The following is a 72,089-nucleotide window of genomic DNA, read 5'->3' as shown; positions in this document are numbered from 1 at the left end:
TGGTGGCCAGGGACACTGCAAAACCTCCAAGTCTCCAAAACATGAAAGCAGCGAGGCAAACCGCAGAGCAAGATGGAGGGTTTCCCCACCCCTCCTCAGACCAATCGTGTGCCCACTGGGTGGAGGGAAGTCAGGTGCACAGTGAAGTGGGGGCCACGTGAGGACCGCGGTGTCCTGGGTGGGAGCAGGGGCTCAAGGCCAGGACTTGGAGCCTAGGGTCCTACTGTGCCCACCCCACCCGGACTGTTTCTAGACGTCGGTGCCTCCTGCCCCGTGGAGGATTCATACATAACACCAGCCTTACAGGACCTTTATGAGTCTTTCAAGGTAGACATTGTTATCCTTGTTTTAATATAAGGAAAGTGAGGTCCCTGGATGCTAAATGCACATCCTGAGGACGCACAGCTGGGATGGACACCTGTGTTCCCTGAAGTCCTCTCCTCTGTGCTTCATGGGAGTTGGCTACCCTGGTGGCTCCTGTGGGGCAGGTGCAGGGCACAGAGACTGGGCACACAGGGCACAGAGACAAGGGCACCTCCCTCTCGGCTGGCCCCAAGGCTCCTCTGTGCTGCCACACCCTGACATCTCAGGACCAAGAGGAGAGGGCTCTCGTTGCTGACACTGTGATGTGCTTGTTGTGAGCAATATTTGTTATGGAAAATCCAGAGATAAGGGGAGGAGAGAATCTTGAATGTGGTAAACACTCTTATTATTAAAATCTGAATTTGTTGTCCTGAGCAACAGCAAGAATGCCCTTCTCTGACAGTGGATCCAAAGATACCTGGGAATTCATCAGCCAGTGGTAAACATCCAGTGAGCTGAATGGAAAATGCACTGTGTTCTTCCATGGTGCCATCATCCTCAAAACTGCTTGGTCACAGGGCATCACTTCTTCCTTACACAATGAGCTCAGAAGTCTTTTTAGCAGCAGAATCCTGTAAGGATGTAAATATGCCACATGCAGTTCCAATCATAACATAAGGAATCTGAAAATGTTCATGATGAGAACTCTGTAAATGGATGCAAGTTTGCTTCTTCTTGTGCTTTTTGAATAACAAGCATGAACTTTTCAGAAAAACAAATTATAAGGCATTTTTAAAAATGAGGAACTTTAAATGAAGGTGTTTAGTGACAGCTCAAAAGTGGACCAGTTTCTTACGGCACAGGCTTGTTACATCTCCCAGTGAACAGCAATGTGTTATTCACAGCTACATGTAAGTCAGGGGCTGATGAGTCATTTGGATGCTGAGAAATTATAATAATTTGCAGATTGTTGCTCTGTAGTTTCCTTAGGTCTTGCATTTTAATGGTTTGAATTAACGGGTCCAGAGGTCCTTGTCTAAGTCCCGCTTTGTCCACCCCCAGACCTGAAGTGGTGACTTTCTTCCTACAAAGGACTGTAGAAAGGACCCAAAATTGCTACCTTCATGAATCAGATTGCTGGGTTCAGTCCTGTTCGCATTCTTGCTAAAGGATTCTTCATTTTCCTCTGATCATATGATTCTCAGATGAAAACTAGTGCAGGAATGGTATTTAAGTGACTTAGCTGTTTTAACTGACTTTACCCTAGATAAAAATGTGGACTTTGTTTGGAATCTGAATGCCTCTCCAGGCAGCCTTGCTGATTTATCCTTATTAAAAGGGAAGGTATTATTAAACTGGTTCTCAATTACATATGCTACTTTTAAAGAAGCATTTTTTTCAAGACGGTTTCTTTACTTCTGTTTCCATGAATAATAGCCTACTGGTTAATACTGATTATTAGATGCATGCTAAGTTGCTTCAGTCATGTCCAACTCTTTTGCAAACCTATGAACTGTAGCCCACCAGGATCCTCTGTCCATAGGATTCTCCAGGCAAGAATACTGAAGTTGGGTGCTGTTTCTTCCTCCAGGGGATCTTCCTGACCCAGGGGATCTTCCTGAACCTGCATCTCTTAGGTCTCCTGCATTGGCAGGTATGTTCTTTACCACTAGGGCCACCTGAGAGACCCAGTACTGATTATTGGTGACTTTCAAATTTGAATTTAATTACAAATATAACAACAACAACAACAACAAATCCTGGGGAAAATGTTCCTATTCTAAATGCATAAATACATTGCAATTAAGACTGCAAACTAGTACAGCTATTATGGAGAACAGTGTGGGGATTCCTTAAAAAAATGGAAATAGAACTGCCTTATGACCCAGCAATCCCACTTCTGGGCATACACACTGAGGAAACCAGAATTGAAACAGACACGTGTACCCCAATTTTCATTGCAGCACTGTTTGTAATAGCCAGGACATGGAAGCAACCTAGATGTCCATCAGCAGACGAATGGATAAGAAACCTGTGGTACATATACACAAGGGAGTATTACTCAACCATTAAAAAGAATACATTTGAATCAGTTCTAATGAGGTGAATGAAACTGGAGCCGATTATACAGAGTGAAGTAAGCCAGAAAGAAAAACACCAATACAGTATACTAACACATATATATGGAATTTAGAATGACGGTAATGATAACCCTGTATGAGAGACAGCAAAAGAGACACAGATGTGTAGAGCAGACTTTTGGACTCTGAGGGAGAGGGACAGGGTGGGATGATTTGGGAGAATGGCATTGAAACACATACACTATCATATAAGAAATGAATCACCAGTCTAGGTTCGATATAGGATACAGGATGCTTGGGGCTGGTGCACTGGGATGACCCAGAGAGATGATATGGGGAGGGAAGTGGGAGGGGGGTTCAGGATTGGGAACTCATGTACACCCATGGCAGATTCATGTCAATGTATGGCAAAACCAATACATTATTGTAAAGTAAAATTAAGAAAAAAATAAATTAAAAGAAAAAAAAAGATAATCGAGTGAAAAAAGAAAGCTGTGGTACATATACACAATGGAGTATTACGCAGCCATTAAAAAGAGTACATTTGAATCAGTTCTAATGAGGTGGATGAAACTAGAGCCGATTATACAGAGTGAAGTAAGCCAGAAAGAAAAACACCAATACAGTATACTAACACATATATATGGAATTTAGAAAGATGGTAACAATAACCCTGTATGTGAGACAACAAAAGAGACACAGATGTATAGAACAGTCTTTTGGACTCTGTGGGAGAGGGAGAGGGTAGGATGATTTGGGAGAATGGCATTGAAACATGTATAATATCATATGAGAAATAATTCGCCAGTCTAGGTTCAATGCAGGATACAGGATGCTTGGGACTGGTGCACTGGGATGACCCAGAGGGATGGTATGGGGAGGGAGGGGGGCGTTCAGGATTGGGAACACATGTACACCCATGGCAGATTCATGTTGATGTATGGCAAAATCAATACAATATTGTAAAGTAAAAAAAAAAAAAAAAACCCTAATGTATCCAAGCAGTAGAAAATAATAATGCAGTAGGGTTTGGGTAACTAGACTTTATTATTCTCTAGGTAAAAAGCATAAGACAAAGGATGGACATGGAATCATAAATATGTCACTCAGAGAGCTACAAGGGGGGTTTGTGTGGGTGGCGGGGCTGGAGGACCCTAGGGTGTTAAGGAATTGGACTTTGTTTAATTTATTACATGCCAGGAAGACTTTCTTTCTACCTTTTTAAATCTGTAAATCTGAAATTTCTTTTCAATGACACTGCAGACAATTCTAAAAAAGCAAGCTGATTTTTCTTCTTTTACTGTTATGCCATTCATTTGCTTCTTGTCTGGTATATATTTCTCTATGTCATCCCATTTATATATTTATATATATGTAAATTATATATATATATATATATATATATATATATATATATATATATATAGTTTGGTGTTTAATGGGTATATTGAATATACCAAAATTTATGTGACCATACTTTGTATATCAATCCTTATCTTTCCATTGGCTGGATTATTCTAAAATTCTAAAAGTAAAGTGGATTCAAGAATATAAGTTTATAGTTTCTTTTTTTTTCACTTTTTTAAAAAAATTTTAACCCTCTCCCACCTCCCTCCCCATTCCATCCCTCAAGTTCATCCCAGTGAATCAGCCCTGAGCACGCTGTCTCATGCATAGAATCTGGACTGGTGATCTATCTCACATATGATAGTATACACGTTTCAATGCTATTCTCTCAAATCATCCCACCCTTGCCTTCTCCCACAGAGTCCAAAAGACTTATTTACATCTGTGTCTCTTTTGCTGTCTCGTATATAGGGTCATCATTACCATCTTTCTAAATTCCATATATATGCATTAATATAATATTTTATACATCAGTTCAGTTCAGTCGCTCATTCGTGTCCGACTCTTTGCAACTCCATGAATCGCAGCACGCCAGGCCACCCTGTCCATCACCAACTCCCGGAGTTCACTCAGACTCACGTCCATTGAGTCCATGATGCCATCCAGCCATGGCATCCTCTGTCGCCCCCTTCCCCTCCTGCCCCCAATCCCTCCCAGCATCAGAGTCTTTTCCAATGAGTCAACTCTTCACATGAGGTGGCCAAAGTACTGGAGTTTCAGCTTTAGCATCACTCCTTCCAAAGAACACCCAGGGCTGATCTCCTTCAGAATGGACTGGTTGGATCTCTTTGCAGTCCAAGGAACTCTCAAGAGTCTTCTCCAACACCACAGTTCAAACACATCAATTCTTCAGCACTCAGCCTTCTTCACAGTCCAACTTTCACATCCATACATGACCACAGGAAAAACCATAGCCTTGACTAGACGGACATTAGTCGGCATAGTAATATATTTTTGCATATACTATCTATGTTGTTCATAACTTTTCTTCCAAGGAGTAAGCATCTTTTAATTTCATGGCTGCAATCATTGCCTTTAGTTTGCAGCAATTTGCCTGGCTGCTTGCTTTAGGGATGCCCCTCTGGGCCTGGGCTCTTGTGTTCAGTCTGTATGAGCCAGGCCAGGTCTGCGTTCCGACAGAGCAGGGAGTGATTTGCCTGGGCTTGTTACTGGATGGAAATGATTTTATCATTTTACCTCATAGTTACATGCTTGTCTTTATTGTACCTATATTTGTTTGTATTTCTCTAGGTTTCTCCTGTTGCTCTACTTCTCTTTCACGGGTACAGCTGCTGCATTTTGACCATGAGATCCTTTCTCCTTTTACATGGCCGGGTTCTCAGGTCCTAAGGTGAGAGAGGATTTTATTAGTATGAAAATGTCTTCCCTTACTTTCTTCATTTACTGTTATTTAGCGCTTTCCTCAGAGGTTGACCTTATTTCTTAATCTAATTATATACACATATGTTATGTACCTTGACACAGTAATGATAAATGTACACATCTATACTGTGGCAAATGGAAGATACATATGGTTACTTCTTTCTTTTTTCGGTTACACCACATGGCATGTGGGTTTTTATCTCCCCAGACAGGGATGGAACCCTCGCCCACCCTATTGGATGTGCACAGTCTTAACCACTGTACCACCAAGCCTTAACATTTACTTCTTCTCAGTTTTCTTTTTCTTTGGCCTTTTCTTGAAGTGGTCTTTTCTTTTTTATTATTTAGTGCTTTTTTTGTTTTTTTATTTAGTGCTTTTTTAAAAAATCAAGTAATGGTCTTTTTTACTTCGGATACTTGTGTGAAATGTTTTGAGTTTTGTTTTATCCTAAAATATATTTTTCTTTCTGAAAAGCAAAGGCTGTCTTACTTTGTATAGGATTCCTGATTGTGGTCTTTCTTTTTTCATTGATTTTTACCTTCTTATAGTTCAGTTGAAAGTTTAGAAACCAGTTTTTCCTGCTTATATAGGTTTTTCAAATTCTTAATGGCAATTATTCTCCCAGGCTCAGGCAGGAAGGCAGCTCATCTACCCAGGTTCTTCACCTTCTGAGAAGCAGACATCTGACCTTGGATCCTGGAAGAGCTGAGCTGCCCAGAGCCCTTGGCCAGGCTGGGAGGGTGCTCTGAGGTTCTGTCCCCAGGGTCCAGCACAGCCCATTCCATCTACATGGGCACATCTGGCCTCCAGATCCTTTGGGGCTGGGAGCTGGGGCCAGACCCTCCTCCAGGAACCTCGAGGTCATGTCCACTCCTGCAGTTCCAGGGGTCCTGTAATGAGCCATCCGTTTGTCAGCCAAGGACCTTCCTTCTTGCCTTTGGATGAGCTGTGTCCTGAAGAAGGTCCTTGGGGAAAACATGAGGACTGGAGCTGTCCTGCGTGACAGCCTGAAGCAGCAGGTTGGCTGTTGAAGGTCACAGAGGTTCTTGTTTAATCATTTCCTGCACACTGGGGTCTTGGCTAAAAATATGCTGAAGCAAGTGATGAGAAAGCCAGTTTTGCTCTGAAGAGAAGGTAAGACCTAGAATTGAGTTGTAAAACACATCATTTTTTAAGTTTTAAGATTAAAGTTGCTCTTATACAGAACCTCAGGAATTACCCCCAGGAAAAAGCAAGCACACTGACCCTGGGCTGACCCATCCTCCCTTCTGTCTGGTGTCTGTGAAGATGCTAATCCATGGGCTCAGAGCCTGCTTTTCCTCAGAGCCTATTTCCTTTAAAAACAGGTAATTTGGATTTATTTTTAATATTGCACTGAGGCCACAGTTACCATGATGGGCTTCTATTTGATTCTGTTGCTTCCCTATGGAGAAACACGGCATGTGACCCCGTTCTCTGGAGATGGCTGTCTTCTCCCCAATAAGTCTCCATTTTCACTAAATAGACATTCATTTTTTGTGTCCCCAGTTCGGACTTGCTTCACAGTTCTGATTCTGTGCATTGGTTAGTCTCTCAACACATTGTAATTTATCCAGATCTTTATTGAAGTGTGCCATCCAGAAGTGAGCTCAGTTAGCAAGGCATGTTGTGGACAGTGGGCTGATTGTCCGAGCGGCTGGATTCCCTTCCTAACCAAAGGTAGGTCCCCAGGCCCTCAGTTTTAAAAGCAAAAGTCACTCTGTCAACTTCCCCAGATTCAGGGAACCCATCTTTCTTAGGCATCTTGTATGTTCTATTCTGGCATTGCCGCCTTCTTGCTTTTGCCTTGTGGGTTTACCTCTCTACTGGGCTTCTGTATTTTGACACATCACTTTACAGCTGTCCACTGTCCCCTCTCTGCACAAGCTGCGCCCAAGTGGGTGTCCATGCCTGTGTGCTCAGCTGTGTCTGATTATTTTATAATTCCATGGACTGCAGCCCACCAGGCTCCTCTGTTCCTGGGATTTCCCAGACAAGAACACTGGAGTGGATTGCCATTTCCTCCTTCAGGGGATCTTCCTGACCCAGGGATTGAACCTGCATCTCCTGAATTGGCAGGCGGATTCTTTACCACTGAGCCACCTGGGAAGCCCCCAAGTGTGTGTGACCTAATGTAATTATATATATCTAAAGATAAGCTGGGTGTATCTACTAGGATGACTCCTTCAAGGACCAGCTCTAGATGTTTCCTGTTCAGTTTCTTTGTTGTGCACCCAGCTGTTCAATCGACACGAGTCTATGTTATATCGAAACAACCAACCAAGTGACTCAAGCCTATTTAAACATTAAACTAGCTTGCAGGGATAATTATAGATGAATTTATTGCTTGACTTGGAGTTACTCTTACTTTGGCTAGCAGAGAAGTAGTAATTCTAGTAGTAATAATGCCATAGTAAATTGTACACCATTCATGTGGTAGTATTGCCATACATATGTGTTGGGAATCAGTGGGTTCTCACTGAAAACATGGAACAAAGCATGAGGAAGAAAGAGGTGTCTAGGGCAGAGCCTGGGCTGTTGAAGGTATAAGTTACAAGCATTCAAAGTAATGACTGATTCGATTGACTTTTAAAGTAAAGGAAACATGAGATCCTCACAAGGAATATGTAAACCTAATTATCAAAAGGTTATAGCAATCAAGATTAGCAAATGACAGAATCAAAGAAAATAATAAGAAAGCTACAAATCTTATTTTACTGGCATAAAAGATAATACCAAGTCTCTCTACTGTTCACTGTAATTTAATATCTTGCATCACTTCGTTGATAAGCTGTAAAGCACTTCCCATTATGTTTCTAGGTTCTTTTCCTCCCTTAGTTCTCTTGCTTACAGGTTTTCAGAGCTAGAGATGACCTGAGAGATCATTTGACTAAAAAATGAAACAAAACACTCATTTTAAGAGGAAGAAGCCGAAGTTGGAAAGATCTCAGTGACTTGCCCTCAGCTGACTCAGGAGAACCAGGGAAGGAACTCAGATCTCCCAAGTCCAAGTCCAGTTTTTGGTTTTGTTTCTGCTTATCGGGCTCTGAATCTCAGAGCTTAGCTTCTCTCTGCTTTCTGCGGTTTATTGCGTGTCTCTCTTACTGTGGTAACTATGGGAACTCTTCCTCAGCTGCCTGACCTTCCTACTTGGAGTCCTGTGCCAACAGACTGTAAATGCAACACTTGACATTTTATCAACAATTTAAAGTAATTTTCAGTATCATCTAATCAATAGCGAAGGGTCTTTACATAATATAGCAAGATTACAGATGCAATTAAATAGTGTTTGAAAGTCCTTCTTACCTGCCTGTTAATTTCAGCAAACTCTGTAATTGGCACATTTGTTTGTGCCATACATCAAATAAATCAAACTCTACTGATAAAATTGATTTTAGATAGAACATGAAACAGTTCCTTGAGTGTCAAACAGAGCATAATTTTCTCTCCACTCATTCTAGAAACAAACAATAGCACCTAACAAGTGGTACATTTCTAAGAGAAGACCAGTGATGTATTGAAACAGTATGCTATTTGATGAAATAAAACCTCCTTCAAACGAAACAGATTCACAAAGACCCAGCAGATGTATATTTTCTGCTGGGGTTTATAGAACCATCTGGTCTTAGAATTTTGAGCCCTGTACTTTGCATTCAGTTCTGTCTTTAAAACATCCAGTAATTTTAAATACAGTCTATTTTATGCACAAATGTAAATATATTTATGTTTACTCATGACTTTGGTTCAAATAAATTGTGCTTATGTTTGGAAACTACTGAAAGTTTAATTTTTTCCATAAGAGGCTAATCTTATTAGCATAATATTTCATGATGTTATGGCTGTTTTATGTTCAACTTATAAAAAGCCTTCAAAGTTAAGAAGTAAGATTTCAGCAATTCTTGTAAAGCTTTTAATGAACCAATTTAATTACAAGAGTGTTCCCAGGTTTGTCTTTGAAAGCTGTTGCTATTTTTAATAGAACACTGTAAGGACATCTCCCGCTCTCCTTGGATCTGCCGGTACAAATATCTTCCATGAACGAGTCGTTGATATCAAGGTGAGAACAGACGTCACAGCAGGACAGAGGGCATGAGGCAGCCTTGAAAGATGCAAAACACGATGTGTTCAAAAGGTGATACAGTTAACGGATCAGCCTCTGCTGATAACATCCACTTTTAAAATAGCATACAAGATTTGCTTGAAAATAGCCTCTCCTAAGTTCTGAGGTTATTAAGCTCTCTTCCAAATGTAGAGTTTATTATAACCCATGACATATCAGGGGAAAACATCCTATATCAAACCTAGGTTATTAATAAGCAGTGTTTCATTAAACTGTTTAAATTAGAAATTGTCTCTTAATCCCCCATATTTGTTTTGTTCCTGTTAGTATTATTTAGAATTATTAAGTATTGATGTTGAAACTTAGTGAGATTTTGCTTCGAATATTCTACCATTAAATATGAAAGTACTTACCTGTAAAACCAGGATGTGTGGCATGCCGATCCCAAGGAGAATGACTGACACGAAAGAAAACTAAAGATTTTTGGTTCATCAATGAACCAAAAATTAAGTTACAGAAAGCTAATAAGACACAGGTAGAGCTGAAGTTTCACTGTGTTAAGGGAATTGTTAAAAACAGAAAACTCCTGGTTTTGTCTATAAGCAAATTTCAGCTGTACACCATTGCAGGAGATATACAGAAGCTAAATACTGAGAATGTTCAAACATAAACATGTAAGCAAAAGTAAGGCCGATTTCCAAAGAGATAGAAACATGAGCGGCTGTAACAACATGAAAGAAAGCCAAATTTAAGGAAGAAAATCATTAACTGAGATGAGAGAGCCTAGTTTCATTTAATAATCTACACATGATATGATTAGAAACTCTGACCTTTGAAACAGCTTAACATCCACTCAGCTCGCTTTAACGGAAGTGTATTTGAGCATTATTAATGAGATCAGTTTCTGAGAGGTGTATCCAATTGTGCACCCTATAAACTAAATTCACTTCACCTACAAATATTCATGGAGGATTTTCAGAAGTTAATTATATGCTATATCACAAGAAACACTAAAATTGTTTAGAACAAACTTCACATGGCTAATACTCTTCAATTCAACTAATCCAAAATTAAATGATTACATTTAAACTAAAATTGTTATTTAGAAATTATGAAATCACTTGAGCAAATATTTTGTCAAGCAGATAATGAAAGTTAAGAATACAGTGTTTAAGAAATAGTAATGACAACATTATGTATCAAAGTGGGTATATCAGAATTTAAAATTTATGAATTGAAGACATTCATAGCAATTCTCTTCCTTGGGGCTATGAGGATTGTGAACACTTTGTAGTGTTTTCTTCTTGGTACCTTATTTTCTAGTTTTAATATAAAGAGCTTTTATTAGTTTTTTAAACTTCCTCCAAAATTAGTACTGCTGATTTTACTTTTCAAGAGCTATACTTATAGAAAAAGGGTAGAATTTGTGATGTGTTATATATTGACAATTCCATCCATGAGAATGCATTTGTGTTCTTTTAAGCTATGTTGTTTGCAGTAACTTGTTGCACTGCAGTAGATAACTAATACAATTATAAAGAAAAGAAAATGAATGTCATTAACAATATGAAAAAAAATCAGTGGTTTCCTGCTGTGAACCCTTCACTTCAAAATAATTTGGGGGAAGCTCAGTATTTCTCACTAATTCAAATGAAACATCATCTAAAGATATGAAATGCTTATATACTTAATCTCATAAGACCTTCATATGTTTTATTTTTATGTCATATATAAACAATATAAATCCACAGCATAAGATAAACTTGTAATCTGCTGCTGCTGCTGCTAAGTTGCTTCAGTCGTGTCCGACTCTGTGTGACCCCATAGACGGGGTAGCCCACCAGACTCCCCCATCCCTGGGATTCTCCAGGCAAGAACACTGGAGTGGGTTGCCATTTCCTTCTCCAATGCATGAAAGTGAAAAGTGAAAGTCGCTAAGTCGTGTCCGACTCTTAGCGACCCCATGGACTGCAGCCTACCAGTCCATGGGATTTCCAGGCAAGAGTACTGGAGTGGGGTGCCATTGCCTTCTCTGAAATTTGTTATCAATTCCCCCCAAATTGTCATTTTTATTTTTTCTTTAAATTATTATTTGTACTTTTCTCTGTATAAGCAAATGAAAGGTGCTAAAATGTAAGAAACAAATGTGAAAAATAAAAGTAGACATTGTTATACGTTTTTGTCCATTTTTAAGGCCTGTCATTATTGGTATATTTTTAATACGTGGAATACAGCAATGTATTTTCAATACATTGGGACACTGATGTTCCGCAGTTGCAGAGTTTTGATCAATTCATGGAAAAATGCAGGAGGTACAGTAGTCCAGCCTCCCCACTAGGAACTTGTGTTCCCACCAAGGAATGTTAATTCTCTCCAACAACTGAAGCATCCAGGGATGTTGCTAAAGCAGTCAGCTGTCTTCAGAATCTCCTGATTTTGTTAAATGAATCATTAAAGTCCGTACCTATGTCCTGAAGTATTTACTGACTTACACATATCTGTATCTGGGCCAGACTGGATGTGATCTGAGTTTGGGGGTGACTCTTTGGGACAGTTGAAACCTACACACTCATTAAACTAGTTGCCTTTTTTCAACTCTCACCACCAAGACTGATTTAATTTAGTTTCTACTGGTTTAATTTTAAACAGAAAATCGCTGCACTTTAAAAAGCTTTGCAAAGTTTTCTGTGCTATTTTTCACTATAAAGAATTGTGAGTTAAAAAAGATGCATACATCCAATTTTGGAGAAAATTTTTTTTAAACTGATTTGGAATTACATTGCAAAACAGTCTGCAAACACATTCTCTTAAGTTCTAATTCATTCAACAACCTTGTTTGAATGGCAGTTGTGGTTTATGAACAAGAACATATTTATAACTGTGGCATTATGCAAAAGTTATTTACAAACTGAAGAAGTCAGTTATCTTTTTCTCTAAAGTTTATTCCCAAAATAAGAGCCACATTTGAATTTATTCTGTATAAGGCATTCTTGCTAAGTGCTTAACTTGCGTTATCTCCTTTGATGTGCTCAACAACTTCATGAAATAGATTATAATATGCTCCTTACTTACAGAAGAGAGCAAAGTCCTAAAAGTTTAAATAGCTTCTCCAGTGTAATATGTTTTTAATGTGAAGGATAGGATACAAATCCAGATAGGCTGATTCCTGAAATCATACTCTCAAACTCAGAAAATTAAAAAAAAACTGGTTATTAAAAAATAATGAGTTGGCTTTTAAAATTTCATTTCATTGAAATATTTGTTTAGTGTATAGGAGCCACTAACCAAGAAGACAGAGTAGAAAGACATGTGCTCATCTTCTTCTGAGAGGACTCCAAAATTGCAACTCACTTCTGAACAACCATCAGTAGGAGAATGTTGGATCCCACCAAAAAAAGATAGCCCACATCCAAGGGCAAAGGAGAAGCCCCAGCAAGATGCTAGGAGTGGTGAAATCTCCTTTAGAATCAAACCCCATACCTACCAGAGACGCTCAGAGGGCTCAAACAAAACCTTGTGCATACCAGCAGACCCTGCAGAGATGAGGCCAGACCTGCCTTTGAGTGTTTGAATGTCTCCTGCAGAGGTACCTGCAGTAGCAGTCAGCAGTGGCCTGCTGGAGGGGCAGGGGCTCTGGGTGCAGCAGACCTGGGTATGGCATAAGCCCTTTTGGAGGAGGTCACCATTAACCCCACCATAGAGCCGCCTGAACTTACACAGGACTGGGGAAACAGACACTTGGAGGGCATAAACAAAACCTTGCGTGCACCAGGACCTAGGAGAAAGGAACAGTGACCCCACAAGTGACTGACTCATACTTGTCTGTGAGTGTCCAGGAGTCTCCAGCAGAGGCATGGGTCAGTGGTGGCCTGCTGCAGGGTCGGGGGCAGAGAGTGAAGCAGTGAGTGCCCGGGACCTTTTGAAGAAGGTTGCCATTATCTTCATTACTTCCACCATAGTTTGTTCTCAAGGAGATCAAACCAGTCAATCCTAAAATAAATCAGTTCTGAATATTCATTGGAAGGACCGATGCTGAAGCTGAAACTCCAATACTTTGGCAACTTGATGGGAAGAACTGACTCATTAGAAAAGACCCTGATGCTGGGAAAGGCTGAAAGCAGGAGAAGAAGGGGACGACAGAGGATGAGATGGTTGGATGGCATCACCGACATGATAGACATGAGTTTGAGCAAGCTCTGAGAGTTGGTGATGGATAGGGAAATTTTGCATGCTGCAGTCCATGGGGTCACAAAGAGTTGGGCACAACTGAGCAACTGAACTGAACTGATACTTTTGTCTCAGGTTAAACAACAGGGAGGGAACACAGCACGACCCATTAACAGAAAATTGGATTAAAAATTTACTGAGCATGGCACTGACCACCAGAACAAGACCCAGTTTCCCCCACAGTTAGCTTTCTTTCTCCCATCGGGAAGCTTCCATAAGCCTCTTATCCTTATCCTGCAAAGGGAAGAGAGAACGAAAACCACAATCACAGAAAACTAATCAAACTGATCACATGGGCCACCGCCTTGTCTAACTCAATGAAACTATGAGCCATGCTGTGTAGGGCCACCCAAGGCAGACTGGTCATGGTGGGGAGTTCTGACAAAATGTGGTCCACTGGAGAAGGGAATAGCAAACCACTTCAGCATTCTTGCCTTGAGAACCCCATGAACAGCATGAAAAGGCAAAAAGATAGGACACTGAAAGATGAACTCCCCAGGTCAGTAGGTGCCCAATATGCTACTGGAGATGAGTAGAGGATTAACTCCAGAAATCATGAAGAGACACAGCCAAAGTAAAAGTGACACCCAGTTGTGGATGTGACTGGTGTTGGAAGTAAAGTCCGATGCTGTAAAGAGCAACATTGCATAGAAACCTGGATGTTAGGTCCATGAATCAGGGTAAATTGGAAGTGGCCAAACAGGAGATGGCAAGAGTGAACATCAACATTTTAGGAATCAGTGAATGTAAATGGACTGGAATGGGTGAATTTAACTCAGATGACCATTATATCTACTACTGTAGGGAAGAATTCCTTAGAAGACATGGAGTAGCCATCATAGTCAACAAAAGAGTCCAAAATGCAGTACTTGGGTGCAATCTCAAAACTGACAGAATGATCTCTGTTCATTTCCAAGGCAAACAATTCAGTATCACAGTGATCCAAGTCTATGCTCCAAGTCTATGCCCCAAGTCTATGTCCCAACCAGTAATGCTGAAGAAGCTGAAGTTGAACAGTTCTATGAAGACCTATAAGACCTTCTATAACAAATACCCCAAAAAGATGTTCTTTTCATTAGAGAGGACTGGGATGAAAAAGTAAGAAGTCAAACCTGGAATAATAGGCAAATTTGGCCTTGGAGTACAAAATGAATTGGGGCAAAGGCTAACAGAGTTTTGCTGAGAGAAATGCACTGGTCATAGCAAACACCCTCTCCCAACAACTCAAGAGAAGATTCTACACATGGACATCACCAGATAGTCAATACCAAAATCAGATTGATTGTATTCTTTGCAGCCAAAGATGGAGAAGCTCTATACAGTCAGGAAAAACAAGACCAGGAGCTCACTGTGACTCAGATCACAAACTCCTTATTGCCAAATTCAGACTTAAATTGAAGAAAGTAGGGAAAACCACTAGACCATTCAGGTATGATCTGAATCAAATCCTTTATGATTATACAGTGAAAGTAACAGATAGATTCAAGGGATTAGATCTGATTGAGTGCCTGAAGAACTATGGCCAGAGGTTCATGACATTGTACAGGAGACAGTGATCAAGACCATCCCCAAGAAAAAGAAATGCAAAAAGGCAAAATGGATGTCTGAAGAGGTTTTACAGATAGCTGAGAAAAGAGGAGCAAAAGGCAAAGGAGAAAAGGAAAGGTATATTCATCTGAATGCAGAGTTCCAAAGAATAGTAAGGAGAGATAAGAAAGCCTTCCTCAGTGATCAATGCAAAGAAATAGAGGAAAACAATACAATGGTAAAGACTAGAGATCTCTTCAAGAAAATTAGAGACACCAAGGGAACATTTTATGCAAAGATGGGCACAATAAAGGACAGAAATGGTATGGATCTAACAGAAGCAGAAGATATTAGGAAGAGATGGCAAGAATACACAGAAAACTACACAAAAAAGATCTTCATGACCCAAATAACCATGATGGTGTGATTACCAACCTAGAGTCAGACATCCTGGAATGAGAAATCAAGTGGTCTTTAGGAAGCATCATTATGAACAAAGCTAGTGGAGGTAGTGGAATTCCCGGTGAGCTATTTCAAATTCTAAAAGATGATGCTGTGAAAATGCTGCACTCAATAAGCCAGCAAATTTGGAAAACAGCACTGGCCACAGGGCTGGAAAAGGTCGGTTTTCATTCCAGTCCCAAAGAAAGGCAATGCCAAAGAATGTTCACTCTATCCCACAATTTCACTCATCTTGCACACTAGCAAAGTAATGCTCAAAATTCTTCAAACCAGGCTTCAACAGTACCTGCCATGAACTTCTGGATGTTCAAGTTGGATTTAGAAAAGGCAGATGAACTGGAGATCAAATTGCCAACATCTGCTGGATCATGGAAAAAGCAAGAGAGTTCCAGAAAAACATCTATTTCTGCTTTATTGACTATGCCAAAGCCTTTGACTATGTGGATCACACAGACTGTGGAAAATTCTGAAAGAGATGTGAATACCAAACCGTATTACCTGCCTCCTGAGAAATCTGTGTGCTGGTCAAGAAGCAACAGTTAGAACTGGACACAAAACAACAGACTGGTTCCAAATTGGGAAAAGAGTACGTCAATGTTGTATATTGTCACCCTGCTTATTTGACTTATAGGCAGAGCATATCATGCAAAATGCCAGGCTGGATGTAGCGCAAGCTGGAATCAAGATTGCTGGGAGAAATGTCAATACCCTCAGATATGCAGATGACACCACCCTTATGGCAGAAAGCAAAGAACTAAAGAGCCTCTTGATGAAAGTGAAAGAGGAGAGTAAAAAAGTTGGCTGAAAGCTCAACATTCAGAAAACGAAGATCATGGCATCAGGTCCCATTGCTTCACAGAAAATAGATGGGGAAACAATGGAAACAGTGAGAGACTATTTTTTTGGATTCCAAAATCACTGCAGATGGTGACTGCAGCCATGAAAGTAAAAGACGCTTGCTCCTTGGAAGGAAAGTTATGACCAACTGAGATAGCATGTTAAAAAGCAGAGACATTACTTTGTCAACAAAGGTCCATCTAGTCAAGGCTAGGGAGGAGTCAGGCTTTTCCAGGAGTCATGTATGGTCATAAGAGTTGGACCATACAGAAGACTGAGCACCAAAGAACTGGTGCTTTCAAATCGTGGGGCTGGAAAAGACTCTTGAGAGCACTAGATAGCAAGGAGATCAAACCAGTCACTCCTAAAAGAAATCAACCCTGAATATTCTTTGGAAGGACTGATGCTGAAGCTGAAGCTACAATACCAGGCCACCTGATGTGAACAGCTGACTCATTGGAAAAGACTTTGATGCTGGGAAAGATAGAGGACAGGAGGATAAGGCGGGGACAGAGGCTGAGATGGTTGGATGGCATCACTGACCCAGTGGACATGAGTTTGAGCCACTCCGGGAGGTAGTGAAGGACAGGGGAGCCTGGCATGCTGCAGTCCATGGGGTCACAAAGATTCAGACATAACTTAGTGACTGAACAACAACAAATATGCCAAAGGGCATATCTGAGGCTGGCCTGCCTTGTACTCCATCACGTGTGCATTGTGCAGACCCTGTGCTGTGTGGCAAGGGTGTACTGTCAGTTAGATCAGAGCCTTCCTCCTCTGTCCATGGTGGGTGATGGGACAGGTGTGAGCAGAGGGTGCTGAGGAGGTGTGATGAATTCCCACCTGGCCTGGCCTCAGCAGTTCAGGAGAGGCACTCTCGAGAAGGTGATCTGACATGCAAGGCATATCCTCAAGTGAGATCAAATGAAGCTGGAGCTGGATCATAGTCATAAATGGTGCATTCAAGAGAAGTGAGGCGGGAGAGGTAAACAGGTGTGACCCAGGGAAGATCTAGGGCTCCATCTGAGAGGTGAAGGCTGGAGTCAGCGAGGCTACACTGAGGGGGAATGTACCCAGCGTCATGCACAGCACTCCACTTCCAGAAGATAAGCCCAACTGCGGTGTCTCCGTTCACACCTGTAAATGTCTGGAAACAACCTGTCTGCTGTGTCTCATGTCCCCACATCGTACTTAGACCCGAAATCTGACAATTGTTTTGAGTCAACCTGAATTCAAGTCATCTCTTTTATCATCCACTCTCGACCCATTCATTCATTTATTTAGCTAACAGATAAGGTGCCTTTATTCCCAAGTTGCACATAGAGATCCAGGTGTTAATCTTATTATTTCTAGAATCCTCATTCTGTCCTGTGGTGTAGCGGTTGAGAGGCTGGACTTTTGAGTCAGTCATTCTGGATTCAAATCCTGGGTTTTCCACCAGAAGGCTGAAGCACCTTGGAGAAGGTGATGTAACCCCTCTGGGCTTTAGTTTTCTCAGGTTAACAATGGTGATAATAATATGTAACACGATGTATTGTAGCATTTCAAATTGTTTCAAATTAAAGTTTTATATTAAGCCCAAGAGCTTGTGTGTATGTGCATGTATGTGTGCACAGACGTGTACATATTTATATAAAATATGTATGCACAGGTGTAAAACCAAAGCATTTACCAAATTATCATGCTGTTTAAATTCAGATGCTGTTTGCTTAAGAGTCAAGCATGCAGCTATCAAGGATGCTCTGCCTCTTCAATAATAACTAAGTGTAAATTCCAAGGTGAATTAAAACAAATAGATGCCAGGAATAAAAGATTTCAGCTGTCACTTTAAGCAAACTGGTCCTAGAGGGTTGTTTACCAAGTCCCCCCCGCAGAAGGACACTCAGTGCTGGGTGGCATGCGGGGGTCTGTCCCTGTGTGCCTGTCACATGAAGAGGCCACTCTTAGCGGGGGCTTTTATGTAGATGACTCTATACTATTGGTCCTTTGAAATAAATTCTCGAGTTCTGTCTCTCTAAAAAATACATGAGCGACAACAGAGAATGAGTGCTGACCTACAGAACCATTTCTCTATTTATTTTCCCTTTTTATATGACAATTGCAAGGGGAGTCACTTACCTTTACTGGAAATGCTGTGTTTATCCACTGGCCAATTTCTTCAAAGAACCATGCCTTACTCATTTTTATTTTCCCTACAGCGTTTAGTCTAATACCTCAACATAGAAAATTCTACATAAATATTTATTGACAAAATTATACAGTATTCAAAAATAGAAAAACTGAATTTCATTACATGATTAAAACATATTTTAGCTGTATTTTTTTGTTTTCATTTCTATTTCTTATTTCCCTCACCCAGATCTGCAAATATTTATGAATTAGTTATTGTAGATAAGACACTGGGTTGAAGTAACAATGTGAAATAGGCACCTGTAGGTTCATTAGTATATAGACATAAATATGTAAGTTGCTATTTTTCAAATTCTTTTTAAAAACGTGAAACTCAGCCTATTGTTTAGAAGAAAGATAATCATGTTTATCAAATTATTTTAATTCATGCATAAGGTATTTAAAGGAAGGGTTAATTTGCAACCAACATGGATTTCTTTTTTTTTTTTTCTGTTCAAGCCACGTGGCATGTGGGATCTTAGTTCTCTGACCAGGGATCTAACCCACACCACCAGCATTGGAATTGCAGAGTCCCGACCATTGGATTACCAGGGAAGTCACAACACGGAATATTTTTGAAGTTTTAAACAATTGAGAAATGTCCATTTTATTCCTTTGAAATCTCTCAGGACCGCTCTTGTGATAACTGGATGCTTCTTTCTACTTGAAAAGTGAAAATGATGGAGCTCAGTCGTGTCCGACTCTTTGCAACCTCGTGGACTATAGCCTACCAGGTTCCGCTCTCCATGGGATTCTCCAGGCAAGAATACTGGAGTGGGTTGCCATTTCCTTCTCCAGGGGATCTTCTTGACCCAGGGATTGAACCCAGGTCTCCCACTTTGCAGGCAGACACTTTAACCTCTGAGCCACCAGGGAAGCCCTCTTTCTACTTACTTACTTCTCTACAAAGTTCCTCCTCACCCTTGACTTGGATGCTTCTGAAAGCAAGAGCAGGTTCCTGCCTGGATGTCTCCATTTCACTCAGTAGCCACTCCACAGATCTTGCAGTGATTAAATTCCCCAAATAACCGCCGCCCCACCCACTAGGAGAGGCAGAAGGAAAGCATGCTCTGTAAAATGTTGTCTTTCCCAGCTTGGAGGCTTCCTTTTCATATGCCTGTCTGCGTGCGTGCATGCCTAGTTGTGTCTGAGTCTTTGGAACATTTTGGACTGTAGTCTGCCAGGCTCCTCTGTCCATGGGATTCTCCAGACAAGAATACTTGAGTGGGTAGCTGTTTCCTTCTCCAGGGATCTTCCTGACCCATGGATTGCACCCATGTGTCTTGCATGGCAGGTTGATTCTTCACCTGAGGAGTCAACAGGTAAACCTTTCCATATGCCGTTCATGAGTTAAAATCAGTTTAACTTAATCCACATCATCTTTTCTTTCAAACTCTATGCTGAGTTTCATGTTTTCAACAAGAGTTTGAAATACTGTAGCACCCATAAGGCCCATCTTTTCCCCCCAGGAATCTCCCTCACCATGTCCATCTTCTCTCCTTCCACCTTGTGTAAACATCTGATCAGGCATCCCATGACCTTGGCTTCCCATGGGTGGAGAGCGGTCTCTGTAGTGGTGAGGAGCTTCAGAAATGTTTTAAAATCCTGGTCTGAATCCCAACTGTGCCAGTTATTAGGGATATGAAATGGACATGGTTTCTAAGCTTCAGTATTTCATCTGAAAAATGGACGCATGAAGCGTCTCAGTGCTGGTGGGTGGATCTAGTGACACAGCGGGTCCCCAGCACTTGGTCCAGAGCCTGGGGTGCAGCAGATGCAATAACGTGGTCCCTGAAATGGATGGAGAGCGTCAGTTGCCTTCAGGTAACTTCCTGGATCCCCGTCCCCCCCACAGGCACAGGTCATTGCTGCCTTACTTGTCTTCCCGGCACAAAGGCTCCATCCCCTGCTTGCTTGTCAACTGCGTTTTCTGGGGGACTGTGAGCTGCCTGCTGGAAGCACCCTCATATCTGTCCCAGCAGAGACATGGCACGTGACCGCACCCAGAGCATCGTTGTTGGGTGGTGAGCCCCATCTCACACATTCGATTGTGCCTACATTCATGGGTGCCTGAGTTCCCACACTCAGTGCTTTTAGTCTTGGTTCTATTTTTATACAATTATCCAGACTCCTTTGTGTTAAATCGTCTTTGATTAGACACTGTGGATTTACAGGAGAGAGTGCTATGAAGACAAAGGTGTCACATAATTTTACTTAAAATTGCTTATTTTTATGGATATTACCCATATCAATACTTGTAAACTGGAATCGATTTTAACCCAGCACCACAGTAAAGGCTGTGATTCATGAGGTCTCTAGTCCCCAGTGTCTCAAGGGACTGAGTTTATCTAGTGGCTAAGAAACTGGCATTCGTACCTTCTGTTCTCTTTCAGCGCTTCCTTTTTCTGAGTTCGCTCTCTGATGTCAGCTCTACAGCATGTCCCCGATTCACAAACTGTTTCACAAGCTCATAGGACGTGCTGTTTCTTGAAGCCATTCTCTTACTGAACCACAGACAGTGTACAAACAGAACCATTTTGAAAGTTAACAAGGGCTTCCTCATAAGGAACACCTTTTAACAAAATTTGGAAAAAACTGAAAACTTGAGTCACAGGTAGCATGTCAACTAAATCAAATCTCCATACATTTTTGAAAATAATACATCATAATCGTAGATGGATGGAAGTTTCATTTCAATTTCCCAAACTCATTTTATCCCTCTGTCTCCCGAGAATGTTTAAACTCTAGGAAACATACCTTAAACTCAACTAAAGACTTTTATTTCCTTTTATTAACAACACTGAGCTAATTTGCATCTGGTACAAAATTAGATTTTTGTCAGGCAGAGTGTCCTTAATTTAGTTCTTGCTCTGAATTTATAATAGAGTGAGTGGCTTTCCCACATGGGTACTACATAATGTGTAATATTTAATTTGTCATCGCTCTTTCACTGTGTGAAATGAAATGAACAACTCACTGAGATCTAAACAATACACCAAATATATCTGTACTACTACCTGACGTTCCTTTTATTCCACAAGAAATGCTGTTATCATTTTCAATAAACTGTGTGAAGCAAGATGTGACTCTGGCTTATCTTCTCTCGTGCCACTTAATTTTAATTTCTAATTCCAGTCACATGTTTTTCATTTTACAATTGCACAGAGCAGCAATCCCTATGCCTTGTATGTCCCAAATGCCTGAGGACTATTTGCTGATTTTATTTTTGTCCTCAGGTAACTTCCATTTTCCAGCATGTTGTCTGCTTCTTGTGTAAACAGGCAACAGGATAACTCAAACGTGGATGAAGATGATCGGAATGTGGTGCTTCTGGAAAAAGCAAAATTCGCTCAGGATTTCAGCAATTTTGCAGCAGAAATTCGAAAAACCATTAAAGCTCTCAATGAGCAGGTTTGTTTTTTCCCCGAGTGCCTTGCCTTATCATGTAGGTTAGAATACCTAAACTTTAAAGAAACATGCATATTATCATATGTGAAATGAATCACCAGTCCAAGTTCGATGCATGAGACAGGGTGCTTGGGGCTGGTGCACTGGGATGACCCAGAAGGATGGGATGAGGAGGGAGGTGGGAGGGAGGTTCAGGATGGGGAACACATGTACACCCGTGGTGGATTCATGTCAATGTATGGCAAAACCACTACAATATTGTAAAGTAATTAGCCTCCAATTAAAATAAATAATTTTAATAAAAAAATAAAGAAACCTGTCCAATAACTCTCCAAAGATATAGCACAATACCAGAATACTAAGCACATACAGGGGATGTTTCCTTGTAATAAGGGCTTCCCTGGTGGCTCGATGGTAAAGAATCTGCCTGCAATGCAGGAAACCGGGTTCAGTACCTGTGTCAGAAAAATCCCCTGGAGGAGGGAATAGCAACCCACTCCAGTATTCTTGCCTGGAGAGTCCCGTGGAGAGAGGAGCTTGATGGGCTACAGTTCATGGGGTCACAAAAAGAGTCGGACACGACTGGGCGACTGACACTTTCCCTTCACTAGGCCATGCTGACTAGTAGCAGGTACTCAACAATTATTTAAAAATAAATCATGACTTGGATGATCCTCAAGACATCTAGTCTGATCAATGGTTTGTCTCAGACATTTTCTTGGGCGCAATAATTTCTCTCACATATAAACAATCTTGGTCAAGTATTAGAAATTGTTTTGTAATTTCCATTCACATAGCAGCATTCAAGAGAACCTGAAGGGAGCATTCGCCAGGATGGGAACACAGTGAAGCGCAGGTGGAGTGAGAGGCACTTGAAAGGCCATTTGAGAGTCCGGGCTCTAGTCCTAGTGACCCATGTTCTTCATTGCTCAGGTTGCCATAACCCACAATGAAGTTTGGGCGGCTTATACAACAGAAGTGTACTTTCTCACAGTTATGGAGGCTGGAAGCTCAAGGTCAAGGTGTTGACAGGGTTGAATTTTTTCTGAGGCGTGTCCTTGGCTTGCAGATAACTGTCTTTCCTCTGCATCCTCACGTGGTTGTCCTGCTGTGGGTATCTGTCTCCTCACCCCCGCTTCTAACAAGGACACAGTCCTACTGGATTAAACAGCCTCTCACGTGTTTAGTAGTATCTGACCCTTCATGACCCCGTGGACTATTAGCCCGCCAGGCTCCTCTGTCCATGGGACTCTCCAAGGAAGTGTGCTGGAGTGGGCTGCCATTTCCTTCTCCAGGGGATCTTCCTGACCCAGAGATAGAACCTGTGTCTCCTGTGACTCCTGCATTGGCAGGCAGGTTCTCCACCACTACACCACCAGGGAAGCCTGCACAGTAGCTTATGTTCTTGAAATATTCACCTGCTCTCAGTCTCCATGGTTTGGCCAAAACTTATTTCCATTTGTCTGAAATACCTTCCTCCCCCCGACTCCCTGCTTGTTCTCCTGAAAGCCATAGTCAGAGTTCCACTTATGACTCAAATGCTCCCCCTCCCTGCCTCACTCTCCCCCACTTCCCTGAAGCTCCCCAGTGGGTGAGCCACTCTACTGTCCCAAGGGAGTGGCCAGTCTCCTGCCCCTCTCAGGCATCCACAGACCCTCATCATCCAGCTGCCTTATGGCGGTGGTTTGTCTCCCACCAGATTTCAGTTCCTCTGAAACTTAACAAATGTTTGTTAAATGAATGCTGTCTGTGGTAACCCGGGAACAAAAAATAAACTATTGATTAGCTGAATTTGTATTCATGCTCTCTGAGAAGATTTTCCAAAGAGATCATTTTATTCATTTGATTTTTTAAAAACTTACTTATTTTTAATTGAAGGATAATTGCTTTACAATATTGGCTTGATTTCTATCATACATCAACATTAATTGGCCATAGGTGGTCATATGTCCCCTCACTCTTGAACCTCCCTCCCACCCTTTTCCACCCCTCTAGGTTGTTACAGAGCCCAGTTTGAGTTCCCTGAGTCATACAGCAAACTCCCACTGGCTATCTATTTTACGTATGGTAGTGTGTATTCTTCCATGCTAGTCATTTGATTTTAATTTCTTTTCCTTTGTAAATTCACTGCTTCAGATACTGGATCTGTATTCGATACATTGCCGCATACAAGCAGCTGGTTCTTAGCTTAGACACTGAATGATTCCGATTCATTACTTTTTGGGTAAAAATGAAGAAACAACCTTGTGTTGGCTTTGAAGTTTCTTTTGCCTTCTGGGTATGTGCCTACTAAACAGACAATTTCATCAAGTCGTGTTAATTATTGACTTTGTTGCTGCCGTTTGAATTTCTGGTTTCCTTTCCTTCTCTTCTGTAGACGCACAAACTAGGGCTAGGATGCACAGATGATGGTGGTGGTGGGGGGCGGTGGTTGGAAGGAGGGCAGTGCCCTGGAGGAAGGAGACTGCACTCCTTGGTCTGCGAGGGGTTTCATTTGATTGAGTAAGCCATGTTTTCAGGCTGGCAGTATGACTGTGTGACAAGGGAGTGGTCATTTCTGTGCTGGTCCCCTGTGCACAATGCCCATGGGCATGAGGAGCCACATGCTTGGGGTGGGAGAGTGTAGACACTGTGGTTTGGGACTGAAAACAGCATTTATCCAGCAGTCAGTCAATTGTGCTCATAACAGGTGTCTGAGAAGATGCATCTCAGTGTGACTTGTTTCTCTTCTGGACTGAATATTACAGTCTTCAACCCACATATCAAAGGGCAGAGGGAGGGATAGTTGTTTGGGGCTCTGGTAAGGATTTTTATTTTTAGTTTGTGAGATGATGTTAACACAGACTTACTGGTCTGTAATGACTACAGTCGCCCCTTGAACAGTGTCATGTGTAAGGCATTTTTATTTTCAAATGTAATGTAATATATTCCTCCAGTAAGCTCAGTTCCAGGAAGTTTCAGCTCACATAGAAATCCCACATTCCACCTTAAGAGATCTCCCTGGTGGCTCAGACAATTAAAGAATTTGCCTGCAATGCAGAAGACCTGAGTTCAGTCCCTGGGTAAAGAAGATCACCTGGGGAAGGAAATGGCAATCCACTCCAGTATTCTTGCCTGTAGAATTCTGTGGACAGAAGAGGCTGACAGGCTACAGATCATGGGGTCACAAAGAGCTGGACACGACTGAGCAGCTAACACTTACTTACTGCACTAGTAAAGCCATGGTTAGCTGACTGTCCCCAGCACTGATTGGCTTGATGAATTTGCGAAAAACAATGCAAAACCTATTTGTTCTTCATGAATACCCAAAATGAGGGATGATGTACTACGTATAAATAGTGCTAAAATCTGTAGCTTAAATATAACTCCATATGCTGTATTTTTATCCCTCGTGTCAGATAATTTGCTTACTTTTGTTTGAAGCAACAGAAATAAATTGACGTTTAAATTTGCATTTCAAACATAAACTAAGAGAGAATATATAATTTCTCCCAAATTTATGAAGCTTGTTTTCTGCTCTATTAATATACTTTGTAAAACAAATGAGAATGTCTTTTAATTAATTATTAATCAAAATGGTTCAACTCTTAAGACTCAGCACATGTATCTATTTAAAATAATACATATAAAAATATATATAGGTTTATTACAGTCATAAAAAGACTGTAACACATATATAATACATGTAATATATGTAAACAAAATTTTAAATAGTATCTTTTTTTATAACTTGCACCTAAATATTGTTGTACATTTAGAATTTGTGCATGTGAGAAAGATCCAGTGTAAAAACTTTAAATAATATTCTTATCTTGGGAAGGAAAATACACTATTGAATTAGTTATTCATCATTTATCTATCCATCTATCATTCATATTTTGGTCAATAAAGTCATAAGACCACTCTTAATTCCATGCACATAAACATATCTTAAAATATGAGAAATAAATGGAGATCATTTAAGAAGGATCTCTGATTCAACATTTAAAATAAATTGTCATGTATTTTTCCACCCCTGTGTATCACATTATATACTGAAAAGCAGTTGCTGACTACTTAAAATACCCCCAGGCATGCCCAGGCTGGGAGGGGCTGCAATGGGAATGTTTGCTCTTTGACTTACTGAGATTTGCTAGAGAAGTTTGAATGGGTGGAGGTACCAACTTTTCAGCTTTTAAAGGAAAATACCATGTCAGACACACAGGTGAGTGAAGGTTACATATGTTTCCTGCCTGAAGTGGTTACATTATTTTGCAAAGGCAGGAATTAAGTTTAGTTAGAAGGAAACTTGTATTTCTGGAGAGTTAGAATTCTCTAACAAGTATGTGGCTGAGAGGGGAAGGTCATCTAGAGCAAAAGAATAGTACCTAAGCTAGGTGTATGAGTATGATGACAGAGTTTAGTGCTAGAACTGAGAGAACAGGCGGGGCGCACACAGGATTGAAGACGCTATGAAGAAGTGGAGTCCAACCTGTGACTGATGTACCATAGACACCCCAGACCAAGAAACGAATGAAAACCCTTGGTTTTTCCAATAAAGACATCACAAACCATGCTATAAACAGCTCATCACAGAGTGGGGAACAGTTTCTCAAACATAAGGATTAGCACCCCCGAGGATCTGAGATGATAGAACATTCTGGAAGAGAGTGAACAATTCCAACTTTAAAGGTTTAAATAAATAAGAGGAGGAACAGAGCTGTGCAGAATTCAACAGGGCATGATAGAGTTGGAAAATGTTAAAGAGATTTTACAATATTATAATAATGATAATTTTGGACTACTTTAAATAGGGTGAAACTAAAGAATTAAAGAATATAACATAACCATGTAAGAGACATTCAGAGAGGAAGAATTCTAAAGTTCTTATTTTCTTATGAAGTGTACAGAGGTATTGATTAATGATATTTTCTAAATTGAGCATGTGTTCAGAAACTTAAGTGTAATGACTGGAATAATAGATATGTACAATTTTCATTCACAAAATCATGGTCAATTCCAAAGAAGGAACAAAACACTGAAGGAAAAATACAGAACTCTATTACAACTGCCCTTGAAAAATAATACAGGGCAAATATGGTCATTTAGTAGAGAAAAAAAAAACAAAAAACAGAAATATACAGCAATCCTGTACCTGAATATGCATAAAACATCATAATGGTCACATTAAAAACTGCCAGATTCACAGCCTGAAATTTACGAACTGTAATTCCTCCTTCTCCAGATTTTCATTCACTTCTCTCAGAAACTCACATACATCAAGCAGACAAAAGTTAGGCAAGATTGAGCAATGCAGTGGTGGGGGCACACTGAAGTACACCTCTCTAATTGCTAATGGCCTTGAACGGGACCTGTCTATTGAGGTGTTACCGCTGTTGTGAATGTCAAGGAACTTGAAATGGTGTCTTTCAAAATCAGGAGAGAGAATGATGGCCGCATTGTGAGTGCCTGTTTTATATTAACTACCTTGTATATGCAGTCACGGCCTGCTGTTGTGGAGCCATTGGGCAAACATGCTCACTCCCTCATGCCCAACTCTTTGCAGCCTCATGGACTGTAATCCACTAGGCTCCTCGGTCCGTGGCAGTCTCCGTGCAAGGATACTGGAGTGGGTTGCCATTCCTTCTCCAGGGGATCTTCCTGACCCAAGGATTGAACCTGCATTTTCTGCATTGCAGGTGGATTCTTTACCCCTGAGCCACCTGGGAAGCCCATAGACTTGATTTAAAAAGCTTTAAAAACAAGGACTGTGGATGTGGTGGCTGTTGGCACCGGTGTAGCGACAAGGCCTCCCTCTCTGTCCCCTCCTAGACAGGTTGTCTCAGGGTCTTGGTAAAACTGTGTGCATACCAGGAGATACCTATGCTCAAAGCTTTTCGTCCTTTTTAATAAAAAATTAGGACTAGCCCAGAGGCCACCTGTCTTCAGCAGATTTCTGACCACGTTGGCTGGTGGCATGCCAGCTGACCACCCACTGGAAGGGGAACCTTGGGAGATGCTGGTCAGCCTTCTTGGTTTCTTGGTGGGGACAGATGCCTGGGAGAAAGAGGTTGGGGGTGACTGCTGGTCAGAGGACCTTCAGTGTCTGTCACGGCCACATGAGCTTCTTCCATGAATCAGAATTATCATGAAATTGGTGAAGAAATTATGGAAGAGATTGGGTCCGACTGAACATTTCCAGCCAAGAATCGATCAGGTGTACAAGTTAAACCAATTATTCTGGCTTTTGAGTGTCCCTTCGTTATATTGAGAAGATGTATCCTGACAGATATATGTGTATCTCATCTCTTTATTATAGAAATAACGGTACGTTTCAGCTGTCTTGGTTGTTTTTTTCCCTCAAGAATGTCAAACGAGCAGATATTGATGAGGCAGTAAACTGGAATTGAATGCCAAAAAAGGAGCAATTGATTTTTATATAAAAGTAGATTAGTGCTATCGAGCCGAACTTTGTTCGATGCATTATTCATGTCGAAGTTATTTATGCTTGTGCATCCTGGAAAAGTGAGTGGGAAAACCACTGAAAATAACTCCTTGACACAAACACATAATGTATGACGGGATTGGATCTACTCTGATAATCCATCACAACACTTGCTTAATGGTTGAACAGGATACAATTAAATCTCTGGAAACTTAGATTGAATATTGATCAACCCAAATTAAATGCAAAAGGATACTTAGCAAACATTAGGAAGCCAAGTATAGTCTAACTTTAATGATGGTAACTACTCCTTTAGGGCCTGGGAATAAACAAATCAACCTCTCCCCGAGGGAGCACTCTGCTGCTTTCCAGGGTTCATATTCATCTTCTGGGTGTCCTGCCCTCAGTCTGCTTCCCAGGTTCTCTGGGCCCCAGGAATTCTGGCTCACACTGGAGATTCAGGTCAGAATTAAGTCAAGGGAAGTGATTCATTAAGGCTGGGCAGTGCTTGCTCAGTCACCCAGAGATGTCTGACTCTTTGCGACCTCATGGACTACTGATCTCCTCTGTCCATGGACTTCTCCAGACTCTTACACTGAGTGGGTTGCCATTTCCTACTCCAGGTTATCTTCCTGACCCAGGGATTGAACCCATGTCTCTTGTGTCTCCTGCATGGACAAGTGGGTTCTTTACCACTGCACCATGTGGGAAGTCCCCATAAAGGATAGCCTGCCAGTATTTCAGCCAGTTTTAGAAATTCAGAAGAATCCTTAAAGTAGAGCTCAAGTATGTGTGTGTGTGTGTGTATGTGTGTGTGTATGTTGTTTTTCAGTCTCTGTCATGTCCACCCCTTTGCAACCCCATGGACTGTAGAATATCAGGCTTTCCTGTCCTTCACTCTCTCCTGGAGTTTGCTCAAAACTCATGTCCATTGAATTGGTGATACCATCCAACCATCTCATATTCTGTCATCCCCTTCTCCTTCTTTCAATCTTTCCCAGCATCAGGGTCTTTTCCAATGAGTTGGCTCTTCACATCAGGTGGCCAAAGTATTATATGTGCATATGTGTGTGTGTGTAGCTCTGAATCATTGGTTTTCCATTTCTCTATGTTAAAATTGGGTGAAATAGACCTATCCTAGAGGAAATGAGACTACTGAATATGCCTGACTCTCAATACCCACTATAGAGATGGAAATACCACTAAGAAGTGATTGAGAATAATTTTTTAAAGAATATAGGCCTTTTTAAAGGTAGACTGCAAGTGGCGAAAAGTCTTTGAAAGGTGATTTTGACAGAGTAAGAAAGAAAGAACACATTTTCTGAAACTTATTTTATATGGGAGTATATTTGACTTGCATTGCTGAGTTAGTTTCAGGTGTAGAGCTCAGTGATTCAGTTATACATGTATATGTATCTATTTTTGTTCAAGTTCTTTTCCCATTAGGTTATTACACAATGTTGAACAGAGTTTATTGTGCTAAATAGCAGGTCCTTGTTATTTTATGTGCAGTTGTGTGTATACGTTAATCCCCAAATCTGTGAGTTGAACAAAGTTAAGAGTGTAAGAAAGAACACAGTTTAGACATAAAAAATTGAATCATTGGTGAGGAGCCAGAAGTGATGGGTGTAGACCATTTGCTTTATGATTGCAATAGAGAAGTGAAAAATCCCTTCAAATTTAGGAGGAGGAAACAGGTTAAACAAGCTTTCATCTGTTTCTGTTCGTAAGGTTTACAAGGAGACCACTGAATGTTTGCTGACCCTTGGGAGCATAATGGGGGCTGGGGGAGAGAGCAAAGGAAGGCCTAGAATTGGGAGTAGATGGGCATATTGGGAAGAAAGTCACTGAGATGATGGGAACACAGCGGGGAATGATTAATTTTAATAGTGGGAAATAAAGATCTTTCACTGAGATGAAAGTAAGGAATAAGAGGGTGTCAGGAGGAGTAAAGGCTCTGTCAGTTTTACAGAGGTGTTCTTGGTACTTTGACAGATCTCCAAGAGAAGTGGAAACAACCCTTCTCAGGCTCCCCAGCAGCCCCATGGTCTGATCAGGAGAGACTTCCGGGGGAAACACGTAACCCAGGACTCAGCCTAGATTTGGCAGCTTGGGGTCTCCTGGCCTCCTGGACACGCTGGCATCTCTCTGGGGCGCTCCAGTGGGTCCTTGCCATGAGGTTTCCATTTTTGACCTTTGGGAAGCACACTCTGTGCTCTGCTCTCTCTGAGCCGCTCCTAGACTCAGCCGTCAGGAGTTTGCTGTGTGTCCATCAGTCCCGATCAGGGAGGGGCCTGTCTGAAGTCCCCTCTCCGGGTGCTTATGAGGGAATGTGTGAGAAGAGCACACCAACATTCTTTCCTTCCAGCACCGCCCCTTTTCTGTTTTTAAGCTTTTACTGAATTCTAGGCTTTCTTGCCCATGATCTGGCCTGGGTGGTGGGCTAATGCCTACGGACCCGAGTTCATGCTGTCTTAGCCTGCCTGGCTCAGAGGACCTGCACCCACTTAGCCTGGACCCTCTTGATCAAGCTACTGACAAAGCTTGATCAGAGATTCTCTTGTTCTTATTCAGTAAGAATAAGACTTTTAGTCTCTTGGGTTTCAAGAAGGTCAAACCAGTCAACCTAAAAGAAATCAACTCTGAATGTTCACTGGAGGGACTGATGCTGAAACTGAAGCTGCAATACTTTGGCCACCTGATGCGAAGAGTCAACTCATTGGAAAAGACCCTGATGCTGGAAAAGATGGAGGGCAGGAGGAGAAGGGAGTGACAGAGGATTAGATGGTTGGATGGCATTACTGACTCAATGGACATGAGTTTGTGTGTTGTGCAAACTCTAGGAGATAGCAAAGTGCACGGAAGCCTGCTGTGCTGTTGCTGTGTGCAGTCCATGGGGTCACAAAGAGTCAGGCATGACTGAGCGACAACAACAATAACAAACCTTCTGAAGCATCTACTTTGGAGACTCACATTCCCAAGAATAACATATCCTGAGTAGCAAATGTCTTGCTTGAAGCTGGCTTGTCCTTGATGCAGGTGCCATAGATGAGCCAGAAGTTCTGTGCCCTTGAGAAGGTCTCTGAACAAGAGTTAATCTGTTCCTGCAACCAGGACATGGAAACATGATTGGCAGCTCAGATACATCAGCCACTTACCTCTTAAGACCTTTTCCAAGTTCAAAAAAAAAAAAAAATCTGTGTTACCACCCAGGACAGCTTTTCTCATGTTTCCAGAGGCAGATATATCAATGAAAGCCAAGTCATATTTGATCATTTAAAATTCTTAACAAGTTTGTAAGCTGCCAAGAATTCTGATGGATTTTTAAAATATATATTGATGTAAAATTGGAAAAACAGGACTTCTAAAGAGCTTGATAAAGATAATGATAGTACATTTAACTGCATTACAAAATACACAAATAGATAAGCTTCTGATTTTTAGGTCAATTTTAAAAATACTTGTGTAGTCTACTGGAGAATCAATAATTTAATTTCAAGAGTGATTTTGACTAACGTGTAGGTTACATTTCAAAAATAATTTTTAAAAATACTTTTATAAGGAAGTTTACTTAACATGCTTAGAAAGAAAGAAAGTGTTAGTTGCTCAGTCCTGTCTGACTCTGTGACCCCATGGACTGTAGTCTACCAGGTTTCTCTGTCCATGGTATTTTCCAGGCAAGAATACTGGAGCGGGTTACCATTTCCTTCTCCAAAGGATCTTCCCAACACAGGGATTGAACGGGTCTTCCTCATTGCAGGCAGATTCTTTACCACCTGCACCACCAGGGAAGCCCACTTAAGATGCTTAATTGTTTCCAAATATTCAAGTATCTCTGTTCTACTTAGAGATTCAAAACATTCTAAACTTTGGGCATGGGGGTTACATTTGTCTGTGTGTATATATATATATATATATATATACGCACTTGCAAATCACTTGCACCCATTTCACTTTGGAAATATGTGACTTTTTCATAGAGAACATCCAGACTCTCTGAAGGACAGTAATAAAAAAAGAAAACTTTCTCAATGAGAGTAATGCTACAGGTTTAGTCTTTGCAAGGACTAAAAGCCTCATTAAAAGCATAGAAGCCATATGTATGCTTCATTCTTAATTATTTTGCTCCATTATTCTAATCTTCATTGCATACTCATCAAATAGAAATTTCAGTATTTGGCATCTGAGGCACATACACCATTAAGATTTTTAACAGCACATTCAATTTTGCTTCCTATGCAATTATTTGAGAGGTCAGATATTATTTTTCACTTCCTAAAAGATTTAAGAAATAGCTAATGTTTGTGCCTGGAGCCAATAAGTATTTTTTTTTTTTTTAGCATTTCTGAAATCCAATATGTTCCAACACATCCTTAGAAATTTGCAATTAAATGGAATTGAATTTGGCATATGTTTTCATTGGACACCATAGAAACTGTAACTCACCAAGATGGCGTTTATAGAACCAAGTTTGTTGATATATATGCTGAATACATTATACACATCTGCATGAAAAATACATTTTAAAATAGTTTTTACTTGTCTGAATGATAATTTATTGAATAACTCAACGTTAAAAATCAATATAGAAGTGATTAAACATACTTACTGATTAATTGTGATTTATCATACATGACTTAAATTCAATCATTTGTCAATACTCAAAAAAGAAACTCCAAATGGTAGGAGGTAAGAGAAGCCATTGTATATTCATAAGATTTTTTTTAAAGTATATTTTGATAAAAGTTCTTTTACTTTCAAATTACATTTATTTTCATATAGTTGAAGGAATAAAATTAACTTTTGTTGTTTTGTGAGACACTAAAAATACGTTATCAGAGTACAGAGTGTATTCTTCATGGACTTTAGATCCTAATTAGTCAAGAAGGGAGAGTGAATATCTTCACAAATAAAGTAATAAATCTGCATAAGTGTTTTATCTTAAAATACATATGGTCAAGAAAGAACAAGTTTCTTTCTATGAGTCCAAAAGTCAACATTTCTAGGACCACTTAGAATAAAGGCCAGTGAACTGTTTCTGTAGGAAGCCAGGTAGTTGATGGTTCAGGCTGTCTACGTCGTGTGGCCTTTGTCACAACTTCTCAGCTCTGTCCCCGTGAGACAGGCAGGAAGACCCGCTCAAAGGTGTGTTTCAATAAAACTTTAGTCACAAAGTAGCTCATTTCCAAATCTCCCAATACTCATATCTATCTTTGCTTTCTCTTTTACCATGAAGCATCTCAAGATATATTATTTTTACTGCCTCTATTTTAGTTTTTTTTTAGTACATTATCATCTGGGTTTCACCTCACAATTTGGAGGGTGTATATAAACTTTTTCAGCCCTTTCCACACTTTTCCAGGGTTGTTATTGGAACTTCCTTCAGAATCTGGCACAGTTCACAGTTCCTTCCTCCTGAACTTATGTCTTGTCCTTGGTGTTTTCTGATGCTGGGTCCTCTTCCTTCACTTTCCTCTCAACTGTGGGAGCTGTTTCAGGTTCAGCCTCACATCACTCTGCTTACTTGTCAGTTTCTCCTTGGGTAGCTTTTTTCAGTGTTGCATCCTTACCGACCCTGGCACTGGTCCCTCCTCAATGTTCATCTGGACTTCAGAAGTAAATTGACAAGACCACTACTTCTCCTGTCTCTGCTGCTCCCATTATGACTACAACTGCCATTTTTTTCAGGCTTCATCTAATGTTCTGTGATGGTTACCTATTCTCTGATCCTAACTCAACTGTCTTTAATGTTCATATCCCAGGGAGGTGAGAGCCAACCATGCACCTGGTTTACAAATGAGGTCTTTTACTTAAAACTTCCCCGGGAGGCACTAGTGTAAAGAATCTGCCTGCCAATGCAGAAGATGAAAGAGACTGAGATCCGATCCTGGGGTCAGGAAGATCCTCTGGAGTAGGAAATGACTCCCCACATCAGTGTTCTTGCCTGGAAAATTTCATGAACAGAGGAGCCTGGCAGGCTATGGTTCATGGGATCACAAAGAATTGGACACAACTATGAGAATTAGCCTGCACAAGAGACTTAGGCAAATGTATAGCTAAAAAGGGAAACAGCCAGTGCTTCAAGTCAGCTAATTCTAAGGTATATGTTTATAGACTATTAATAAGTGAGGAGAGAGAAAAAGTTGGCTTAAAGCTCAACATTCGAAAAACGAAGATGATGGCATCTGGTCCCATCACTTCATGGGAAATAGATGGGGAAACAGTGGAAACAGTGTCAGACTTTATTTTTTGGGGCTCCAAAATCACTGTAGATGGTGACTGCAGCCATGAAATTAAAAGACGCTTACTCCTTGGAAGAGAAGTTATGACCAACCTGGATAGTATATTCAAAAGCAGAGACATTACTTTGCCAACAAAGGTCCGTCTAGTCAAGGCTATGGTTTTTCCTGTGGTCATGTATGGATGTGAGAGTTGGACTGTGAAGAAGGCTGAGCACCGAAGAATTGATGCTTTGAACTGTGGTGTTGGAGAAGACTCTTGAGAGTCCCTTGGACTGCAAGGAGATCCAACCAGTCCATTCTGAAGGAGATCAACCCTGGGATTTCTTTGGAAGGAATGGTGCTAAAGCTGAAACTCCAGTACTTTGGCCACCTCATGCGAAGAGTTGACTCAATGGAGAAGACTCTGATGCTGGGAGGGATTGGAGGCAGGAGGAGAAGGGAATGACAGAGGATTAAATGGCTGGATGGCATCACGGACTTGATGGACGTGAGTCTGAGTGAACTCCGGGAGTTGGTGATGGACAGGGAGGCCTGGCGTGCTGCGAATCATGGGGTGGCAAAGAGTCAGACACGACTGAGCGACTGAACTCAACTGAACTGAATAAGTGATTCAAATATCTCATTTAACATTAATCTCCATTTGTAAAAATGTTCTAAGATGAAATCCCATCTCAGTTGGTAAAATTCATAACTGAAGTTGGGATAATTTAATATTTTTAATTTAGTCTTCAGTACACAAAGAGTTGGACAGGACTGAACGACTAAGCACGCACGCACACAGCACAGCACTAGGTGAATTATTGCAATGTCTGGGAGAATTACAAATCATCTTAAATTATGAATTAGCCTAAAATATGTGTGTGAGTATGTGTGAAAGGAGTGCAGGAAATGCTGATTATGCTAGAATATTTAATGAAGAATTCTGGGTTATTCGGAAGAAGAACAAAAACTCTTTGGGCCAGTAGAGAAGAGAAAAAAAAAATGCCACATAACACTGGAAAACTGTTATAAAATCGGGTGAAATAAACTTTCAAATTAGCATCAGTTACCAAATGGATGTGGGGATGAAATAACGAATCTCCTGAAATAGAGTCTACCAAAATAATGAATCCAGTCCATTTACTAAAAACAAGTTTGTTGTGTTTTAATGGCAGTGGGGCTGTAATTTTACCAATTCATTCTCAACCCCATATTTATCTCCACTTTAGTTCAAACAGGACATTTTTTGAGAGAGTCAAGGTCAAACTAGAATCTCCATTCATTTTCTGGAAGAATCACACACACTATCTTGGTCTCATTAACAACATCTTCTCACATCTGGACAACAGGATCACAGACGTGGGATCAACAAGGCTGTTAATGAAATTGACACGTTGTTGATATAGATGTTATGAGATAGGGGAAGTGACAAATTGTGCATCTCTGCTGACATGTATTTACTGAATATCCTCTTCAAAATAAAGAGCAGAAAACTAACAGATAAGCAAGTTTGATAGCACAGAGGGAGCTTACGACTTAAAAAAATCACAGAAGTTTTCAGCTGGAGCTGGTAGCTTCAGAGGCAGCACATCTTAGAAGGTGACCTGACTTCTTCCACCCAGACGTGCTGCAGGCACCGACCCAGGCTGCTGAGCTGCCCAAAGGCTCAGCAGAGGCCCAGCACTGTGCCCCCTCACATCTGCAGACCCAAGTCACCTTCACCTCCAGGTTAAGGTGCAATGGCCCATTTGGCAAACATCATAACCAGTGATTCTGTTGTGAGGTCTCAAAAGATGTAACCAGTCAAGCGGTTTTCAGTAAATAAGTAACTAAAAGAAATATGATGAGAAAAACTAGATATGTGTAACCAGTAAATTTTAATTACCAATATATATTTTAAGTCTATCACTTGTTCAGTCTCTGTCCCAATAATCATTTTTTTCCCAATGGATATGAAATGATTGTGTGAAGTAAAAATAAGACATTGAAGGAAGAAGTTTAAAAGTTATTGATAAAAATGCTAAAATTTGTAAAGTAAGGGATCTTAGAAGGGAGACACCCATTTTGATAAGGAAGTGATAGAAAGACAAGATGCAAAGGAATAAGGAGAATACTATTTATAATTCAGTAAAAGAGATATTTATGTGCCATAAAAACAAAGCAAAGTAAAATTTCCTCAGTCCTGTCCAACTCTTTGCAACCCCACGGACTATACAGTCCATAGCGTTCTCCTAGGTCAGAATACTGGAGTTACCACTTTCCCTTCTCCAGGGGATATTCCTAACCCAGGAATCGAACTCAGGTCTCCTGCATTGCAGGCGGATTCTTCACCAGCTGAGCCACAAGGGAAACCCAGGAATACTGAGTGGGTAGCCTATCCCTTCTCCAGTATATCTTCCTGACCCAGGAATAGAACGGGGTCTTTCGCATTGCAGGCAGATTCTTTACCAACAAAGCTCTCAGGGAAATCCCCCCAAATATTAGTCAATTATTGCAATAGACTTTTTTTTTTAATGTTGGTATGCTTTACTCTGAAAATTTCTGTAGTGACAGCACTGAAATAGTTGAGTGAGTTGATCTTAATTTTGAAGTCTGTATGAATCCCTATTCCAGGAGACCCTTGGCTTATGGCTCCTATGGGAGGATGAATTCTTTCTAACGTCACAGCTGCCCCTGGCAGGACTGCCACTTTCTCTCTTCCTGGTGGGGATGGTCTTGCTTCTCCTTCAGTCTTATTACAGAGTTTTCACTCTGGCAAGGTTTTGTGATTATTAGGCAGCAAAGATAAAAAGTGTCATACAATGCCAGAAGTGAAACAGTTTTCTTCTGTGAGTTACCATAAAGGTTCATCTGTGGTCATTATGATGGCTTTAATTTAGCATGTATCAGCTGAAATTCTCCTTAAGAGAGAAATTGAATAAACATTAGTTGGCTATGATACTATCTAAAGGCCAATTAAAATCCACCCTGGATAACCATATGTTTCTCTCACCTCCATTCTGTTCACATACTCAGGTGAGATGCACAGGTGGGCCTGCAGCCCTGTTCCTAATATGGACATCAGCTCTCACAGGTTTGTAATCTTATAATCAGTTCTCCATACCCATTGCCTGCAAGAAACATTTCTGCTAATAAACATTCCCTTTTATCTCTATCTACCTTTGGTCTCACCTACTGCTCATTTCCTTAGCAGATATCTCACAATACTTGCTGACTGAGTTACAAACCGACTTAACTAAAAAGTATATAGATTGTAGCATTGAAGTATAAAACATATTCACCTACAGTTTACTAAACAAGGCTGTTAGGTGAGTTTTTCCTATAAGAGGAACCTCAGTTGCCTAATATTTTTATACTGTGTAAGAATAAGGAACACATATAAAATGCCTTTTCCTTAAATTTTTAAGAGTGTTTTTAAGGGCATAAAAGTTTTTAATTAAAAAAAATTTCACAACAGAGTTCTAAGACTTAATAATATGGATTTAGTGATTCCAAAATGAACACTCAATTTCATATGATTGCTACACTGCTTATTTATTTCTAAACAGATGCTCATATTTAGAATTAGATTATTTAAGTTCAAAAAAGGGTTTCCCTGGTGGCTCAGGCAGCAAAAAAATCTGCCTGCCAATGCAGGAGATCCAGGTTTGATACCTGGGTAGGCAAGATCCTATGGCAAAGGAAATGGCAACCCATCTAGGAAATGGCCTAGAGAATCCCATGGACAGAGGAGCCTGATGGGCTATAGTCCAGAGGATCACAAAGAGTCTGACACAACTTAGCAACTAACACTTCTTTCATTGTAGATGGGAGAAACACCAAAAGTTTTTGGTATGTTCATTTATTTTTATGAATACAGGGTATGAATTGCTATCAGGGTTTGTTTATGTTATTTGGGAGTGAAAAACGGTGTGGGTCAGATCACGTGCGATTGTTGCTACAGCTAGGCCTGCTGACCTCCTGCACCTGTGGGTGCTTGAGTGCATCCTCACTGCTGGCTCTGCGCTCGTCCAGCAGAGAAAGACACACCCCAGAGGGCAGGCCATTGCTTTATTTGTGAGGATAAATTATGTGTGTCTAACTGGAATTCTATAGAGAAATGTCTTACACACCTGTGAGTAATAACATTACCCTGGAATAAACCCTGATGCTGAGAAAGATTGAGGGCAGGAGAAGGGGGCGACAGAGGATGAGATGGTCAGAGGGCATCATCGACTCAATGGGCATGAGTTTGAGCAGACCTGGGAGATAGTGAAGGACAGGGAAGCCGAGTGTGATGCAGTCCATGGGGTCGCAAAGAGTCGGATATGACTTAGTGACTCAACAACAATATCTGGAACAAAATGAACTTAACTATTTTTCTAAGTGCCATATTTCAAAACTGTAACTGTTTAGTATCAGATTTAGGTATTCAGTGATGAGTTCTGGGAGTGATAAATTAGTCGCTGAAAAAAATAGATCACTGAATTTTAGAGATGATGAATATCTACTTTGTAAACCACAGAGAAGAGGACAAGTCTGTATGGAAGAGATGTGCAGTGTAGTCCCTTCACTAAGTCGAAACTCATACTGAAACCAATCCTAACTTAACCTAACCAATCCCAACCGAACTTAAACTAACCAATCCTAACCTAACCTAATTTATCCTAACCAGCTTAACCTAACCTGACCTATCTTAACCTAACCAGTCCTAACCTAACCTAATCTTGCTGAACCTAATCCTTACCTGACCCAACCTGACCCAACCAAAGGAAACCACAGAGTGACCGAGGGTGCCAAGAGAGGCCGCAGCATAAGCCGCAGGCACTGCGCTGAAACATCAGGAATGGCGAGTGCCATCCAGAAACGTTTTGAGGACTCCAAGGCTTTTTTAAGGATTTGACTTCAATAAATAAAAATTCTCAATAGACGTGCGAAGAAAACACAGAGAAAATGTGTTTCTTCAGAAAGTACAAGTGAGTGTTTAGTTTTGTATTCTGGTTATTAATTATTCTATATGTAAAATAAAGTCAAAATCTTTCCTTAAACTTGTATATTTCATGTTGTGGATTCTGACATATTCCTTCATACAATAAAGCGAATTATTTTGATACACTGGTAGGTAGTACAATGCAAGTGGAGATTGTTCTTTTGGAAATGACAAAAGAGAATTTTTGGCTGCTTTAAATTGCTATATTGTCATCAGGCCAAGGATATAAAGGACTCTGTCAAAATAACAACTCTCACCTAAAGCAAACATTTCAAAAAGTACTGCAAAAAACCACAGATGAGCTTGGCATCTTCAAAAGCAATGACATATAAAAAAGGTGGAGACAAAGAAAGTAGGTGATTGGTTTGTGAAAACCCATGCGTAAAGCACTCTCAGATAAGAAATTTAGATCTTCAACCTTGAGGAATATGTGCTGCATTTAATAATTCATCACATAATTTTTCACTGGAAATAGTTTTCAAAATAACTGAGATTAATGTGAATAAAAGATGTGTGCATGTATGAATTGATAAGTGGAAGAAGATGGACAGATAGAATAGGTACTTGGAAAGAAAGTATACATTTTACTTAATGCTAATTTTTACATGACAGGGAACTTCCTAGAAAAGGTCTGAGAGCTTATATACCCTTTTTAATATGGAGTGATAAATGGTAAAGATGTGACTTGACAGAGGAAAAGGGTTTTTAGGCTTCTGCCTGTGCAGGTGTGTTCCGTCGTGTCTGACTGTCTGTGACCCCATGGGCTGCAGCACTCCAGACTCCTCTGTCCATGGGGATTCTCCAGGCAAGAGTACTGGTGTGGTTTGCCATTTCCTTCTCCAGGGAATCTTCCTGACCCAGGAGCCTAAAAAGGGCTTCCCAAGTAGCAAAGTAGTAAAGATCCCACCTGCCAATGCAGGAGACTCCAGTTCAATCGCTGGGTCTGGAAGATCCCCTGAAGAAGGGAATGGCAACCCATTCCAGAATTCTTGCCTGGAAAATCTCATGGGCTAAAGAGCATGAGGTCACAAGAGTTGGACACGGCTGAGAGACTAGACCACCACAGAGGCTGTAAACTGTGGATAAGTAGGTATATTAGGAAAACTATATGCAGGATAAAGACTCTCTTCACAAGGTTTGCTTGTGAAGCTTTACTTTGGTGCCAGCTTCCTGTCTTTTCATGACCCTAAATCTTCCCTGAGGGAGGGGTTTATGGCAGTCCTCTTTTGTCAGAAGTCTCTGCTTTCATTCAGATGAGGGAACCTCTGGGGAGGCTTCCTTCCACATCTATTGTTGCATCTCAAAAATACTCAGCTCAAAATAATCCTTCTCCCAAAGTGGCATATTTTGGGGTGGCTTATTCTGACCCCTTTTACAGTTAGCTAGCTGAGTAAACCCCAGAAAGGATGAACACAATGAAATCCATGCCTCCAGATCATAACTAAACCTCCTGAATGAAAAAGGCAAAAAGAAAGCAAAACTTGGATGCATCTTAGAAGAAATGGCACTTTACCTGCAGGAACAGCAATTTGAACGTTAATAGATGATTCATCTGAACCACGGAGGCATAAATGTAGCAGCTCACGTGTTAAACCCCGAAAGAGGGAGCTGCCAGCTCTGATTTCCATCCAGCAAAGATATCTCTAAATATAAAGGGAAATCAAGACATTCTCAGCGGAGCAAAATCAGATCACTTATTACTAACAAGCCTACCCTTAAAGAATGGCTGAAGAAGTTCTATGAACAGAGGAAGGGTTAGAACTTTAGAAATGGAAGAAAACATGGAAATGAGTGAAAATAAGGATAACTATGATTGACCTTTCTTTTTCTTTTAAGTTCTCAAATGATACTTTATACTTGAAGCAAATATGTTAACCACCAGGATGACAAGATGTTGACTGAATGCAAAAGAAATACTTGAGAAAAGTATAATTAAGATGTGGGGAGCTTTCAGAAACCTAAGTGGAATAAGATTTCTTCTTGAAATGACAAAACATCGATTTCAATAAAATTGAAAACAGGAAAGTATAGGGAAAATAAAATGAAATAAAGAATTATTTCTTTGAGAAAATCAACAAAATTGGAAAACTGTAGCAAGACTGACAAAGATAAAAGGAGATAAGACAAACATCACCAATATCAAGAATGAAGCCAGATCTCTCCAGGTTCTGTAGCCATTACAAAGATAATAAAGAAATTCTACAGACAGCTTTTCTCTCCATAAATTGCCAACTTAGCTGAAATGGACCAATTCCTCAAAAACCATGAACTACTAGTACTCAACCAAGGCAAAATAGCTGAATCTTGCTGTAACGGTAAAAGAAATTGAATTTGTAATTTAAAAGTTCCTAAGAAAGAAGTCTTCAGGCTCACATGGTTTTACTGGAGAATTCTGCTAAAATTTTAAAGAATTAAGACCAGCTTTACAAACACAAAATAGAGGGAAAAGGAAATATTTATCAACTCATTTTATGAGGTTGATATTACCCTGGTATTCTTGCCTGGAAAATCCCATGGACACGGGTCCCAGTCCACGGGGTTGCAAAGAGTCAGACATGACTGAAATAACTTAGCAGACATGCATACAAACTAGACAGAGTACAAAAAAATCCCACCAAAAATGCAGATCAATATCTTACTTTTGAAATAAGATACAAAAATCCTCAACCAAGTATTAGCAAATCAAATCCAGCAATTCATTAATACATTCATTTATTTTGTCCTGTGGGAGGTACTATCACTATTTATTTCCATTTTACAGTGGGCAGTTATGGCCTGACTGTACACATTGAGTTCATGTCTGCAAAACCTGGGTTCAATCTAGCGTATCTGACTCCAAACAAAAATGTGTCTCGTTAACAATTATAATAATACCATACATTCCTTATTTTCCTTTTTATGGCTTAAATTGCTAGTTGTCAAAACAATATTTTCTCTCCTCCTTCTTTAGTTGTAAAACCCTAGTGTTAACATATTGCTATTTTATTAAAAGATTTCATCCTTGTTCCTAGATGTGGCCTTGTTAACTAGGTGATGATACTGAAGTAACATTTTCCTCGAGATTTCAACCTAGCTTCCTGAGGTCCTTTTTCCTGCATTTTATCTCCTCCTTTTCACAGCCTGTTAGGCTTACAGGATGACTGAGTCCCTGGTACCTGTGTTGGAACTTGAGGTAATTCGAGGATGCTGTTTGTACTGAGGCTGATAGAATACAGGTTTGGAGACAGCCTCTAGGATGACAGTCAGGAGTTGCCATAGATATGATTGGATGTCCTACTTTCAAATTCTTTAAGAGGGAAAGAAATCACTGTCCTGCATAAACCATGGTTATTTTGATTCCCAGATATGTGAAATCTAACTTGATCTCAATGATGCTTCTCCTGCATTCTTCTAATTAATTCTAATACAGATAATAAAAAGTCACACTAATCTTAATGATATTCAGTTCTTCTGATGGCAGAAATTTAGACATAATCCTTTTGCAATTTATTTATATCCACTTTGGCATCTTTATTTGTCCTGGAAATAATGATGTATTTTTGAAGATTATTTCACAAGCCTATCATCTTTTTACTATTATTTTTAAAGATTGATGTGCATAGATGTTTTAATTAAATTTTGTGAAACTCATACTTGTCGGGCTTTAGACAAAAATATTTCCTTCGGGCTTCTCACAGACATTGGCATTGCCAAGGAAGTCCTGTGCCTGCTGCCTGCCTCTGCAGACTGATTCCTGAAGACTCGTACTTGCTGAGCTCGGCGAGCAAAGACTGAGCCTGTCAATCGTATCAGCCCATCTCTGACTTGAGAGAGAGATGTCACGTGACATTAGTATTATGCAGGATTCACTTGCCATCTCATTATTTTCCTCTTATTGCACAAGTATTGATGCTTCGTTGGTATTTCTTTTTTTGACCCAATTTTCATCATGTTAAAAGGAGCAGTTTTTGTGTTTCCTCATGTTAATTTCCTTGGAATATTTTCGTAAGACTCCATATTTAAGAGAGATGTAGCAGGATCATTTAATGGGGAACTTTATTCAATGTACCTTAGGGCCAGCTATATAATGTAACCAAATGCCTTAAATCCTTTAAGGGGAAGAAATATTTTGTAAAAATAAAGAAGCATCCAACAACAACAAAGAAAATGAAAAATAGAGAAAGTGGTGTACTTCACAAGTCTCTAGGGCAGAACTTACATCTTTGACTGTTGATGTTAAACTAGTAAATGCTTTTCTTTATAGGATGAGAGACTGAATATTATAACAGTTTTGAAATGGAAGTGTATTTCTTTCTGCTGGTTAGTGAGGGATTTAAATATTTATAGGGATATTACATTAATCTGTGGCACAGATAGTGAAGGATAGGGGAGGCTGGCATGCTGAAGTTCAGTGGGGTTGCAAAGAGTCAGACAGGACTTAGTGACTGAGCAGCAGCAGCAGAACAAATATTGTGTTAATAACATTAGCATTGTAAGTTTGTCTTCTGGTTACGTCTAGACACCACGCATACACTGACAGGAAACTATGGGGTCCTGTGTGCATAAGCATCTATGACATTTCAGCTAGACCATGTAGTTGTCCGCCCTCCAAGCCCAGTTACCTGCTCAGGGCATTTTGCAATGTGAAGGAAGTTACATAGTTTGTTTCTTTGTTCGTGGGATATGCAGGCTGACAGGCACTTCAGCCACTCACCTTTCATGGGGAGACCACTCATTTCTTGTATCCAAGGTGCTGAGGTCTGAATGTTTCAGTCCCTCCAAATCCCAACATTGATATCCTAGCCCTCGAAGATGCTGGTGTCAGGAGATGTGGCCCCTGGGAGCACATGAGATCCTGAGGTTGGAGCCCACGTGAATGGGATGAATGTTCTTACAAAAAGACCCCTTGGTAGTCCCTTGCCTCTTGCGCCCTGTGAGGGAGGCTTGGCTGTGAAGTGGGAAGAGGGTTGTCACCACATCTGACCAGGCTGGTGATTGAATTTGAACTTGGCCTCCATTAGTGTGAGAAAAATTTCTGATATTTGCAGCCCCCTAGTCTGTGGTGTTATAAACAAACAGACTCAGGCAAGAGGAAACAATGGATGTGATAAGCAATAGCCTCCCTCATCAATGCTGTAGATGGAGCCCCCTAGAAAGAGGTGTGAGTGCATTGCCAGCCTTTAAACTGCTTTGTGTGGGGGTGACAAGCGGTGTTGACTGAAATGCACATTTATTCTGACCTATTCTTTACTCATAGCACGAGCCTCCCTGGAGAATGCAGCAAAAGGTTTGAAAACAGCAAGTTCTCCATCTAGTCAATCTGCAGTTGCCTAAGACAAAAAGAAAAGGCAATAACACATAATGCCATGAACAGACCACACTCCGTGTCACCCTCAGAGCAGCTGTCACAGTGAAAACTGCACCCACCCACGTGAAGACTTGTTACATAAACAGAGTGGAAACCGGTTCCCAGGGCTGGTGACTCACAGCTGACCGAGCCTTTTGTGATGAACGTGAGGGGGTGTGAGACACGGACTCTGTTCTGGATGGAAACTCGGGGAAGGGATGCAGTCGTATACATCTTTATTTCCCCTCAAAATATTCCTTTCATTCTGCCTGATTTAGTGGCCCCAGGTTTGTGGTTAAACTTGCACATATGTGTGGAAAGTGCTGGCAGTTGATACATGTGATACTCAAATCTATATTTGATATTAAATGACTTCCTTTGAATTTCCTAAAGCTATATCAGAGCGGTCATAACTTCACCAATTTACAGGTAATTGTGAGAACGGCTCCAACAGTAAGCAACTTTCTAGGCAGCACTGTGACTCTGTGGGGCTTTCCAGCTGGCTCAGTGGTAGCGAATTCACCTGATAGTACAGGAACCGCAGGAAACTCAGGTTCGATCTCTGGGTTGGGAAGATACCCTGAAGCAGGAAATGGCAACCGACCAGTATTCTTGTCTGGGAAATCCCGTGGACAGAGGAGTCCGGGGGGCTACAGTCCATGGGGTCATGAAGAGTCAGACAGAAATGAGCACACATTGAAACTCTGTAACTGCTGAACCCCTGCATCTCTCCTCAGCATGGGGTCAAGGCTTCTTCAGAGGCCCTGACTGTGCAGGCCCGCTGGTTAAGCTCTATGTTAGAAGTGGATAAATGACCACTTCTGGCCAAGGATGTGGTGGAGACAGACAATAAAAACACAAGGGAAGACCATGGCAAACTGACAGTGACTCACATAGCAGTCATGGTCCCAGGAGTATGTGACCACAGGCTTCCAGGAGAGTAACTCAACGCCAGGGAGCGATACACTAAGCTGACCTTCTTGGACCTGGTGCCAAATGAAAGCTAGCACAGGGAGAAATCTCTGTTTCATCATGGGAGAGGAATTTTTCTAGCTCTGCCTAAATACTCCACCTGGATAATCTGCTGGAAAGAAGTGATGAGATGCTCCTGATTCGTCCTTTGGATAACTGACCACATGCTCCCAGTTTCCGGCTTCTAGGGCATGTGTACGATCCTAGTTTTCTCCCAGGAACCTAGAGAAATGCCACCACCATCTCGGGAGAAAAGGCCACAAGGCAGAGCTGTCGCATTCCACGTGGCCGTGAATCAAGACGTTCTGTTGCCCAGGCATTGGCTATGTATGACAGGAAGCAGAGTGTGCCACCTGAGGATCAGATTAGCTCTATTGTACAAAAGACTGTCTGGGGATGAGACGTCTGCAGGGAAATCAGAAATGGAAATTTTCTGGCCTGAGGGAAATACCTCCCTTAGCCCAGTCACTTCTCTCTGTGGTTTTCAGTTTGTGTCCTGTTAACCCAGTGTTAGTGATGAGTTATCTCCCAAAGGACGCAAAGAAGTTTCGAGGTTGTTTCGTGGTATTCCTCAGTGGAGATGTATTTGAGAGGTGCTAAGTCACTTGTCGTGTCTGACTCTTCGTGACCCCATGGACTATGCCCCACTGGCTCCTCTGTCCATGGGCTTATCTAGGCAAGAATACTGGAGTAGGTTGCCATTTCCTCTTCCAGGGAATCTTTGCAACCCAGGGATCGAAACTATCTCCTGTGGCTTCTGCATTGCAAGCTGATTCTTTACTACTGAGCCACTGGGAAGCCCATTCGAGAGGTCAATACACTGAATTGACAGGCTACTGGAAGACACACCAGTTTGAGCTCAGCTGGTTTCACCAACAGCACCAGGGAAGTGGATGTCCATGTACACGGCACAAATGATCACCTAGTCAGTGTGGGCCACGTTCTCAAGGGATTTTAGACACTGGTCTCGATTCCTAAATCAGGTCAAAATAATGTCTTCATCTAGCTCCATATACTCCCTGACCCTCGCTGGCCAGGCCCTGGCCCCACCTTGTGTCTTCATGAATCCAGTGCTTGCTTCTCTGTCTACAGCTCATGTAGATGCTTTTCAGTATTTGACACACATCACTGTGTCTTCCATCTTGAACCTATTTTCCCCCTGAGATTCTGTCCAAAGAAAAATTCAGTTTTTCTTTGTATACAATATTCCCATGAACTTCCTTTCTTTTTTCCCTTGTTTGTCTTTTCTTCTTGTCTTTAAAATGTTGCTGCCCTGGCTCTCAGGCATGTTTATCTTGGCCATCCACTTGCTCTGTCTGTGATCTCAACTGTTTCATGGCTTAAATACACCTACAAGTTGTGACTCTCCAATATATCCCCAAGTCCTGACACATCTCTGTACATCCCGGACCTGTATATCAGCTTGTGCCCTTGATGTTTGCAGTTGGGTTTTTTTCCCCCAAACTTTAAACTTTTTATTTTGTATTGAGGTATCTATCAATCAGTTCAGCAGCTCAGTCATGTCTGACTCTTCGTGACCCTATGGACTGCAGCACGCCAGGCTTTCTTGTCCATCACCAATACCCAAAGCTTGCTCACACTCATGTCCATCAAGTCAGTGATATCATCCATCCATCTCATCCCCTGTTGTCCCCTTCTCCTCCTGCCTTCAATCTTTCCCAGCAACAGGGTCTTTTCCAACGAGTCAGTTCTTTCATCAGGTGGCCAAAATATTGGAGCTTCAGCTTTAGCATCAGTCCTTCCAATGAATATTCAGGACCGATTTCCTTTAGAATGGACTGGTTTGATCTTGCAGTCCAAGGGACTCTCAAGAGTCTTCTCCAACACCACAGTATCGGGGTATAGCCAGTTAAAAATTCCAGTTGGGTATTGAATAAGCATTTCAAACTCAACACACCCCGTGTAGAATTCCCACAATGGTGCTTCTCAAACCTCAAGTTTTGAAGTAATACCCCAGCAGTAATTGATTTCCTCCTGTTAGTGCCCAGAGTCAGGCCATCAGCATGTCTTAACTTACTCTGTGCCCAGGAGATAGCCTGAGTCCGAGTGTCTCACCATCCACATTTATTTCACCACCATCCACTGCCTGATTAATTGCATCCTCGTCTCACTACTTTCATTCTAAATCTTTAATACCCGTTTTTCACACAGTCATCGATGGAGAGATTTTTTCTAAAATGTGATCACACCACACTTGATCACAGCTCTGATGGCTTTTGTCCCAAATTTATCTTTGCCTAAAAGTGTCTGTAAGACCTGGCTGTGGTTATCTGTAACCTTTCTCTCTCTAATTTACCGTGTCCCAGCCTGACTGACTGACTTACTTTCACACACTGCAGTATGGTGTGTTCAACCCCAAATCACTAGCTTCTCCTTCTCTCCAGGTAGTTCTCTGCTCTGATTTTAACAGATCTTTTTTTTTTTTTTTTTTTGTTAAGGGCTTACCTGACCATCTAATGAAAGGAGTCCCTAGTTACTGTTCCATGATCTCATTTAATTTTCTAACTCCTAGTGGGACACTAACCCACTAGCACATAAGCCTCGTGGAAGAATGTCCTGCATTTGTTGGTTGTACTCAGTGTTCAGGGCAGCGCCTGGCAGGACTACACATCAGTGATGTGGCTGAGATGACAGACCCTCCAGGACTGAAGGGAGCCCAGTGGGGTGTCAGGAACTGGCTAAAGAACCTGTGTTCCTACCAGATGGGAAGAAGAGGAATATGACTTCAGAACACCATTAAGCAGTAAATAGACTTGTTTAATTCAATCAATGGATGGCAAGCTTCAGTTGGTAGGTTTTAGAAAAAAGTCAGGTAAGTCTGTAGACACTGAGGTCCTCGGTAGTTAGGGAGTTTTGTTCTTGTAACCACTGGGCTTCCTGCTCTCAACCAGCGTCTAGAGCAAGAATCAAGCCATCATCCTGGTCAAATATATCTGTGGGTGATATAAAAATACTGAAAAGGAAAAAATGTCAGTGGGTAAGCATATTGAATATAAATTCCAGAATAACTGAAATGAAATATGAAACATGAAGAAAATCAAGCCCATTTTCTGAATATTTTGTGTTCTGTTTAGAACAACTGAAAACATTTAGTATTGCTTTATTTATTATCTCCTGGAGTAGTAAATAGCTACCAGCTCCAGTATTCTTGCCTAGAAAATCCCATGGACAGAGGAGCCTGGTGCGCTACAATCCTTGGGGTTGCAAAGAGTCAGACATGACTGAGCATGCACACCATATCCCACTTATGCTTCAAAGAACTTGGAATGTTAGAGGCCTAACAGATAAACTTTATTTTTCTATTTGAAATGTGTAACAAGATTAATTACCTTAACGCTTATGATTGAAAACTATAAAGGAATGTTCACAAAGATTTTAAGCAGTTTTGTAATATTTAGAAGAACTTGTAATATATTAACTTTATGAGCATAACTGATTAGATTTATAAGCCTTATTTAATAATTGGAAGCATTTTGCTTGTTAGATAGACAATTAAGTACTTAGGAAATTGGATATGTTAAATTTATAATGTTTACAATGTATAAAGGATTTTAATTATCTAAGATATAAAATCCTTGTAAATGACTTAATAAATTGTACTATATTTATAAATAGAGTGATATTTATAAACTAGATTTAATAACTTAAAACTGTGTTGATTTATATTTCTATAAATTAAGTAAATTGAATAATAATTTAAAAATAAGTTTTTACTATAAATAGAAACTACCTTAGTGAAGTTAGAAAGACCCATAAGCTCACACACACTTTCATCAGATTTGATCTTTACAAGCAAAACCCCTGAGGGGGATGGATGCATAAGTCTTACCTTTTTTGCTTTAAGATGGAACATGAACATTCCCATGAGCTTAATCAATAAACTCTAGTCCTTCTTGTCAGTGGACTTTCCCGGTTTATTCCTCCTGAGACACTTTGCTTGTCCTTTACCTTCTTCTCAGCTAATTTCTTCCTGTCTTTCTCCAAAGAATCCTACAAAATAGAATAGATGTGCTTCCCATGTGTTTCCTTTGCTTTCTGCACAAACCTCAAGCCAGTCCTTAATGTCATTGTTGTAATGGTTTATTTAGCTGTTCCTAGACCCTTAGTATTGAAAAAGGCAATGACACCCCACTCCATTACTCTTGCTTGGAAAATCCCATGGAAGAGCCTGGAAGGCTACAGTCCATGGGGTTGCTGAGGGTCGGACATGATTGAGCGACTTCACTTTTACTTTTCACTTTCATGCATTGGAGAAGGAAATGGCAACCCATTCCAGTGTTCTTGCCTGGAGAATCCCAGGGATGGGGGAGCCTCATGGGCTGCCGTCTATGGGGTCACACAGAGTTGGACACGACTGAAGCGACTTAGCAGCAGCAGCAGCAGCAGCAGCAGCAGCAGCAGCAGCAGCAGCATCAGCAGCAGCAGCAGCAGCAGCAGACCCTTAGTGTACTGACAAGGGTGCTGTATTTTTCACAATTATAACATCTATGTTTTGCACATTGTTTTCAATTTTGTTGAATAATTTTTCTTTACTTTCCCCAGCCTGATTGGAGTAGGATTGATATGTAAAAACTGTACATATTTAAGGTGTCCAGAAAGAAGAGAATGTAGGGTAACTGCTCATTGACACTGATCTTGGCCCTGAGTTTTTGTATTTGACAACAAAAGCACAGACAAAGAAAGCAGAAATAAACAAATGGGACTACATCAAACTAAAATGTTTTTCCATGGCAATGAAAACAATCAACATTTATAGAATGTGAGAGAATATTTATAAGAATATTAATAATACTTAACTTACAAAAAATTTAATAATTAAACTTAATTTAATATTTATAAGAATAATCCAGTAAGAGGTTAATATCCAAAATTACAAAGAAATCCTATGACTTAATAGCAAAAGAATCAAATAACCCAACTGAAAAAGTGGGCAAAATACCTGATTAGACATTGTATCCAAAAAAGATATATAAAGGATAAAAACCATGATGAGATACAAACTGGAACACAGTATGCACTAAGTAAACATTGTTAACTGAAGATATTCTGTGGGTAAAGCCATGTAGCTAGAGCATAAATGCAATGATTTTTCACTCTAGAGACTCTGCTGCTGCTGCTGCTAAGTCACTTCAGTCGTGTCCAACTCTGTGCCACCCCATAGATGGCAGCCCACCAGGCTCCCCCGTCCCTGGGATTCTCCAGGCAAGAATACTGGAGTGGGTTGCCATTTCCTTCTCCAATCTCTACTCCTTCTAAATTAATTTTCCTCCCCTAATCAATATCTTAAAAGTCTCTGATATAAATATATTATGAAAATTTTCCCTCATGATTGGAATTAGAAAGTGGATTTTGAAATATTTCCCTATTTGTTAATATTTCAGGATATTCTGGAATAGATTCAAATTGCCAGTGCCGGGGTGGGGGGGTGGGGGCGGCTTCCCAGCAGTACCTGCAATGCAGGATCCTCAGGAGACGGGGGTTTAATCCCTGGGTTGGGAAGATCCCCTGGAGACAGAAATGAGGTCACAAGAGTCGGGCGCAACTGAAGCAACAGTGTGCAGGCAACAAGCCAGTCAGCCCCAGAAGGGCACTGGGAAATAGATCAGGGAGACACTGCATGCCAGTTGGAAGCCGAAGAACATACACGTGGATAACACATTTCAATTTCTAGGCTGACACCTTCCCCAGCAACTTCACAGATGCTGATCAGTGCTGTATTCAGTGGTCACCAACCTTTTTGGCACCAGGGACTAGTTTCTTGGAAGACACTTTTTCCATGGACCAAGAGTGGGGGTTGGTTTTGGGATGATTCAAGCACATTACATTTATTATACATTTCTGTTTGGGTTTCCCAGGTGGCGCTGATGGTAAAGAACCCCCCTGCCAATATAGGAGAAAAAAGAGACTCGGGTTCAATTCTTGGGTTGGGAAGATCCCCTGGAGGAGGGCATGGCAACCCACTCCAGTATTCTTGCCTGGAGAATCCCATGGACAGAAGGGCCTGGCAGCCTACAGTCCATAGGGTTGCAAAGAGTTGGACATGACTGAAGCGACTTAACACACACATTGATTCTGTTATTATTATATCAGCTCCACCTTAGATCATCAGGCATTCGACCCCAGAGTTTGGGAACCCTGCTGTATACAGAATAAGACCACCACCCTTCAGGGGCTGACAGTCCAGGTAGAGGAGGTAGACTCCACATGGAATATGCAACGTGGGTCAGCGCAGGTTAAGTGAGCAGCAGGGAGCATACACTGTGAGGACTGCAGGAAAACCAAACGCCCCATGCGCTGAGCAAAGGCAGATGCACCCCTGGAGGATGCACCTCGCCAGTCACTGCAGGAGGGTCAGTGCCTGGTCCATGGCCGGAACACGAGTCGGGGAGTGAATGAGTATGTGGACGCGGAATTGAGCTGGCTCTTAAATAAATGATTAGTCAAACACATTTGGCTAAACTTTATAAATAAAGATTTTTCATAAACCCTGCTGCTGCTGCTGCTCCTGCTGCTGCTGCTGCTGCTGCTGCGTCGGTTCAGTCATGTCCGACTCTGTGCGACCCCAGAGACGGCAGCCCACCAGGCTCCCCCGTCCCTGGGATTCTCCAGGTAAGAACACTGGAGTGGGTTGCCATTTCCTTCTCCAATGCATGAAAGTGAAAAGTGAAAGTGAAGTCGCTCAGTCATGTCCGACCCTCAGCGACCCCATGGACTGCAGCCTACGATCCTTTAAATGAATCTTAGGATTGACTAATTAGTCTAGTCTTCCCTCCTAGTTTCCTCTCGAGCATCTGTATTTTAACAGACACATTTGAAAGGTTTTGCCTAAAGAGTGATTATTGTGAAATATTAGAGATGATTGTTGGATGAGTTTCTGTGAAGAAAAGGTTTCAGAACTATTAATAACTCTGCTTAGGAACTACCAGCTATAATCTGAATAAAATATTTAAAAAGCGGTATTAGAGAGGTTATCTTGGCAAAACTCCGTTAGCCTTTGACCTGCTTCGTTTTGTACTCCAAGGCCAAATTTACTTGTTACTCCAGGTCAAAGCAGGTCAAAAGCTAACAGAGTTTTGCCAAGAGAATGCACTGGTCATAGCAAACACCCTCTTCTAACAACACAAGAGAAGACTCTACATACAGACATCACCAGATGGTCAGTACTGAAATCAGATTGATTATATTCTTTGCAGCTAAATATGGAAAAGCTCTATACAGTCAGCAAAGATAAGATGGGGAGCTGACTGTGGCTCAGATCACGAACTCCTTATTGCCAAATTCAGACTTATATTGGAGAAAGTAGGGAAAACCATCAGACCATTCAGGTATGACCTGAATCAAATCCCATATAATTATACAGTAGAAGTGAAAAATAGTTTCAGGGGATTATATCTGATAGACAGAGTGCCTAAAGAACTATGGGTGGAGGTTTGTGACATTGTACAAGAGGCAGTGATCAAGACCATCCACAAGAAAAAGAAATGCAAAAAGGCAAAATGATTGTCTGAGGAGGCCTTACAAACAACTGTGAAAAGAAGAGGAGCAAAAGGCAAAGGAGAAAAGGAAAGATATACCCATTTGAATGCAGAGTTCCAAAGAATATCAAGGAGAGATAGGAAGATCATCCATAGTGAGCAATGGAAAGACACAGAGGAAAACAATAGAAAGGGAAAGAATAGAGATCTCTTCAAGAAAATTAGAGATACCAAGGGAACATATCATGCAAAGATGGGCACAATAAAGGACAGAAATGGCATGGACCTAACAGAAGCAAAACATATTAAGAAGAGGCAGCAAGAACACACAAGAGAACGATACAAAAAAGATTTTCATGACCCAGATAATCACAATGGTGTGATCACTCATCTAGAGCCAGACATCCTGGAATGAGAAGTCAAGTGGGCCTTAGGAAGCATCACTACGAACAAAGCTAGTGGGGGTGATGAAATTCCAGGTGAGCTATTTCAAATCCTGGAAGATGATGCTGTGAAAGTGCTGCAGTCAATATGCCAGCAAATTTGGAAAACTCAGCAGTGGCCACAGAGCTGGAAAAGGTCAATTTTCATTCTAATCCCAAAGAAAGGCAATGCCAAAGATTGCTCAAACTACCACATAACTGCACTCATCTCACATGCTAGCAAAGTAATGTTCAAAATTCTCCAAGACAAGCTTCAGCAGTATTTGAACCATGAAATTCCAGATGTTCAAGCTGGATTTAGAAAAGGCAGAGGAACCAGAGATCAAATTGCCAACATCTGTTGGATCATTGAAAAAGCAAGATAGTTGCAGGAAAACATCTACTTCTGCTTTATTGACTATGCCAAAATCTTTGACTGTATAGATCACAACAAACTGGAAAATTCTGAAAGAGATGGGAATACCAGACCACCTGACCTGCCGAGAAATCCGTATGCAGGTCAAGAAGCAATGGTTAGAACTGGACATGGAACAACAGACTGGTTCCAAATCAGGAAAGGAGTATGTCTAGGCTATATATTGTCATCTTGCTTATTTAACTTCTATGCAGAGTACATCATGTGAAATGCCAGGCTGGATGAAGCACAAGCTGGAATCAAAATTACCGGGAGAAATATCAATAACCTCAGATATGCAGATGACATCATCTTTATGGCAGAAAACGAAGAACTAAAGAGTGTCTTGATGAAAGTGAAAGACGAGAGTGAAAAACTTGGCTTAAAGCTCAACATTCAGAAAACTAAATCATGGCATCTGGTCCCATCACTTGATGGCAAATAGATAGGGAAACAATGGAAACATTGAGAGACTTTACGTTTTTGGGCTCCCAAATCACTGCAGATGGTGACTGCAGCCATGAAATTAAAAGACACTTGCTCCTTGAAAAAAAAAAGCTATGACCAACCTAGACAGCATATTAAAAAGCAGAGACATTACTTTGTCAACACAGGCCCATCTAGTCAAAACTATGGTTTTTCCAGTAGTCATTTATGGATGTGAGAGTTGGACTATAAAGAAAACTGAGTACTGAAACATTGATGCCTTTGAACTGTGGTGTTGGAGTCCCTTGGACTGCAAGGAGATCAACCCAGTCAATCCTAAAGGAAATCAGTCCTGAATATTCATTGGAAGGACTGATGCTGAAGCTGAAACTCCAATACTGTGGCCACCTGATACAAAGAACTGACTCATTTAAAAAGACCCTGGTGCTAGGAAAGATTGAGGGTGGGAAGAGAAGGGAAAGACAGAGGATGAGATGGTTGGATGGCATCACTGACTCGATGGACATGAGTTTGAATAATCTCTGGAAGGTGGTGATGGACAGGGAGGCCTGGCGTGCTGCAATCCATGGGACTACAAAGAGTCAGACATGACAGAATGACTGAACTGAACAGATTAGAGAGGTTAAATATTTTATTCAGACTACAGCAGGTAGTTCCAGTAGTCATGTAAGGATGTGAGAAGCACCAAAGAATTGATGATTTTAAATTGTAGTGCTTGAGAGTCCCTTGTACAGCAAAGAGATCAAATTAGTCAATCCTAAAGGAAATCAGTCCTGAATATTCACTGGAAGGACTGATGCTGAAGCTGGAGCTCCAATACTTGGCCACCTGATGCAAAGAAATGACTCATTGGAAAAAACCCTGATGCTGGGACAGATTGAAAGCAGGAGGAGAAGGGTGACACAGGAGAAGGGTAACACGGGATGACATGGTTGGATAGCGTCACTGACTTGATGGACATGAATTTGAGCAAACTCCAGCAGATAATGGAGGACCAAGGAGCCTAGCGTGCTGCAGTCCATGGGGTCACAAACAGTTGGTCAAGACTTAGAGACTGAACAACAGCAACAGCAAAATTAAAGAGGTTTATTGGCAGGAGCTTTGTTTTCACATTAGCATTACCATATGTAAAAGATGCCAGGGTGATAAGAAAATAAGATAAAGGGATTTGGCAAACACACTCTTGTGTTTATTTTCCATCTTTTTATTTTTGGTTATTGTACTTTTGCTACTTTTAATATATTTGCAGTATCTTAGACTATGTATTTGCAGATGACAGCTTAAGGAAATCTTTCCATATAATAACACATCCCAAGCAAAATTATCAAAAGTTTAAATCAGCTCCTGAAGTCTTCAAGTTATTAAAATGGATGCAAAATCAAGATGAACTTTATCCTGTAAAAAAACTAATGGATTAATTAGAGTCTTCAAATATACAGTGGTTTGAAGGAAAATTAGAATTTTGATGCCGTGTCTTCAGGGATTATTTCATTTGTGGAGGTCAAAAGATTTAATCATTTGAATTCATAAATGCTTTTAATAACATTTTGCAGCAATAATGGAAAACAGGATTTAACAGCAACGCTCACATTGTGCTTGACGCAGCATCAGGAAGCAAGTCATCCTCTGTTTAATCTGCAGATACTCTGGTTTTCATTAACTTTACAAGTGTTGCTTGATTGAGTCAAATCAACACATCCCCAACAAGTAGCGTTAATTTATATAAGAGGAAAAAGGTTTAAAAGATAATTTACTTTTCAGATTAATTCAGGTTAATACATTGTTTACAAAAATTCCAACTAGTCTTTGAAAATAATTACAAGAATTTTGTAATGAATAACACTCTGTCAACCCCTTTCCTTGTCTTAAGCCATGATATGTTGAAAATGATGTCATTTACATATGTGGAGAATGTATTAATATATTCTAAAACAGTTGGACTATATAGTGCAAATTTTAAAATAATTGAAATTCACCTCTATTCAAAAACAGCAGGTTCAATGTTAGCTATGAAAATAATGATAAAGGACAAAACAAAAACAAAAACAAAAAAAAACCCCTTCAAACCTGTGGCTCTTTGGTGCCCAGGACTGTTGTGTGTTTTATATTTCCTGTTTTCCTGAATCACATATTTTCTCAGTGCTATTTCATAATGTGAATTTTCAGTTTTCCCTCGTCATGCCCAGCCTGCTCCCTCTTTTTAGTGTGAAATGCCTGCTCATCCCCAGCACTTACTGTTCTCCATGTTCACCTGATATTAGAGCCACCATGTTGGCTCCCATGCCTTCCATCATATCACTCAGTGCTGCTGGTGGTGTTATTGTTGTCTTAAAAATTGTTTGGATAATTCAATGTGATTATGGGGCTTCTCAGGTGGCGGATCCCATCTGCCAATGCAGGAGACTCAAGTTCAATCCCTGGGTCAAGAAGATCCCCTGAAGGAGGAAATGGCAACCCACTCCAGTATTCTTGCCTGGGCAATCCCATGGACCTAGGAGCCTGGTGGGCTACAGTCCATGGGGTTGCAAAAAGCCGGACATGACTGAGTAACCCCACACATATACATGTAATTATACAAAGTGTGGATTTTATTCAGCTATTACCACACCTTCCAGTGTTATATAAAATATTAATATAATAAAAAATAAATGTGCCAGACTGTTGCTGTTCAGTCACTAAGTTGTGTCCAACACTTTGAGACCCCATGGGCTTTTAGTCAATAGCAGCTGAATCTTTATAATAATCACTTTCTGCTTGTCCCTACAACATATTGCAAATTTAGATTACCATCTTCTTTACTACACTTAATTCTGTTAATTTTTTTACATTTTCCAAAAGTTATACTTACTCTCATAGAAAAAAAATATATACTATTTGTCACAGTGTTGTTATTGTTCAGTGACTAAGTCATGTCCAACTCTTTGAGACCCCATGGACTGCAGCACACCAGGCTCCCCTGTCCTTCACTATCTCCTGGAGTTTTCTCAGATTCATGTCTACTGAGTCAGTGATGCCATCCAACCATCTCATCTTCTGCTGCCCCCATCTTCTTTTGCCCTCAATCTTTCCCAGCATCAGGGTCTTTTCCAACAAGCTGGCTTTTTGCATCAGGTGGCCAAAGTATTGGAGCTTCAGCATCAGTCCTTCTAATGAATATTCAGGGTTGATTTCCTTTAGGATTGACTGGTTTGGTCTCTCTGCTGTCCAAGGGACTCTCGAAAGTCTTCTCCAGCACCACAGCTTAAAAGCATCAATTCTATGGTGCTGTCTTTATGGTCCAGCTCTCGCATCCATAAATGACTATGGGAAAACTATAGTTTTGGCTATATGGACCTTTGTCAGCAAAGTGATGTTTCTGTATCTTCATATGCTGTATAGGTTTGTCATAGCTTTTTTTCCCCCAAAGTGCCAGACTAATCCTGCTTTTTAATCATCCACTTTAGCACTGCACTTAAGCATCCACTTTAGATTTCTTGTGCTCTGGACCATCTCTCCTCCTCCTGGTCAGTCCTGGGCTGTGTGCTGGGCCCCCTGTTCTGAGAGAGTCCGCGGCTACTCCCCCTCTTCCTGTCAGATTCTCTTGTTAAGTCTCCAGACTTGAAGGGAGGCTGCCTCTTCTCAGGGGTCTGGCAGGTTTTCTTGCCCCCAGGCTAGTGCATTGAAACAATTGATTTGCTTTGTGATGAAGAGAAAGATACTTGGAATGGAAAAAAGTAAACTCGCCAAACACCTTAAAAATTGGAAAGTGGAGGTAAAAAAGAAACTTGGAAAAGTTATTAATCAGGTTAATGATTCTTGAACTGGGGAAGGGAGAGAAGACAAGCTCAGAGCAAAATGTATGTTGTGATTCTGTGCGACGCAGCACCCAGCCATGCAAGCTGAGTTCGGAAGAAACCTTACAAATGAGTTCAGATGCTGTAAAGAGAAGGGACAGACATTAATGATATCTTCCTGCAAAGACCTTTATGGAAAAAAAATACAGAATGAGTTCTCTGACAAAAAGAGAAGTGTATTCAATGGACTTCAGAATCACCGTGTACTCACATCATTTTTATAATAAGGGAAATAAAGCAATTTTCAGAAACCTGTGATTTGGAAGCATCTTTAGGAATAATGGTCAAAAGGAAACAACTGCATAATCCAGTTATTTGATTATTTCAAGCACACTTTTAAAAAAATTATTTATGAACAAGATTCAAGCACAAATATAAAATAAACCAAGCATCTACAATTTAGATCAAAGTCAAAAGATATGTTATTCATCAAGAACAAGTTAAAATTGGTAAAATTCATTTTTATATCATTAATCTATATCTATCTATCCATCCATCCATCCACCCAGTTTTTACATAATCAAGTTACAGAAATCATTAACTACTGTAAAGCTACTCCAGTGGAAAAAAATATGTGACTGAAATCGGGTCTATAAGAAGCAACTTACTATGATTTGGCTCATTCACTCATTTCTTCAGGAAACATTTACTAAGTGGCTTATATATGACTTTGGCAAGGCAGTGAGAATTGAATAGTAAAAGGACACAGTTTTGTTTTGTCTTATGCTTTTTTATTTTGTACTGGCATATAGCCGATTAACAATGTTGTGATAGTTCAGGTGAACAGCAGGGACTCAGCTGTATATATACATGTATCCTTTCTCCCTCAAACCCCCCTCCCATCCAGGCTGCCACATAACCTTGAGCAGAGTTCCCTGTGCTACACAGTAGGTCCTTGTTGGTTATCCATTTTAAATGTAGCAGTGTGTATACATGTCCATCCCAAGCACTCTAACTATCCCTTCCCCTCATCCTTCCCCTCTGGTTACCATAATTTCATTCTCTAAGTCTGTGAGTCTCTTTCTGTTTTGTAAGTAATTTCACTTGTATAATTTTTTTTTAGATCTCACATATAAGGGATGTTATGCAATATTTTTCTTTCTCTGAAAAGGCAGAATTTTGTGGTTGTAGGTCATATTCTAGATAGAAACAGAGGCAAAAACCTAGTAAACAATCATGAACAGATTCACAATGTGGTTAGGTTATAAATGGAGCAAACCTGGGGCTGAGATAGAAAATATCTGGGGTGTCAGGACATGACCAGCACCTAGTCAGGGAACCAAAAACCATGCTGAGGACATTTATACTCAGAATTAATAAGGAAGTTTATTTAAAAAATAATTCAATGATCACTGGACTCAGAGTAATGGGTGAACAAATGATGCTGGTAAAAAGTGAGTGTTATCAATACAGGCCATTCTACATGTCATTTCAGACTATTGAAACCAAATGCCTCGTCTCTTGCCTACTGGCATGGTAAAAACAAGAACACAGCTTCATTCCAGAAACATGTTTCCTTGTTGGCATTTATATTCTGGCCAAGATGGAAGCTATGCTATTATTAAGAATACTGGATGGCTGGGAAGCCTAATTATAGCATTGGAAAAGAAAGTTTGGCTTAGCAGCTTCCACTCACATACACCACACTTAAAAATTTTCACAACCAGATGACGAGGTCTCCACTGATAAAGTCCACGATTTCAAGGAAGCCAACCACATCAGCAAACTGAAGCTTAGATTAAATGTTGGAATATTGGCCTGAGAATTTTAGATTTGATATGCTAAGTCGCTTTAGTTGTATCTGACTGTTGGCGACCCCATGGACTATAGCCTGCCAGGCTCCTCTATCCATGGACTATTCCAGGCAAGAATTCTCGAGTGGGTTGCCATTTCCTACTTCAGGGGATCTTCCCAACCTAGGGAACGAACCTGCATCTCCTGCATTGACAGGCAGGTTCTTTACCACTGTGTCACCTGGGAAACCCTTAGATTTGATAGCTCTTTAAGCAATCTTCGGCTTCTTTATATAGATGTTTCAATTCATTTTAAATGGATCATATTAACGATTTTGTGACAATTTTATCCAGGCTCTGGAGCTTATATTGCAGTGGTCCCCCTCTAATCCTGCTGCAGAGGAGAATGTGGGTCCCCTTTGTTACACAGATGGAGGCACAGGTTCAAGGTCCCTGCTTGGCCTCGCTGATACATGAGTGGGAAGCACCATTGCTGTTGCAGGGTGTGGCCAAGATGTATAAACTGGCTCATGTTAACCGAGCTTCCTCCACTTTCAAGACTGGCAATCATCTTTGCTTGGATTAGTATACAAACAGGCAAAAAATCAGGAGAAGCAAAACATGTCATGATATCTGAGAAGAAACTTGCTTGTCTATTATGCTGTAATGTTGAAATGAGGTGAGTTGGAGAAATGGACACTGAAAAACAACTGTTGAATAGAATCAAGAATGTCTTTCCATGGAAAGTGAAGTGAAAGTTGCTCAGTCGTGTCCGACTCTTTGTGATGCCATGGATTATCCAGTCAATGGAATTCTCCAATCAGAATCCTGGAGTGGGTAATGGTTCCCTTCTTGGAAGCCAGGTCTCCAACACTGCAGGTGGATTCTTTACCAGATGAGCCACAAGGGAAGCCCAAATTCCATGAAAAAGGAATTTAATTAAATTCAATGAACCTTGATTGTGCATGTTCTGTGCTAGACTGTAGGTGAGGAAAAATCCAAATATAGGAAGAATGAGACATAGCACTTGCCTAATTCAACTTAAATTGAGTAAGTGTAATAAAACACTCAAAACATGACATTACACATAGGCTTGAAAAATTGTGTAGAGGCTCCTAGAGGATTTGCATTCAAATCATTGCATCTAATGCTTTGGGAAGATTTTATTTATCCTGTCAGCAGAGGTTATAGAGTAAAGAATGTATGAAAAGCAATCAAATAGAGTGACTAACTGTCACAAAATCATGGTGAAAGTTAGGCACTGAAAGAATATACAAAAGACGGGGGGCACAGTTAAAAAACTACCACCAGGATGAGGTAGAGGGCAAAGGACAGGGAGTACGTCAGAGCGGGTGAAGATAAACAGTGCGGGCATCTCACACAGCCCAGTTTTCTAGAGCATCCTTCCTTTGTTACAATAAGGTATTTTTTATTTTGCAGGGGAAAGTGATACATGGAAACACCGTTGTAAGACTCAGGAGTGGGTCTAATTTCCATCAGTATTATACTGATATCAGTTGTCACCTTTTCCTGGACCTTTCCAACAAGATACAGCTGTGTAATGTTTCAGAGTCAAAATGTCTCCAACGTCACAGAAAATTTGAAAGATCAAAGTTTAAATCAATTGTCTAGCTCCACGAACACAAATTGTCAACCTTTATTCAACTGATGCTGTCTTATCTTGAGATAAAACTATGTGTTTTCCAAAAGAGAGGAAATTTGTTTCCAAGTGTGAATTTGATTAAAATGCCATAACCTTCTAAACCCTTGACAAGTGTCATTAATCAATAACTTTTTATAATCTGGAGATATGAATGGTCCTTCTTGATACCCTAACCTATGGGGAAAATTTTTATCAAATATCTTAGATATTAAACATCTTTTTGTAAAATATAGTTCCAGGTTTTAGATGTGTCTGGCCATGTACTGGATCTGGAATTGAGTAGTTTTCATCTGCTGGGCCTGGGGCAGAGAGGGTTGTCAATGGAACTTAACACTCTCAGGAAACCGCAGCTACTTACCTTCCCTCAGCAAGGCAGTTACCCTCCAGCTTCAAAAATGGCCTAGCCTCAGCAAGAGAAAGATATTAACATGTTTTTACTCAAGAGGACAATCTTGTAATCTCAGTATTTTAGTAGAGAAAAGGACTTTAAAAACCCAACTCATTCAGTTCAGAAAACCATACAGGCTCATTATAGACCACAACCTGCATGGCAAACTTCACACACTGCAGACCTGACTGATCATTAGAAATGATTAGAGTTGCTCATCGTTTAAAAAGCAATACTTTAATAAATCAGTTGGAGCTGTCTATTTAAATATAATGTTGCTCCTGTCACACCGTTTGGAAAATCCATGACTTGACACTGAACAAAGATACATATTTAAAACTCTTAATGAAGATATGTATTCAAAACTATAGAACATTTGACTGAGAAAAGAACTGAATATTAAAACTGGAGGAATAAAACTGCCAAAGGGTATACTGACAGCGAAGTGTTTGATTTAGTGAACTGTGTATCAGACTTCGTGCGTGCATGCTAAATTGCTTCATTGTGTCTGACTCTTTGCGACTGCATGGACTGTAGCCCGCCAGGCTCCTCTGTCCATGGGATTCTCCAGGCAAGAATACTGGAGCGGGCTGCCATGCCCTCCTCCAGGGGATCTTCCCAACACAGGGATTGAACCCATGTCTCTTTTGTCTCCAGCACTGGCAGGCAGGTTTTTTTTTTTTTTTTTTTTTTTTTTTTTTTTTTAACCAGCTGAGCCACTAGGGAATCCCCTAGGATAGACTATCCTCCCTCACTTCACAGAACCTACCGTGTAATTCTAATTTCCAATGAGATTAAGATTTCCTACAAAAAGCTAGGCGGAGGCTGCAGTGGGAAATGATTAAAATTTGTGAAATTTCTAGCTTAAAACCTGGCATACAGCAAGCATGCCCTACATGTTATTTCTCTTCCTCCTGACCCTGATAAACTGTGTTCTATTTAAAATAAATTAGAAGCAGAAGAGGGCAATTTGGGGGTCAGTGACTTAATTCTAAAGGTAAAGAGGAATTATATGTGCAAATGCAAAATAAACAACTCAGTAATTTTATAATCAAGTTATTAGTAGAAAATATACAGGCTTAGGAAACATCCAGGCTTGGCTGACCTGGATTTGAACATCTGTCATGTATTTATAAATTTTGTTGATTGGCGTAGATTAATTTACCCAAGGGTTTTGCTTGGGTAGATTTTTGCTTAGTGGCAGTTTATCCATATATACAGGCATCTTGATGATGCTGTCAACATCATGGAGGAGTCATTGGACAAATCCTCCCCAAGGGGTCCAGTCTGACTCCATTCTGTTGGATGATGCTACCGAGGTGTACCAGAATCCTGGTATAACTGTAGAAATGCAAGATGAGATGGACAGACTGCAAACAAGTATACAGAACACAAAACAGGTGCACCAAAGTGAAGGTCAGGTTAGAAAGTTTAGCTCCAAACCACGGAGACCGACTTGAAACACAACTATTCCACTTTTGTAAAAAAGTGTTGCGTCTCAGGTTCTCTATTAGAATTTCCCGACTTGGCGATGTATTTTGGTCAACCAGAAGAGTAGTACACCCCTCACTAGTCATGTGACTGATTAGGCAAACATTTCCTGAGGTTGCTATCACTGAAAGTGGTGTCACCCTCAATGTGAAAAGAGAGATCAGTGTTCAGAATTACAGTGCCTTAAATAAAGTGATAACATGAGTGCTCTGTGTAGCAGGGAAATCAGTATTCCAAATGGTAAGGTTGTCAACAGTCACATTTCATGAAAGAAGAATGAAATATACATCGTATTTTCACATCTGGAGAAATTGTGCATTAAGAACACTCATGACTGGGTGGATGTTTATGGCGGCAAAGGTCCAGGCTGCATGGTGGGAGGTGGATGGGCGAGAGGTGCCCAAGGAGCTGTAACTTTGCCTAAGCGTTATCTCGAAGATAGGAGGTGCCTTAAGTACTGGTGATGACAATGAGCTGATAGACAATCTGAAGGAGGCTCAGTACATCCACTCTGAGCTGGAGGTGCAGGCTTTCTGAGCTATTGACCGTGCAGACTATTACCTCGAATTTAGAGAAGGCATATGGCATGGAAGAACAGCAACATCCACCTCTCTGCTCCATGCATCTCTTCGTAGCTGATGGAGGCCCTGGACCTGCAGCCTGGCCTCTCCTTCTTGAATCTGGGCAGTGGCACTGGCTACCTCAGCTCCATGGTGGAGCTCATCTTGGGCCCCTTGGGTGTGAACCACGCGGTGGAACTCCATTCAGATGTGACAGAGTATGCAAAGCAGAAGCTGGACTTCTTTATCAGGACAAGTGACAGCTTCGACAAGTTTGACTGCTCTGAACCCTCCTTCGTTACTGGCAATGGCCTGGAGATTTCTCTGGATTGTTCTCAGTGTGACCGGGTGGACTGCGGGCCAGGTGTGCAGATGGAGCAGGAGCAGTACACGAAGAGGCCCCTCAAGGTTGGGGGCGTCCTGGTCCTGCCGCTGCAAGAGAAGTGACGGAGATAACACGCACTGGCCCTTCCGCTTGGGAAACCAAGAAGCAGATTTCTTGGCTGTCTCCTCTGCTCCACTGATCTAGCCGTGCCAGTCAGTCAGGGAAGCCGAGGCTCGTCCAGTTATGTGATAACCCCTGGCGGTTCACAGTCTCCAGGACCTGGCCCGCATCACCATCCGGGGCACCATTAAGAAGATCATTCACCAGGAAGAAGGGAACAGAAACCGGGAACAGACTGAAGAACACTCCCAGGTGTAAACGAAGGAGAGTTCGCCGCCGCCAAGTGAAAACGCTGGTCTTTTTGGATGAAGAGGTCTTTGCCAGTCGGATCTCCAATCCCTCTGATGACAATGGCTCTGGAGACCTGGAGGGGGAGTGGCGGGAAACAAGAGGTGACTACCCCGCCAGACGCCAAGCCTGGGACCCCGGTGAACTTCCTGCGTGAGAAGCTCCTGGGCCTCCCTCTGCCAGATCCCCTGAAGTACTACCTGCTTTATTACAGAGTAAAGTAGGTCTGTGGTCCAGGGGAGGAGGCCCCGCCTCCCTGGAGCACCATCTGCACAGGTGCACTGGGGAAGCAGGGGCTCGGCTCTGCATCTCCAGTCCTTGACTTTCCTCTAGAACACTCCTTCCTCTGTCCGATTTCTGTGAACATAGTTTACAAGGTAAGATGCAAGGGAGAATGTTTTCTCAAATGGGCGAGTGCCCCTGGAGGAGGCGCTGACTTCCCTCTCTCAGGAAACACTGAGGTCTGTGTGCAAAGGTGGCTGGGAGACTGTTCCTTACGCGAGGTACACGTGTCTGCATCAGAAAGGAAAATTGAAATCGAAATTAACCTGTGTTGCTTATAAAATATGAGACAGAAAGCACAGGTTTTTACATGTATAAAACCTTTTCTGAGTGGGACATGCCAATGTCCAAGTTTGAATTTAACAGTATCTACCTCCTAATTGCTGGCACTGAGTTTCACTAAATCTTGCAGTTCTCTGGAGCGGGGAGACACAGAAAACTCCCTTATTTTAAGGAAAATAACGAAATCTTACATGAGATGTCAATTGTAATTTAGGAAAAGAAAAAACTGATGGGGGGAGGAATGAAAGTATGAAACTGCCAGATGTCTTTGTGGAATTGTATAAGAATTACATGGAATTTTTTGTGACCCCTTCATTACCTTTAAAAGAATCGGTGTTGAGTAATACCCTCAAAGAAAATCCTGAAGAAGGATATCAGTGTTGTGTGTAAGAAAGAAGCCACATTGCTTGTGCTGCAGTGACAGAGAGGATCATTGATTCAGCTCTGAGTTGATGGTGTCTGAGGCTCCATCCTCAGAGCAGGTGGAAGGTACTGGCTATAGGAAGTGGGCTGGGGAGGATGTGGTTGGCCCGTGGAGTTTTCTTTTCAGTTGTCTGTTTTTCTGTAATCACATTACAGTACTGACTCATAGATTTCATCTTTTGTAATTCTGGAGAAAAAGATTTGTTAGTTTTGGATTGCACTAGAGTGGTTTCTCTCACAGTGATATGTGCAGTCCATCTTCTCCAGGCCTGGGTGTTGAGAGCTTCCTGTCTTATCACACCCAGGGCTGCGTGCAGAGGCCATTTTGTTGGTCAGGTGGCAGGATCTTTACAGGTGACACTGCTTCTTCTGAAACATTGGTTCTTGTCAGACTTTTCAATTTTATCCAAAGGCTAGTATGAAATATTAATAGTAAATCCAAAATCAGAGTGCTTATGGAAGATTAATCATTCAGATTTTATGATTAATTTTATCCCTTAGCTTCCCAAGTGTTGCTGGAATTCAGTGCCTTTGTGGTTTCACTAACTTCATTGAGTTCTATTATTTTTTCCATTTACGCTTTAAAAAAAAAATTAACTGAATCATTTTATCACAGAATACTGTGTGCATGAGCAGCTGGGGAAATGTGCACAGTGCCCTGAATTGGTACAGTTAAACTATTGTAAAGAAGGTTTCTTCATGGCTTTGCTTACCTGCCTTTCACTGGAAGTCAAGCCTCATTTTCTCAGAGACAGAATCATGAGGTGAACTTGCTTGATAAGGCTTCTATTTGCAGACCCTACTCTAATTGACTTGAAGAGACCTCTGCAACACATGGACATTTTTGGATGTAATGTTAAGTAATGATATCTGAAATCTGTTATTATTAGATGGCTTGACTACATTTTTTTTTCTATCATTGTATATGTGTTTCCCTATTTTTTCAACCACATTTGCCTTTATGCTGGATTGTAAAAACTCTTCACAGTGCATAAGACATTATTTTCCCCTATATATGTTAACCCTTTCCTAACATTCCTAACATTTCAACAGTATGTGAACCGAGAACTTCAAGATGTTCAAGCTGGATTTAGAAAAGACCGAGGAAGCAGAGATCAAATTGCCAACATCTGTTGTATCATCAAAAAAGCAAGAGTTCCAAAAAGATGTCTACTTCTGCTTTATTAATTACTCCAAGGCCTTTGACTGTGTGGATCACAACAAACTGTGGAAAATTCTTAAAGAGTTGGGAATGCAGACCATCTTACCTGCCTTCTGAGAAATCTATATGCAGGTCAAGAAGCAACAGTTAGAACCAGACATGGAACAATTGACTGGTTTCAAATTGGGAAAGAAGTACATCAAGACCGTATATTGTCACCCTGCTTATTTAACTTATATGCAGAGTATATCATGCAAAATGCCTAGCTGGATGAAGTAGAAGCTGGAATCAAGATTGCTAGGAGAAATATCAATAACCTCAGATATGCAGATGACACCACCCTCATGGCAGAAAGTGAAGAGGAACTAAAGAGCCTCTTGATGAAAGTGAAAAAGGAGAGTGAAAAAACTGGCTTAAAACTCAACATTCCAAAAACTAACATCATGGCATCTGGTCCCATCACTTCTTGGCAAATAGATGGGGAAACAATGGAAACAGTGACAGATTTTATTTTCTTAGGCTCCGAAATCACTGCAGATGGTAACTGCAGCCATGAAATTAAAAGACACTTGTCTTTGGAAGAAAAACTATGACCAACCTAGATAGCATATTAAAAAGCAGAGACATTACTTTGCCAACAAAAGTCCATCTAGTGAAAGCTATGGTTTTTCCAGTAGTCATGTATGGATGTAAGAGTTGGACCATAAAGAAAACTGATTGCCAAAGAATTGATACTTTTGAATTGTGGTATTGGAGAAGACTCCTGAGAGTCCCTTGGACTGCAAGGAGATCCCACTAGTCAATCCTAAAGGAAATCAATCCTGAATATTCATTGGAAGGACTGATGCTGAAGCTGAAACTCCAATACTTTGGCAACCTGATGTGAACAACTGACTAATTGGAAAATACCCTGATGCTGGGAAAGATTGAAGGCAGGAGGATAAGGGGATGACAGAAGACGAGATGGTTGGATGGCATCACCAACTCTATGGACATGAGTTTAAGTAAGTTCTGAGAGTTGGTAATGGACAGGGAAGTATGGCATGCTGCAGTCCATGGGGTTGCGAAGAGTCGAAAATGACTGAGCGACTGAACTGAACCGAACATTTTGTATTTGCATGTTGGTTGTGACTTTTACACCAGAATCTGGTTAAATATTTATATATATATATATCCATACATATATATATATGAGAGAGAGAGTATATGATATGTGAAATAATTTGGTGTAGATCTATATTATAAACATAAAGGGGAATCATTAGTGAGCTTCCCTGTGTATGAGCACCTTTTTCTAGAGTTCAGGATGAGGCACTGCTTTCTTTTTTTAAAAAACAGATGAATTATATGTAGTCTGTGTTGTCTGCAAGCTCTGCATTGTAAACCATAGACACTGGCTGACTTTTATGTTTTGATTAGTCTGTAATTTTATATGTGGTTTTTGTTTTGAAAGTAGTTAAGCCATAGACATGTGCAAAACAAATAACAAATTTATAAATATTAAGTATGTCATATAGAAATCTTCTGTGTACTTAATATTTTTGCCAGTCTGGAGCTTTCAGGAGATTAATGCAAGAAATAGGGAACAAAGACTTTAATGAGCTGATATACAAAAGATATCAATAAAGATATTTAAGACACACACACACACACAAGAAGACTCATAACTTCAGCATACAAAGGCTCACTTTTCTCTTTCAAAATAAGGAGTCGAGAGAAAGATATGAAAAGTTGGTGTGATAGCTATATAGACATCGGGGACCCAGGCTTGTAACATCATATTTACATAGCATCATTCTGGGCATCCTTCTCAGCATCATTCTTTATACAGCATCATTCTTAGCACCAGTCTTAGTGTGATTCTTTGCACCATTCTTAGTGTTATTATTTATACAGCAGCCAGAGTGATCTTTATTTTCTTTTAAAACTAAAATACACTTTATTGAGATGCATTTGTTTTTCTCTAATATCCTTTTTCTGCATCAAAATCCCTTCCATAATATTACATTTTATTTAATCACTGTGTCTTCTTAGGCTACTCGAGCCTTTGCCAATTTCTCAGATGTTTGGTAAAAGGTCCTTCAGTTTGTGTTTGTCTGGTGTCTTCTCAAGGTTAGCCTGGGGTTTTGTGTTTAGGGGAGGAAGCTGACAGAGGGAAGTGCAATTCTCAATACATCATGTGTAAGTTATGTTCCAGCAACAGGATTTACCGTAAACGATGTTGACCTTGATCTCCTAGCTAGGGGGTGTTTACTGGTTTCTCCACTGAAATGTTAACTCCCTCCCTTCTCCTTCACATTGTATTTTGGGAGGCAGATTACCACAGATGCAGACCACAGTTCAAGGTGTCCCACCTCCTTGTGAGGGGGAGTATCTATATACATTTTTAGGTATTCTCTATGGGCTGCTTTTGCTTCTAGACCATTTCAGTGGGCAGGGCTAGGATATAAGCCTGCGTATTAATTGTGTGTGTGTACATATCCCATTAGTACCTACGTCAAGCTGATAGTTCAGCTATGTCCTGACTCCAAGCCAGGCATCCATGGTTCATTCTATCCAGCCCCCTTGTTTATCTCTCCAGAGCCATCTTCTAAATACAAAACTCAGAAAATTTCCTCTTCTCTGTTTGAAATCTATGGGCCTTCTCACCTTAGAATAAAAACTCAAACTCATAACTCTGGTCTACAAGGTCTTGTGCTACACAAATGTGCCAAATTCCTCATTTATTCTCTTAATGGTTAAAAACCATCTTTACTATCTGTGGGAGAGTAAAGAACTTCCCCATAGTCATTTATTAAAGTTTGTGATGAAAAAACAATCATATAATAAGCACTATGTTCATTTGCTTGAACTGCAAATTTAAAGCCAAATATATTTTGTTAATATTTAATCAATTAACATGTAGTCAGTTATTATCAGTCACATTGGTGTTGTATTCATGTAAAAATAAAACAATATTAAATTTGAAGTAAAGTTTCTCAAACATTTGGAATCAGTTAGTCATATTTTTTCAGCACAAGAGACAACAAAATTAAGAAAAAAGTTGTTTTGTTGTTGTTGTTCAGTTGATAAGTCTTGTCCGACTCTTTGCAACCCCATGGACTGCAGCATACTGGAGTTTCCTGTCTTTCACTATCTCCTAGAGTTTGCTCAAGTTCATGTCCATGGAGTTGGTGATGCCATCCAACCATCTCATCCTCTGTTTCCCCCTTCTCCTCCTGCCCTCAACCTTTTCCAGCATCAGAGTCTTTTCTAATGAGTTGGCTCTTTGCATCAAGTGGCCAAAGGCTTGGAGCTTCAGCTTCAGCATCAGTCCTTCCAATGAATATTCAGGACTGATTTCCTTTAGGATTGACTGGTTGGATCTCCTTGCAGTTCAAGGGACTCTCAAGAGTCTTCTCCAAACCATAGTTTAAATGCATCAATTTCGTGTGTGTGTGTGTGTGTGTGTGTGTGTGTGTGTGTGCCTACACACACAATCATATCAGGAAGCTATACAATGGCAGTTCTTGACACTTATATCTACATAAAGCTCAAGAGAGGGCTTGAACAATAAATAAGGTTTAATGTGCCATTAGTTTCTCTAACAAATCTTTATTAGGATGGACATTTTAAATTCAGAGTTACATTTTTAGGAAGAGAATGCTGGGACCTTTGTTAAACAGGGAACAGGAAAGTGGAATCTCAGAATTGCCTTTTAAAACTTTGAAGACATTTTTCAGATTTGATAAATAAATAAAACCTTAAAGTTGGAAGTTTAAAATTTAAGCTTGGAAAAGGCAAATAAAGGATTTCCTGTCTTTTCTTTGGTTTTGTTCACCCCTGAAATACACTTCTGATTTTCTGTTGTTAAATTTAGATGTGGTTTTTAAAAGACGTAATAAGTGGATAGATGGACACGAGTTTGAGCAAGCTTTGGGAGTTGGTGATGGACAGGAAATCCTGGTGTGTTGCAGTCCTTGGGGTTACAAAGAGTTGGACATGACGGAGCAACTAAACTGAACTGAACTAATAAGTTGGTAAAACTCAATTATTCAGCTGGCAAGATTTTCCACTGTTTATTTTTTAAGAAATGACGATAGCTGTCAATTTGGGGAAAAAAAAATGTCATCTCAGGACTAAGTGAGAAAGTCAGGCTTTTCAAGGTAATACAATATGCTAAAATATGCCTTCCTGAAGAATTTAAGAAATCATGTCACTCATTTTGATAATGTAAGTGTGCATTTGTGCCCTGGACAGAGAACATACCTAACTGTTGACCCTATGGCCATTCCTGGATGTGACTGATGAACAGCTGATGGTTGTGTCTGTGACTCACCAACTTCATATGCATCACTGCCTCTTTCAACCATAAACTGTGTTATGACCAGTTGTCAATGAATAAACAGTCTGAAGATTGGCACTAAGGCATTTTCTTGCTGTACTGATGCTGATTCCAAACTGCAATTTCAGCCTCCTCCATGACACATGAAAAAGTCGCTCAATAAGTAAAACACCTTTCTCACTCAACAAAAAGCAGAGTCAGTGCCCTTTCTGAAATTGTTCTGTTCTCACGTGTATGCTAAGAGCTGGTCCAGCTTCACCTGGCTTCTTCCAGAGGCCTGAGTACAATTACTCTTCTACTAATGTGCAGGCTCCACAGTGTCATACAATACATGGGCTGGTCAACAGTCACATGGTTTCTGCCTCAGTCATAGGCCCTTTTCACTAACCTTGGTGCTAGTTTTTAAACTTTTCTGTAATAGACTTACTTGGATACTTTGAGCCATAACTAGTATTCCTTTAAATGACATTTCTCTAGTTTGGGTCTCTTCTCTGTCTTCCGGGCGAAAAAATTCATTTCTTATTATAAAACATGCTTTTGATCATGTTATAGAAAGCCAAAATTTTTTGAAAAACAAAATGATACACATTTTTCTGGCTTTATGCTATTTTCTGACAAAATCTATGAAAGGTAATATACA

The 72,089-nt window shown here is 40.6% G+C and overlaps 1 pseudogene; it reads left to right on the top strand.

Annotated features, from left to right (window-relative positions):
• Positions 1 to 20,461: 20,461 nt before the first annotated feature.
• Positions 20,462 to 65,200, top strand: LOC138445848 (protein-L-isoaspartate O-methyltransferase domain-containing protein 2 pseudogene; annotated as a pseudogene).
• Positions 65,201 to 72,089: the final 6,889 nt, after the last annotated feature.

The sequence above is a fragment of the Ovis canadensis genome, chromosome 9, assembly GCF_042477335.2.
Source record: "Ovis canadensis isolate MfBH-ARS-UI-01 breed Bighorn chromosome 9, ARS-UI_OviCan_v2, whole genome shotgun sequence".
Classification (NCBI taxonomy): domain Eukaryota; kingdom Metazoa; phylum Chordata; class Mammalia; order Artiodactyla; family Bovidae; genus Ovis; species Ovis canadensis.
Note: the sequence above shows the minus strand (reverse complement) of the source record. Positions and strands in the feature narration are given on the sequence as shown.